Source organism: Castor canadensis, chromosome 14 (genome assembly GCF_047511655.1).
Source record: "Castor canadensis chromosome 14, mCasCan1.hap1v2, whole genome shotgun sequence".
NCBI lineage: Eukaryota > Metazoa > Chordata > Mammalia > Rodentia > Castoridae > Castor > Castor canadensis.
The window spans coordinates 24,906,235-24,978,323 of NC_133399.1; the positions used below are offsets into that span (position 1 = coordinate 24,906,235).

The 72,089-nt window shown below is 46.2% G+C and overlaps 1 protein-coding gene and 2 long non-coding RNA genes across 4 annotated transcripts; all 3 read right to left on the reverse strand.

The window, feature by feature from the left end:
- Positions 1-26,226: 26,226 nt before the first annotated feature.
- Positions 26,227-30,933, reverse strand: LOC141416733 (protein FAM170A-like). Its single transcript, XM_074054024.1, has 3 exons — positions 30,624-30,933; positions 28,637-29,643; positions 26,227-27,712 (listed from the first exon to the last, which is right to left on the reverse strand). Exons 1-2 carry the CDS (start codon positions 30,928-30,930, stop codon positions 28,952-28,954), a joined length of 999 nt encoding a protein of 332 aa, XP_073910125.1. The 5' UTR covers positions 30,931-30,933; the 3' UTR covers positions 26,227-27,712; positions 28,637-28,951.
- A 191-nt stretch (positions 30,934-31,124) lies between these two features.
- Positions 31,125-37,764, reverse strand: LOC141416368 (uncharacterized). The gene is made up of 3 exons (XR_012441109.1): positions 35,842-37,764; positions 32,299-32,409; positions 31,125-31,277 (listed from the first exon to the last, which is right to left on the reverse strand). It is a non-coding gene; the product is annotated as an uncharacterized lncRNA (long non-coding RNA).
- Positions 37,765-40,303: 2,539 nt separating this feature from the next.
- On the reverse strand, positions 40,304-55,362 carry LOC141416369 (uncharacterized). 2 transcript variants are annotated; one of them, XR_012441110.1, is made up of 3 exons: positions 55,229-55,362; positions 54,763-54,884; positions 40,304-40,424 (listed from the first exon to the last, which is right to left on the reverse strand). It is a non-coding gene; the product is annotated as an uncharacterized lncRNA (long non-coding RNA). The 2 variants fall into 2 exon arrangements; XR_012441111.1 differs by lacking the exon at positions 40,304-40,424 and adding an exon at positions 53,149-53,660.
- Between the last annotated feature and the right edge of the window lie 16,727 nt (positions 55,363-72,089).

Here is a 72,089-nt window from a genome sequence, read left to right on the forward strand (position 1 = left end):
GATAACCTGGCAGCACTTTTGTCAGAACATATTCCCATCATTAAGTGATGCATAACTATGTATTTAAGAACCTAACACAGGGACTACCAGGAAAATTAGCTCAACAAATATTTATAGGACACCTATTCTATGTTAGGCGTGGTGGCTCTACGCACAGCATCTACACTGTGACAAATGTTACATAAGTCACACGAAGTCCCTCACCAAGTTTATTGTACTAGGTAAGCCTGAAATGGGGACATGCAGTCACAGTTGATAAAAATGTTAAAAGACATACATAACCTTCAGCAGTTACTATGCTATACCACATGCTACATTCTTTTTTATTTTTAACTTTTCACTTTGAATAAACAATGATAGATTCAGGAGTTGTTTCAAAAATGGTGCAGGTTTCTCTCATTTTCTTCACCCAACTTTCCCCAATAGCTACATCTTGCATAATTCTATGCAAGTATCAGAAGAAGGAAACTGACTTTATATAGATCCACAAGACCTCCGTTTTATCTGCACTCACTTGTGCATGTGTGTGTGTATGTGTATGTGTGTGTGGAGGTGTAGTTCTATACCATTTCGAACATAGGCAGATTTGCTGAAACCACCACCACACTCAAGATACTGTTCCATCTCCCTCATTGTCCCACCCCTGCATAACAACCCCTAGCAACTACTAACCTATCCTCCAACACAATAATTTTATTGTGAGAATGACACATGAGCAGAAATACACAAGATGTAACATTTTAGATTGCCTTTTTTAAAACCCAGCACAATTCCTTAAAGATGTGCTTACTATATTAACAATCATTTGAGCTTCATAATTTCTCCACAAAGTATGATCCCCCATCTGACTCCATTAGGAGATAGACTCCTATGGCATACCATCATGTGCTCTTTCAGTGGAAGAAGCTGAAGAATGGGCAGACAACATGTCTGTGATCATTCACATGACTGTGAAGAGGCAGAGATGAAATTTGAAGCCAGATCAGACCCTATACCGTGACACCACCAAAGTAACTACAGCATTGAAATGTAGTCTCTTTATTCAGGACAAATTCTGGAAGTTGTGAGGCGGGATGTAGAGAGGTAAGCATGTTGAGTGGTCAGAGACACATCCTTTAAGGCCTGAGGTTTGGTGGAGATTATAAAAAAGAGATGTTAGATGCAATTGAATTGATTTTCCCCATTTTTTTCTCCAAACTGTGGTATTTCCCCAATCCTGGTCCTTTTCATCTTTTAAAGGCAGCCTGCTAGTGCCAGACTTCATCTCCTGGTACCCTGCTCGGGTCCACTTAATTATGCACACCTGTCTCCTGCCTCTAGACTTCTAACCTGCTTTGGCTGTATCTTAATGTCCTGGGTTATTCCTCTTGTGGCTTTAATCTCTTCCTGTCCTGACTAACTTAGCTTGCTTGACTGTTTCAAACCCTGGCATTAAACCCTTGGTCAGGGTCTTCAGAAGATTCCTTAGTACCTAGACCAGAACTGACTCACATGTGACCTCCTTTTCTCCTCCCCTGCTGCAGTGGTGTTTCTGTCCTGGTGCTGTTCACCTTCAACCTCACCATCAACAACCTGGAATTTGAGGAAGACATGCACTGCCTGGGCTCCTGGAAGTTCAATACCACAGAGAGAATTCTGTAGTACACACACACACACACACAAACACACACACAGAGAGAGAGAGAGAGAGAGAATATAAACCTAATAAGAAATGCATGTATAACCTTTAGAGTATAAGTTTTAACATATTCTTGAAAGACTCAAACTAGACATAATGAAATGACAATACACCAAATGATGACAGATATGAATTCATATAACCAAAAGTTCTCCCTAAAACACCAATTTAAAGGAAAGCCTATTCAAATGCCAACATATGTTATTTTTTTTCTTTGTTGGGTTTCCTGGAGGCAAACAAGTTGATTTAAAGTGTACATGGAAATATTAATAAGCAGCAGTAGCAAAGAAATTCCTGGGAGGAAGAGAAGGCCCGAGAGAAGGGTATGCCCACACACATTTGAAAGCCTGTATATTTAGGGCAGTGTTGAAGTGGGACACAGAGCAACAAAGAGGGAGAGGACAAAATCTCAACATATTGAAGAAGAAAACCTAGAATTAGAACAAAGTATACACAGTGCTTATATTATGAGTCAGCAAATCATTGAAGAAAAGATGGACATTTAAATGAACAAAATTAGGAAACTGGAGAACCATTTGGAAAAAAGGATAAAATTGGAAACTTATCTTAGATCATCACCTGCATTATGTTAAAAAAGTAACGAAGAATTAGCTTTGAAGCTAGGTGCTTTGGCTCAGTTCTATAATCCTTGTTCCTCATAGAAGAGGTGCACTAACCTCTTACTGAAGATGCTAGGGGATTATGAATTATAGAAGAAGGCTACTATATGTTAGAAGCTGAACTGTATCACTGCCGACAAATTCACATTGATTTCTTTAACATGCAGTATTAGCAGGTTATTGAAAGAGATATCAATGCAGAAATACTACTGGATTTAGGCACCTTGAAAATCTCCTTTTCTTTTTTTTTGGCTTCACCTAAAAGACTGGTTGTTCGGCTAATGCCCAGCCTGGGTTGTCTCACAAAGACAAACCAGAATTCACACAAGTGCCTCCAACCAGAGAAAAGCACAACATTTGCTGTCTAGCTGCAGGAACTGCCCCAATTTGCCTGGCGCTAACCTGCTACAAGTTGCCATCTAGAGGCTGAAAATCTAACGTGCCACATCCATTACTGTGGCCACATTTATGACATAAACTAAGAATCTAGATGCCTTCTTTCTGCATCTTGCTGTCATTTCTTCATCACCAAAGCCCGGGGCTCATTGAATCTGTTACTCTAGTAAATAAGACAATAGTTTCCACACATTTCCCTCAACTTCATAACTAATATAAATTCAGCTAATTGGGCATTGGTTGGGCCCTTATCTGATTTGTGTACTTTCCCTATAACAAAAAAGGTAAAGAACATCCACAGTCACAGAAAAACACAAGAACAATGAGATCAAATTGAATATGTATAAACCAAGAAAGCTCTCTGGAGAAACCATTCATCTAAAAACTTGATGTTCTGGAACAATGAGGCAAATAAATGTACGCTATGAAATAACAGCCTTCAGAAGCTCATAAAGTCTTTTAGGAAAGACTTAGACTTTTTCTGCAACTATATGACAATATGGTTGAAGGTCATGAAATTTCTTTAGCACCTAAAGCCTACACTGCTATAAGAATTGATATTTCTTATTGGAAGATTGCTTCTCCCTTGGACTATGAAAATGAATGAGACCATATCTGTCAATAAATTTGTGAAATAGTTTGATATCTTTCTTTTTGTACCCATTACACCTTGTGATTAAAATGTCTAGTAATACCTTTAATCTGGAAGTCTTTGATAATTTCTGGAAAGGCAGTGCAGGTGGTTGATACATGCAGTATTTGTGACAGGTAAGTAAGAGCAGTAGCAACATGCAGATTCCATGTGAGTAGTGTAAAGTGAAAATACATGTAAGATCTGAGATTCTGGATTTGTGAAAGTTTGCCAGTGGGTAGCAAAGGAATGAAGATTGTGTTGAAGTCTGTACTGTGGATAATTCAAGTGGTCAAACCAAGGACAGACCCCAGAGACATCCCATATTTGAGTGTCTGTCTGGGTCCCACACCGGTATTATTTTATTTCTGTAGGGGTTATGTATTTTCAAGCTAGGTTCTTACAATCTGTCCCTACTGGATTTGAACTGCAATCCTCCTGTTCTCTGCCTCCTTTGTAGGACGGATTACAGATGTGAGCCATCAGCTCTTAGCCCTTTAAAATATTTAATTATCCTGGCAAGAGCCAAGGTCAATGTGATGAGCAGTCATTTAAAAGGAAGAGCGCAATGCAGAAAAACTAAAGCAGATACTTTAAAACAACTAAGGCCAATAGGAGAAGGGGACCAGGAACTAGACAAAAGGTTAGTTGAAGAAGAATTAATTCAGACGGTAACCCACATGTACAGGAAATCAGGGCAAGTCAACTCCCTGTATAGCTATCCTTATCTCAACTAGCAAAAAGCCTTGGTCCTTCTATTATTGCGTATACTCCCTCTTCAACAAAATTAGATATAAGGGCAGAATAGTTTCTGCCTGGTAGCGAGGGGTAAGGGGGGGGGTAAGCGAGGGAGCAGGGTGAGGGGGAAAGGGAGGGAGTGGGGGAAGGGGGGAGAAATGACCCAAACATTGTATGCACATATGAATAAAATAAAAATTAAAAAAATAAAAGGAAGAGCAGTGTTATACTCTAATAGTCACTAGTGACAAGTACAGCTTTAAGACAAGTATTAAAACCAGGATTGTGATATGACCCAAGATCCAGAGAAGTGCACCTATTCTGCTAGTGCCCTTATCAATAATTCATTTCCTCATCTCAGTCAACTTTGAAAAGACACGAATGTAGAGAAAGGGCCTGATGACCAAATGAAGGAATGAATATTTGGAGACAAGAATCTTGGGACCTCTTGTGAATTAAATAAGATATCCTGTTCTGTCTCACTCTTCCTGCTGTGTACATTTTGCACGGTGTCTTAGGAGTCCTTGTCCTTTAAGGATGTGATTGTGAACCTCACACAAAAGTATTTTTAGTTGGTATGACTATTCTTAAGAACTAATAGAAATTCAACACTTTGCATAAATCCCCTCCCCATGCTTGGCTCTTGCAATAGAAATTTCAGTAGCTCCTCAGGTCATCATACTGGTCTAATAATAGCTTTCTGTCCTGCCTGTCTCAGACAACACACTTCAGGACCTTAATATTCAACTAACAGACATATCTACAATGATTACTATGCTGCAACAAATGAACTATGGATTAAATATCTTCATGGGAACATTTCCAGACACGCCATGGAATCACATTAGTATGCCATTGATAGAGCTCAACTCAAAAACCACTGATGTCCAGGTAGAGGGAGAAATTCTGGCTCAAGTGGTAGAGTACTAACCTAGCAAGTATGAACTCATGTTCTAAACATAGTACCAGCTAGAAGGTTAAAAAACTATGTGGAACTGAATATGAATGACAAAACAAAGTCAAGACATGGACCAAAGCTGATATGGAACCAGGAACCCATCGTGACTACACTCAGGTAGCTGACTTAGGAGGAGTTCCAGTTTCAGGTACCTGAGCTACATAGTGTGCTTTCTGATACACAGCAAGGTCCTGTCTCAAAACCAAACAGAATGGCAATGGTTGGCCTGGTCTATAGCCTGAGCTACTCAGGAGGCAGAGTTCAGGACAATCATGGATGGAGGGCAGTCTAGCCAAAAAGTTCAAGATACACCATAATGGAAATTCCCAACTCAAAACAGGCCTGGAGGTGTGGCTCAAGAGGTACAGCACCGGCTTAGGATGCATGATAAACAAATAAGTGTGGGGCAAGTGCCAGAGCCCACCGTCACCCGAGGTCTCACATATCCAATATAACATATAGTATTAGCACCACCTAAGTTTCACATAGTGTCACATGCATGTGGCCATGTTTTGTAAAGGAAAAACTGTGACTTTACAATAATATAAAGTGGACAAAGGCACATAAAAAACTGTTACATACCTCAGGTATATAGCTAAAACTCACTACAAGTTTTAGTTTTTCCTTAAAATCAGTTCAAATGTGAAGATACCTAATTATTAAAAAACAAAAAGCAAATTCTAATATCATGTCAATGTGTGTATTTTTCTGTGTTTATGAAATTAGCCTAGAAACTTCTCAGTTGTAAGAATAGGAGCAGCCATCATTACCTGATACTAATGTACACTATAAGGCATAATACTGAAATAATAAACACCATGGAATCACAATACATACAGTATGAATAGAAGAACACATGTGAACATAAGTTTCAGATGGTTATCCAGGTGAAAAATAACTTTAAATGTGTCCTGCCTATCTTAGACAACACCCACGAAGACCTCAATATACGGTCAGAATCAGTATACGTGCAGCGACACGAGGAAGCAAACTCCCTTAAGAGCCCTATGACACAGTCCTCCAGTGACTACGCTTTTGTGGTAGTGGGGTATCAACTCAATACTTTCACTTTGAGTCATTCCAACTACACTTTCTCCTGATGTTATTTTAGAGTTATGGGCTCAGAAACTATTGGCCTGGGCTGGCTTCAAAGTGTGATCCTCTGACCTCTGCCTCCTCAGTAGCTAGATTTTCAGGCGTGGACCACGAGTGCATGCCCAGGGCACACTCCAGTCCCAGCTGCCTGCCAGCCCTCTCCTCATAGTCGGAAGAAACTGAAGGCCGCCCTCTCCCAATGCCCCACAGCTAGAGGGTCTCGGGACGAAGGTGTCCAGGAAAGAAGACAGAAATGGGAGGCTCGGCTCAACAGCAGAGGCAGGTTTGTGTCGGGACAAACCTGAGCTGACTCTAGGCAGAGGGAGAGAGCAGAGTGCCGCCTCTAACAGGCAAGGTACGGTGACGTCAGAAATGGCAGCGGTGGGGGGCAGCGGGTGAGCCTTGAGAGGCTGCAGGTTTTAGGATGACCTCACTCTTGCTGAACAGAGGGGACCCCGGCGCAGCTGCCCTAAAGGAGGCCGGGCCTGCAGACTCGGAGCACGCGGTGGGGAGAAGCACTGCCGCAGTCACGGACGCCCTCCCTTCCCCGTCACCACGCCACACGCACGCACTGTCCTTGCCTTTCGGGTGTTCGCGTCCTCCCTAAGGTTCTCCCTGCGTCCTGCAATTCACAGGGAGAAATCGGATGTGGAAAAACCGCCTGAGCATCCCGGACCCAGGACACACCTGGAGAGGATTCCAAGATAGCTGCAGATGGCGAGCTTCAGTTAAAGACCCGCCCCGGATCGCAAAAGCCCGCCCTTTCCTCTCTTTGTCTGTGCCTGATTGGACAGTGCTCATGCAGTTCCTCCAATAGGACAGCGATTGAGGTCTGAGTGACATCAGAGCACACCAATCAATGGCTGAAAGATGTTAGACTGTCAAATTCTCTGCAGCAGCTTCCTGAGGGAGGACCAACCTTCAAAACTGAACAATTGTACGACCTCGTATTGATGACAGCAGGTTATGAATTATAACAGGAGGCTAGTGTATGCTATGGGCCGAATTGTGTCCATCAGGAAAAAAAATCATGTTGATTTTATAACACACAGTGTCAGGGACTAAGTGAGACTGTCTTCCCAGGGCAATATTTCGAGATTAAGGGATACTTGAATTGGTCTTTTTTTTCTAGTTGTTGGGCTAATGCCCGGTCGTTGCGGTGCCCAAAATTCCAGAAGTGGCTCAGAAGCCTCGCAAACCACTCTGCTGTAGGACTGCACTGACTGGCCCAACCTTCCCTGTGCTAACCTGCTACAGGACACCATCTCTATGCCACCAGTCTGATGTGTCACAATCGTTACCATCGACAACTTTATGACATAAGCTAAGCGTCCAGACGCTATCATGTCACCATCTTGCTTCCAGACCAGCAATCCCAGAGAGTCTGGGAGACCCCACCTCCAAAATGACCACAGCATCATGATCTGGTGATGTGCCTCAAGGAGTAGAGTGACTGCTTTGCAAGAACAATGCCATGCTTTCAAACCAGAGTTCCTTCTAACTCCTGCTTTTCATCCACAATAAGAAATTGTAGAATAACCTGTTTAAGATGACATGGGTATAGCAAGAATGGAGCCCTGGTATACTACTGGGGAGAATAAATTGTAACACAGGCATGTTGGAAAACAAACGGAAGATGCTTTATAAAACTAAACTTTAAACTTCAAGATGATCCCCAAACCACAATTATAGGTATGCATCCAAAGAAAAAATTTCAGGATGAGAAAGACAGCTGCACTTTGATGTTAAGTTTAGCAGTGATACTCATGGCAGGTAAGAAGCAGAAAAAATGTGCCTTTGACATGAGTGGATAGCCTGAGATTCCTCCATCTGCTCTTGGAGGCTCCAAACCCATGCCTCAGACAATTCTACAGGAGAGGTTCCAGGGGCTGCTGTTCATTAGAAATGCCAAGAGATCCAGACACAGGACAGCTGTGGGCACCTGATGGCAGTTAGTTGTGAAGTCCTGGGTCAGAAACGTCTCCAAATACGTCCAGGCAAAGAGTTCACAGAACCCCATCTTGGATATTCCCAACAAAAGTAGGGCTGGAAATTCATAGCAAGAATGAGACTTTAATTCAAACCAAACACCGACAAATTAAAAAAGAAATAAGAGGTACTCATGTAAGTGTGGGGAAAATTCTAAAGCCAAGCCTCACACTAGGTCTTATATGTCCAGTACAAGAAATAGAATTAGCTCAACCTAAGTTTCATATTATGTCGCTTGTCTGTGTTGTTTCATATGTGGACATTTTTTCAAAAGGAACAATTGTCAATTGTTATGGGCATAGGCATGTAAGAAAACTGGATTACATACCTCAGATGTATAGAGAAAACTCCCCACAAGTTTAAGTTTTCCCCCAAATCAATCTAAATGTCAACATATTTAATTTTTAACAAAAAACTACACTTAAATTTTGAACTCATCTGAATGTGTGTGCATGAAGTTAGTGTATGTATGTGTATGAAATGTGTGTGTATGAAACTTCTCAGTTGTAAGAAGTCATAGCCATCATTAACTGACAATGATTTACATTATCCAAGTAATAATACGAAAATAATAAAAACCAAGGAATCACAATACAAACAATATTCAGAGAAGAACATATGTGAATATTGTTATTCACAATAGGAACGTATATTTCCTATTGTTACACAGGTGAAAAATAACATTGTGTCTTGCCAAGTTCAGACAGCATACATGAGGACCTCAGATGGGGCCAGTAGCATTTGTATGTGCAGAGACATTTAGGAAGCACAGATCCTTTCTTTGGCTTTTCGCACAGGCCGCCAGTGCCATTTTTTTCAGGGGTACTGGAGTTTTAACTCAGGACCTCGTCCTTGAGTCACTCCAAAAACCATTTTTTGTGATTTTTTTTCCTGTCAGGGTCTCACAAATAATTTGCCTGAGCTGGCTTCAAACTGTAATCCTCCTGATTTGTGCCTCCTGAGAAGTCATCAGGTGTGAGCCACCAGCTCTCAGCCTCCAGTGACTACTTGAAAGCCTGATTATAACAACTTAGCCATGTGGATGTCATGTAAGAAAAAGCAGACTATGTGCCATTGGTACACAGAGGTCAGAATGGCTATTATTATAAAGTTGAGTGGCCAGGCACTGATGGCACACCCTGTAATCCTAGGGCTGTGAAAGGCTGAGCTCTGATATCCAGAGAATTAAGTGTCCAGACCAACCCTTCAAGAGTCTGGGAGACCCCACCTCCAAAATAACCACACAACTGTGGACTGGTGGTGTGTCTCGAGGGGTAGAGTGCCTGGTTTGCAAGCATGAAGTGCTGATGTCAAACCACAGTCCTCCTACAAAAGGAGAAGCACAATATAGGATCAACAAAAACAAAAAGGGATCAATTGAGTCTTCTCTGCCTTCCTCTCCTGTGAAATGCACACAAAAGGAAATACTAAGCACCCTTTGAAAAAGGAAAAAGGATGCAATACTGTCTTTTAGACATAAGCAATACATAGTTGGTAATGCTATGGAAGGGGGAAGTCAGTTTTAGGGAAAGTGGATTGGATGGAGGATATTAGGGATTTATTGTTAGAGTAGTTGGACTGGGGGTGTTGGTGTTTAGATTTAAGACTTCCTTCCAGATATTTGGATAGCTGTGGGTGAAATGGGTGGGCCCATCTTGAAGATGGCAGCTTGGGTGTGCGTGAACCAATGACCCCACCATCTCCACACACCAGCACACCTCCATGTCATCTAGAACTAGGGAGAGCGTTAGGCAGGTGACCTGTACTGACATCCTGATCCCAGAGCGAGAAGATGCTGAAGGTGGCCCCACCCCAATCCCCACAGCTAGAGGTGACCCACTGTGCAGGTGTCCTACAGGAGAATACACAAACGAAGAGGGGAGATGCAAACCGCAGATTACGACCTGCCTCCCTTGCCGTTCAGGTCGCCGGCCTGCAACTCTATCCTTGGTTTTAGGGTGGCCCAGTGTCCTCTCTGCAATCTGTTTGAGTCTGAGAATTCATAGGGAGACAGAAGCTGTGGCAAAGCCACCTAAACCTCCTCAATAGAGGAGAAAACCTGGAGATCATTGCAGGAGGATCTCTGACAAGAAGCTTCAATTAAAGACCAGCCTAACACGATTCAAGCCCACCCCTTTCCTTCTCTATATGTGCCTGATTGGGAAGTCCTCATTCCGTGCCTCCAATTGGACAGGTCTTGAGACCCTGAGCGACATTAGAGAAACGTCACAGTGACAAGTTGTATGCTGCAGATTTGGGAGAGAGGACCTAGTTCATCACAGAACAGGTGTACTAACCTCATAGTGAAGATGACAATGTATTATGAATATTCCAGGATGGTAGTATATGAGCATAATTGTGTCCCCCTGAAAAATTCACATAAAAATTTTCACACACAGTGTTAGTGGCTACATGAATCAAATGTCAAAGGACAAATACTACTGGATTAAGGCACCTTTAATTGTTCCTTTCTTTTTTGACTGCACATCATAGAATGGTTTCTAGGGCAATGCCCAGTCAACGCTGCATCCAAAAGTACAGAATTCACACACGTGCCTCCAAAAGCAGCAGAAACCACAGTGTTTGCTGTTCAGGTGCAGGAACTGCCCCACCTGCCTGGCTCTAACCTGTTACACTCGACATCTATAGTCTGAAAGTCTAATGTGCCACACCCATTACTATGGCCACATTTATGATGTAAACTCAAGTTCTGGAAGTCTTCTTTCTGCATCTTCTTTCTGTCACCAAGACACAGGCTCAATGCATCCCTTACAATAGTCATCGTAATGACAATAACTTTGTCAGACTCAACAATGGTTTTGACATATTTCCATCAAATTCGTAACTGATATAAATTCAATTAATAGGGTTTTGGGCCCTAAACTGAAAGAAGTTGATGATAACTTGTGTTTGAGAGGACATGTACAACAAGAAGGAAGCCCTGAGAAACTGCAGGTGAGAATAAATTTTTATACTACCATTTTGGAAAAGAGCTTGAAGGTTCACCAAAAAGTAAATATTGAACTGCCAGATGATCCAAAAGTCACAATTCTGGTTATGAATCTGTAACAGTGGATATCAGAAGGTACAAGATGGCTGTACTCTGATGTTCATCGTAGCACTATTGACAGTAGCTAAGATATGGAAAAGGCACTTGCCTTGTAAATGAGTGTACAGTCAGATAATCCTCTAGCTGCTCTGATGAACTGCAAACCCACACCTCAGGCCGCTCTACAGAGCTCCCAGTAGCTGCTATTCAATAGAAACTCCAAGGGACCAGACCCAGGCCAGCTGTGGGCACCTGTTGACACTCAATTCTACAGTAATATAAATTATCAGGCTCTAATATTGAAACAATAAACATCAAATATCACAATATAGACATAATTCTTTTTTGAGCAGTATTGGAAGTAAGTTTCCTATTATTAAACATGTAAGAAATAACATTAAATGTGAATCGACTAAATAACCCAAACAAAAGGCAGATGTTCTGACTGAGGACATAGCATAGTAGAAAGAGTGTATGTACAGAATTTATAAAACCTTGGGCTCAATTCCCAACAGCTACTGCACATATAGGTGTTGGGAATTGAGCCAACAATAGATAGGTCCTAACTATCTCTCCACATGTATGCCACTAGGAAATGAAAATCTACTCCCTTTCAAATCACTCTCTAAAGCATAAATAATTAGAGAGATTTCTGTGTACAGGGCAGGACAGAAAATACCCACATCAAATGGGCACGAAAAGGGGTTGGACATGTGGAAATGAATCATTCTCAGGGCAATGTGCCCAGGACAGAATGTCAAACACACAGGATCATTCTCAAGTGAGAAATGCTGGGAGCATAATTGTGTCACCCTGACTCAAAAGTCTTCTGTGTGTGGATTATTCACTGAGCACAGGGAGAGGAAAGCACTATGCATACATGAGTCTCCCCAGACCACAGAACAAAGGGTGGTGTTAAATGGTCATGCATATGCTCTTCCCTAGGATGAGGGCCGAAAAGGAGTTAAAGTTCAATTTCCTCTTCAAAGAGATTTCCACCTTAGTTTGATCACTGTTGTGAGGTTATCCATGAGTTGTAGGAAGTTGATAAGGCAAAAAGCAAGCAAAACAACAACAAAAACACCCAAGAACCCCCTTACCCCAATCCAGTAGACTTCAACCATCCTGGACAGCAGTTCAGTACTTCCTAGGGCCTCCCCCTGCTCACCCCTCTAATGACTCCACGTCCACCAGTTCCTTCCAGAAGGCATTTGTTCATGCAGTGGGTATTTCAAATGTAACCCATGCCACTGCAGGGAATATATCCTAATTCTCCAAATTCTGCCAGTAAAGCAGAGGGGACAAGTGGTAATTTCCTGGGGTTGGAGAAAAACAAATGATTTTAAAGGTGCATGCTAGTATTTGTATGGTCAGAGAAGGTTTTCCAAGAAGAGAGCCTCGTGTATTCCCTTAAGTGGTTTATGGTACAAACCACCAGTAACTACTTAACAACCTGAGTTCTAACAAATTTGTCTCAGAAATGTTCTGTACCAAAGAGCTGACCACCTGCCACATGGGAACAACCATCATAGCGGCTATTATTACTTTTAAAATTATTTCTTATTGTTCTGTTTTGTATTTTTGTGATGAGATAATATTTTGAGGTTTACAAAAGTCCTTACAATATGTTAAACATATCATTCTTCAATTCTCCCCTAAAACCATTCTCCTGTATCCCTGCTCCCACCATTCCTGGACTAGTTTATAGGCCTCATTTCTCCATTTACATAGATTGTACACAGTATTTGCACCATATCCACCATCATACACCCTTTCCCCACTCCTCCCCCTCCCCACTACTACCAGTGCCACAGGGAGGACCAGTTTTGTCCTCCTGTTCTCCAATTTTATAAAAGAAAAAATTGACAGTTTTGTTTGTTTAAGGAAACAGTGAGTTTCCTTTTGAGATCTATCTATATCTATATAGATATATCTATATCTATATCTATATCTATCTATAGATATATCTATAGATAGATATATCTATCTATAGATATAGATAGATATAGATATAGATATAGATATAGATATAGATATAGATATAGATATAGATAGATAGATATGTATATATTAACTTGGTTATACCCCTGTAATCCGGCTAATTGGTACTCAGTTATAGAGATCAGGATAATCATGGTTGGATGGTAGTCCATGGAAAAAGCTCAGGAGACCATATCTCAGAATACCAAACACAAAACAGGCCTGGTTAGTTGCTGAAGGTGTAGAGTACGTATCTAGCAAGTGTGAGTCCCTAAGTTCAAACCCAGCACAACCAAAATGATAAGAAAAATGAAGAGGTAAAGAAGAAAGTGTGGGGCACCTTAAGAGCACAGACTCACACAAGGTCATACATATATACGGTAAGGAAAATAGTAGTAGCAACACCTAAGGTTCACATAGGTGTCACATTTACATGTTGTTTCACATGGGGACATGTGTGTAATGGAAAAATTGTGAACTTATCAGTAAATTAAAATGTACAATGGCTCATAAAAAGACTGTGCTACGTACGTAGATAAAACTCAGCAGAAGCTTAAGTTTTTCTTCCAAAATCAATCCAGTTGTCAACATACATACAGAACTCTAAACTAATCTGAATGTGTGTTTGTGTATCTGAAATTAGCTTAGAAACTGATCAAATGTACATTATTAAGGTATAATATTGGAACACTGAACAGGAAAGTTTCCCAATACACACAGTAGTCATGATAAAACATTTGTGGATATGAGATTTCTATTGTTATCCACATAAAAATAAAATTAAATATGTCCTTCAAATCTCAGACAACACACATGAGGACCTCAATGTGGTCACAGTAACATTTACATGCAGAGAATATTAGCAAGCACAGATCCCTTAAGAGTTTTATGGTATAGTACTCGATAGACTACTCTATTTTTCCTGCAGTACTGGGTTTTAACGCAGGAGCTCCATCTTGAGTCACTGTAAACTGCACTTTGTGATGGGTTTTTTCAAGTTAGCATATCACAAACCTTTTGCCTGGGATATCTTCAAACTATAATCCTTCTGATCTCTGCCTCCTGATCAGCTGGGATCACAAGTGTGATCTCACATCACTTGGCCTCCAGTGGCTACTTGACAGCCTGGGTTATAGCGTATTTGACTTACGGATGTACTGTACCAGACAGCAGACCACCTGCAGCCTGAACACAGCAGTCAGAACGGCTATTATTAAGAAGTTGAGGGGCCAGGTGCTGCTTGCACATCCTGTAATCCTAGCTACTGGAGAGGCTGAGATCTGAGATCTGGAGGACTAAGCTTACAGACCAGCACTACCAGAGAGTCTGGGAGACCCCACCTCCAAAATAATGATAGCAACTCGGAATGATGGCATTGCTCAACGGGTAGAGTGCCTGCTTTGCAAGAATGAATACCTGAGATCGAACCACAGTCCTACTAATTCCCACTTTCTTTACAATACAAGAATTTAAAGGGTAATATATGTTGGAGAGGACATGGACATGGCAAGAATGGAGCCTAGATAAATGGTTGGTGAGAATAAATTTTAATAAAACCATTTTGGAAAAGGGCTTGTAGGTTCTTCAAAAAGTAAACATTGAATGGTCAGGTGACCCTAACAGCACAATTCTAGGTATTCATCCCAATAATGGATATCAGAATGTCCAAGATGACAGCACAGTGATGTTACGTATGGCAAGACTCACAGCAAGAAAGGAACAAAAACAAGTAAAGTGACTTTGATGTGAGTGCATAGACTGAGATTCTTCCCAGATGCTTTGAGAGGCTCCAAACCAATACCTCAGTCTGCTTCTCAGGAGAGGTCCTAGGGGCTTCTATTCACTAGAAATGACAAGGGACCTGACACAGGGCAGCTGTGGCACCTGATGACAATCAGTTCTGAAGCCCTTGGCCAGAACTGAACTGCCAGATGATCAAATGTTCTGATGAGGTACCAGTGCTAAAATCCTTGCAATGCCAGAGGTAGAGATCAGGAGGACCATGGTGGGAGGCCAATCTCAGCAAATAGTTTGAGACACTATCTTGGAAGTACCCAACACAATACAGTGCTGGTGAGGTTGCCTAAGTGGTAGATCAACTGTCTAGAATGTGAGGCCTTGAGATAAAACTCCAGGACCACAGGGAAAAAGGAAGAACAGATAACAGAGAAAGTGTAGGGCATGGTCTAGAGGCAGCCTTCCTCTAGGTCTTATCTATTCAGTACAACAAATAGTATTAAGCACCACTTAAGTTTCTTATAGTTATCACAGGCATGTGTTGTTTCATATGTGTACATATTTTGTAAAGGAAAAACTGTGAATTTATTATAAAATAAAGAATGTACAACTCTGAGCCCCAGGGGATCAGACCTGAAATCCTAGCTTCAGGAGGCAGAGATTAGGTCTGTGGCTTGAAGGCAGTCCAGGCACATAGTATGTGAGACCCTATCTTTAAAACACCCTTCACAAAAAAGGGCTGTTGGAGTGGGTCAAGGTGTAGTCCCTGGGTTCAAACCCCAGTACTGCCAACAAATGTACAAAGTCAAATGAAAAGGCTGGGTTACAAACCTCATTTGTGCAGATTAAACTTGTCACAAATTTAACCTCTTTAAATAGCCTTCTCTGTCTCCCTTATCTAGGACAAAGAACACTGTGCTGCATTAGCTGGGTGTAAAGCATGTACCTCACTTTTCCTTAGATGCTCACTTTAATGGATGATTTCCTGGCCCTTATATCTAAGAAAAAGTTACTTTTGCCATCTGTTCCCTTTGCCTTCAAGGATTCATTGCTACTATTTTTTCCTAGGGCCATCTCTGCCATTTTTTCTGCCATTACCCACCCTCAGGTTTGCTCAGCTACCAATGGTATACAATCATACATATTTACTTCCCAGGATGAGGACAGAAAAGGAGTTAAAATTACTTCCTCTTAGTAGACATTTCCAGCATAGTTTCCCAACTATTGCACTGCTTTCTAGCCAGCTACAGGAAGTTGATAGGGAATAAAACAAGCAAAATGAAGAAAACCCTAACCACCCCCCTTACCCATAATCCAGTAGTCTTATACACCCTTGGACAGAAGTTCAGCACGTCACATTGCCTCCCTCAGCTCACCCCATGGAAAACTCCTTGTCTAGCAGTTCCTGCTGGAGGAGTTGTCCATGCAGCGAGTGTCTCAGCTATCTCATTTCATTCCAGGGAATACATCCTCCAATTCTGTCAGCAAAGCAGAGTGCATGCGTGCTAATTTCCATGGATTGCAGAAAAATAAATGGTTTTAAATGTGTGTACTAGCACACATTTATATGGACAGAGAAGGTTTAAAAAGCACAGATCCCTGTGTACTCAAGAGGTTTATGGCTACTTGACAGTGTGTGTTCTTTTTTTTTTTATTATGTATACCCATGGTTGTTGCAGTGGAATTCACAATAGAAATGTTACCAGATTAGCTTAGGTGTGCATCAGTGACTAAATGGATAAAGAAAATGTGTAATGTATACACAATGGAGTTTTCCCCAGCCATAAGGAAGAATGAACAGAACTAGAGATGATGTGTTAAGTGAAATAAGTCAATCTTGGAAAGACAAGTATACATTTTCTATCATGTGGATCTAAAGGGGGAGGACATGAACACAAAAGAGGGACTATAAGGAATATGACAGTGAAAATGGGGTGGGAAAAGGATAAAGAGAAATAGAGGGACTGAACATGATCAAAACATATGCATATATAGATGTGTCATAATGAAACCCCTTCTTTTATACAGTTAATACATGACATCCTGGGTTCTAACAAATTTGACTTGGGGATGTACTGTGCCAAATAGCAGACCACCTGCAGTCTGAGCACAGCTGTCAGAACAGCTATTATTAGAGAGTTGAGGGGCCAGGTACAATAGACCCATCCCTATAATCACAGCCACTTGAAATGCTGAGCTCAGACATCAGGTGGATTGAGGATCAAGACCAGTCCCGGCATATCCTCTGGAAACCCTTACTCAAAAAACCCACAGAAGTGGAGTGGTGTTGTGACTCAAGGGGTACAGTACCTGATTTGCAAGAATGAATTCCTGAGTTCAAACCCTGGTTCCCTCCTAACCCCTGCTACAACCAATAAATGAAGATATAGGACAACCTGCATTTGAGAGGACATGGATATAGCAAGAAGGGAGGATGGTACTCTGCTGGTGAGAATAAATTTTAGTATAACCATTTTTTAAAAAAAATAACTGGAAGTTTACTCAAAAAATGAAACCGTGAACTGCCAGATGATCCCAAAATCATAATTCTAGGTATGATCCAAAACAATGGATATCAGATTATTCAAGAAAGCTGTGGTCTGATTTCCAAGGAAACAATACTGACTGCAGCGAAGATATGAAAACATGTAAAGTGTCTTTTACATGAGTGTATAGCATGAGATTCCTCCCAGCTTCTCGGAGACTTGTCAAAGCCACACCTCAGACTTCTTCACTGGAGGAGTTCCAGGAGCTGCTATTCATTAGAAACAGCAAGGGACCAGACACAAGGCAACTGTGGGCACCTGGAGACAGTCAATCTGTAAATTCTGTAGCTCTGAACCAGTAGAGACTCCAGAGTCATTCTGATGAGGAGCCTGTGCAGGGGGAGACAAAGGAGAAGCAAAAAAATAAATTTTAAACACGGGTCAAGTGATTTTTCTCTGCATTCTACACAGTTGAAATGTTCAAAAAAATGTTAATCATCATTTTGAAAATTCTTATCTGCAGTATTTGGAGGAAAAATGATGAAATACTACAGCAGCTATACCATGAGGCAAATATGATAATGCTGTTGGAAGGGGAAGTTGGTTTAGGGGACTGCGGACTGGAAGGAGGAATTTTAGGAATTTATTGGCACACTGAAAATGAGCTGGATAGGTGGTGGGGATTCTGGGTGAATTTAACAGACAGCTTTCCACATATTTGGGAAGCTGGGGATAAAACAGGTGGGTCCATCAGGAGGAAGGCAGCCTGGGGTGTGCTTGGGCCACAGTTCCTACCATTGCCACACACCCACACACCTCTACAACATCTGGGGTGAGGGAGCAGTGGGGACAGGCAGCAGGAGGTGGCAAGAACTCTACCACTTGAGTTAGCCCCCCTGCCCTCCACGTGGACATAAAGTGATTTTTCAGGTGTGCCCTATCTGTGGCATACTGATATGATTCCAAGGCATTCCTGGAAATGTTCCCATGAAGACATAGAACCCAGAGCTCATTTGTTGCTTGATATTCATCATTGTCTATAAACAAAAACTTACCTGGTTAAAACACACCTTGTGAGGTGCAAAGTCATATCCTTAAAGATCACTGACACACAAAACACCATGCATAGTATACAGAGCAGGAAGCATGAAACAGCGCAGTTTATATTTTTTCAATTTATTACAAGTCCCCATGATTCTGGTCTCCAAGCATTTTTCCATGACTTTGTCAACAGGGTCTTTCCCTCTACTTTCACGTATTTGTCCATAGACACTGAGATGAAGAAATGAATTATTGATAAGAGCAACAGCAGATCAGGAGCAACCCTCTGGATGGTGAGTCATGACACAATCCTGGCATTTGTATTTGTCTTAAATCTGTACTCATAAAACAGTAAATATTAGGGGACTGACCTTACTTTTCCTTTTAAATGCCTGCTCATCACATTGACCTTGGCTCCTATCAGGATAATGAAGTATTAGAAGGAGCCAGTCTCTGAAATCTTAGACCTGTATTCTTGCTACAGTGAAGGCAGACATCAGGAGGATTGCAATTCAAAGTCAGGGGGACAAATAGTAAGATCCTGTCTCAAAAATACCTAACCTGAAGAGAAATTATAGAGTACCAGTGTGGGACCCCTATGGGATCTGTTCCTGGGCTTGATTCTCTGAATTACTCACAGTAGAGACTCCAACAGAATCGGCCTTCCTTTACTACCACTGCCAAACTTGGCACAAATGCAGAATGTCAGATCATACATTATTTTCACGTTACTCTACTCAGAAGGAATCTGCATGTTGCTGCTGCTCTTACATACCTGTGCAAAGTACCCCATGTACAAATCAGCTGCATGCTCTTCCAGAAATTATCCAAGACTTACTGGACAGTCTTTTCATGAGGATTGAGGTTTACACTCAAAAGGATATAAAACTATTTCACAAGTTCATTGACAGCTGTGGCCTCATTCTCCCATAGTCCAAGGGAGAAGCAATCTTAAAATAGAAAATACCAATTCTTATAGCAGTGTAGGCTTTCAATGCTAGAGACGTTTCATGTCACTCAACACTATTGTCATATATTTGCAGCAGAGAAAATCTAAGTGCCTCCTAAAAAGCTGTATGAGCTTCTGAAGGCTGTCATTTAATAGCATACATTGATTTTTCTCATCATTTCAGAACGTCAAGGTTTGGACAGAATGGTTTCTCCTGAGATCTCTCGGTGGTTTTTCGGTTGTTATCTTGTTGTCTCTGTTCTCATGCTTTTCTGTAACTGTCGATGTTCTTTATCTTTCCTGTTATAGGGAAAGTACACGAATCAGATTGAGGCACAACACCTAATTAAATGAATTCATATTAGTTATGAATTTGAGGGAAATATGTCGATACCATTGCACAGTCTGACATATTGTTGTAACAAATGCAATGATCACGCGTCTTGTTAAACATAAAAGAAGGCTTTCAGAACTTAGCTTGCATCGTAATTGTGGCCATATCAATGGGTTTGGCACCTTAGACTTTTGGCCTATGGAAGGCGCCAGGAGGTTGGAGCAGTTCCTGCCCCTGGGCAGGAAGCAGTGTGGTTTGTGCTGCTTTTGGAGGCACTCGTGTGAATTCTGCAGTTTAGGCTGCAGCGCTGGCTTTGCATTAGCTCAACTAGCTGTCTTTGACGTGCAGCCAAGAGAGAAAAGAGCAATTTCAAAGTTCCTTAGTCAAGTAGCACTGCTCCTTTGACACTTGTTTCACTTAGCCGCTAACAGTGTGTACAAAAAGTAAGGTGAATTTTTTGGGGTTGGGGCACAATTCCACTCATAACACATACCAACCTTTATAATTCATATTCTGCTGTGATCTTCAAAATGAGATAGTAAACCTGTGCTACTATGACCTAGGTTCTCCCCTTCAAAGCTGCAGCAAAAAAATTGTCATTGTGACCTCACGGCGCTTTGCAGTTATGGATTGGTGCAACCTAATGTCACTCAGAGCATCAAATCCTGTGCAGTTGGAGGCACGGCATGCCGCGTGCCCAGTCAGTCATGGATACAGAGTGAAAGGGGCGGACTTGAAAGTGGGGCGGGTTTTTAACTGAAACTCTCAGTCAGAGAGCATCTGGGAATTCTCTCCATGCTGTTTCCCCTGTTGAGGATGCTTAGGTTTCTTTGCCACAACCTAGGGGCAGCTGAGAATTCTCAGATTCAAGCAGATTACAGGGAGGAAGCTGGGCACACTAAAACCAGGGTTAGGACATGCAGGTCAGCGTCCTGCAGGTCAGGGGAGGCAGTTTGTAACTGGCTGTGTTCATGAGTCCTACTGGAGGGCAGCTGACCGGGGTGGCCTCTGGCTTTGGCTCTTGGGGACGCGATCTTCCCGCCTTCTGGCTGTGGGAGGGGCTGTCAGGACAGGGCGCGGCGCGTGTCTAACACTCTCTCTACTTGAGACGACGTGGAGGTGAGCCGGCATGTGGACATGGTAAGATCTCTGTTCATGCTCACCCCAGGCTGCCTTCCTCCTGTTGGACCCACCTCTTTTGCCCCCTGATCTCCAAATATGTGGAAAGCACTCTTAAATCCGAACACCACCACCCCAAGTCCAGCGCCTCTTTCGTCCAACCAAAAATCCCTAAATATCCCCCTCCCAGCCACCATTCCCCAACACAGACTTCCCCTTTCCACACAATCATCAACTAATTATACGCTCGAATCCCCACAGCCAGAGGGGGTCCCCCATTCTTGTTCTAAGGGAGGCCCCTGGCCTGTAGAGTTCTGAGCACATGGTGGGGAGTCGCACTCCTGCCGGTTACAAACAGCCTCCTGTCCTCATCAGGACGCTGACCTGCATGGGCTGTCCTTGTTTTTGGGTGCCCGGCGTCCTTCCTAGGGATCTGTCTCAGTCCGACAATTTACAGGGCCACATATTCTGAGGAAAAGCCACCTGAACATTCTGAATAGAAAAGACAACCTGGAGATAATTGACGATTGCGGCAGATCATAAATTCAGTTAAAGGACCCACCCCCTCGCCATAAAATCATAAATCCCGCCCTTTTCTGTGATTGGGCAGTCCTCATAGCATGCCCATATTGGATTGGTCTTGAGGCCCTGAGTGACATTAGATCGCACGAATCCAAAGCTGCATAGCTCAGAGGTCACAATGACAAGTTCTATGCTGCAGCTTCTGGAGGGAGGACCTAGGTTTTTCATACAACAGGTGTACTACCCTGTTATTGAAGATGGTAACGGATTGTGAATTAGAGCAGGAGACTTGTACATGTTATGAGAGGAATTGTGTCTCCTCCGAAAAACAACTTTGATTTTCTAATACATAGTGTTAGCGGTGAAGTAAAACAGGCGTCATATGAGCAGTACTGACTAAGGCAGCCGGAGCTGTCATTTTTTTTTTTTGACTGCAATTAAAGTCTGGCTGTTGGACTGGTGCAGAGCCAGCCATGCGTCTGCGTTGTCCCCCTAGTGTGTGACCCAAGTCCAATAAAATTACTGCTTTTATTTGAGGTCTATAATCTACATATGAGGGAGACCATGTGATTTTGGGCCTTCTGAGGCTGGCTAACTTCACTTAAGATGATGTTTTCCAGCTCCATTCATTTACTTGCAAGTGAGTCTGTAAGAGTCCCAATATTTGAATGTGGCTCCTGGCCCCACCCTAGTCCTTTTGAAGTTCTGCCTGTGGAGACCCTTCTGCATCCACGCTCATCCACACAGATCACAGGCCATGGATGGTAATGTGGTGAACCTCGTATTGGTTTCAGGAAAGTAGGATATCAAATGGACACCACATTGATCTGCGTGGAGCTCTGCAAAAGAAAGCTCAGGAGACCTGAGCACTCTGCATTGTAGTCCCAAATGGACTTGGGCATGCTGGGGAAACCAGGAGACAGTTTCATGACTTCTCAATGGAATCATGTAGAATGGGTTTAATGTGGCAATTTTGGGACAATGTGAATAAAATGTTTGCAAAGAGTACGTTAGAGATTCATTGATCTGTCCTACAGTGTGATTCTGGGGAATCATGGAGGCACTCTGGTTCCAAGATGTAACACAATTTCAAACTTTCAAAGAAAGGTGTGTAACAAGTATTTGATTGTTTGTATAAACTCCAAGGATGGAATAGGGTACTCCTGGCCACATGGTGTGCTGGGATCTCTTTGAAAAAATATTTTGGCGGTGCTGGGGTTGAACTCATGGCCTCATGCTTGCTTAGCAGGTTCTTTACTGTTTGGGCCACTCTGCCAGCCCTTTTGTGTGCTAGGTACTCTTTTTTATTTTGGGGTTGGAATTCTGGCACTACTCCTTGAGACTCTCCACAGCCATTTTTTTCTGTGATGGGTTATTTTGAGATAAGGTCTCATGAACTATTTGCATGGACTGGCTATGAAAGGTGAACCTCCTGTTCTGTCCCCTGATTATGTATCTTCACAGCCATGAGGCACTGGTCTCAGGTCTGTGTTAGGTACTTTTGAGATAGGGTCTTCCCATTTGCCTGGGAGGCTTCAAAACGCAATCTTCATGATATCTGCTTCATGAGTAGCTCACATTACAGGTTGGGGCTACCAGCACCTAGTTTCTTCACATATTTCATTTCCCTGTTTGAGCCAAGGTCAATTGTTATGAGCAGACATTTCAAAGGAACAGTAGTGTCTGTCCTGTAATGTTTACTGTTTCCTGAGTACAGCTTTCTTGAGCAAGGTATTTGAAAGAGAAAGAACAGGTAACCTTGCTGTACATCCTATATTTATGACTCACAATCCAGTGTGGTGTTCCTATTCTTTTATTGTCCTAATCAATAAATCTTTTCTTCATCTTAGTGACTGCGAAGTACCTGAATATAGAAAGAAAAGTGTGAAGACAAAGTCACAGAATGAATGATGGCAGAACAGAATCATGGGGACTTCTGATGAAGAAGATATCCTGTGTTGTCTCAACATCTCTGCTCTATACACCTGCTACAGCGGTGTTTCTGTCCTGGTGCTGTTCACCTTCAACCTCACCATCAACAACCTAGAATTCGAGGAAGACATGCACTGCCTGGGCTCCTGGAAGTTCAATACCACAGAGAGAATTCTATAGTAAACACACACACACACACACACACACACATGCAGAGAGAGTGAGAGAGAGAGAGAGAGAGAGAATATAAACCTAATAAGAAATGCATGTATAACCTTTAGAGTATAAGTTTTAACATATTCTTGAAAGACTCAAACTAGACATAATGAAATGATGATGACAGATATGACTTCATATAAAAAAGTTCTCTCTAAAACACCAATTTAAAGTAATGCCTATGCAAATTCCAACATATGTTACTTTTTTGCTTTGTTGGGTTTCCTGGAGGTAAACAAGTTGATTTAAAGTTTACATGGAAATACTAATGAGCAGCAGTAGCAAAGGAATTCCTGGGAGGAAGAGAAGGCCCGAGAGAAGGGTGTGCACACACACATTTGAAAGCCTGTATATTTAAGACAGTGTTGAAGTGGGACACAGAACAAAGAGGGAGAGGACAAAATCTCAACATATTGAAGAAGAGAACCTAGAATTAGAACCAAAGTATACACAGTGCTTAAATTATGAATCAGCAAATCATTGAAGAAAAGATGGACAATTAGGAAACTGGAGAAGCATTCGGAAAAAAGGAGAAAATTGGAAACTTATCTCAGATCATCACCTGCATTATGTTAAAAAAGTAACGAAGAATTAGCTTTGAAGCTAGGTGCTTTGGCTCAGTTCTATAATCCCACCTAATCATAAAGTGAAGATTGGGAGGATCCCGGGTGAAGGCCAACTGGGTAATAAGTTAGCAAAATCCCATATCAACAACAACAACAACAACAACAAAACTTGGTGGGTTGGTGCATTTCGATAGTCCAGCTATTTCTAGCTGTGTTGAAATCCTGGGTAGGAGGATCACCATTCAGGCTAGTCTCAGGCAAAAAATAAAAATAAAAAAACCTTAAAAACCAACCAAACGAACAACCCCCTCATGATAGCCTGTCAGGAAAATAGCCAAGACAATAAGAGCTAGAGGCAAGGCCTCAAGTGTTAGAGCACCTGCCTAGCAAGTGCAAAGCCCTGAGTTCAAACTCCAGTATAACCAGAAAACAAGAACAAAAAGCAGCTCGGAGAAGATTCATTACTTCACGCAGAATCTATGATAAATCAAAATAAAAAGCAATACATAATTTATAATGTCAGCTTTGTAAACTATATATTTCTATTTAGATAAAATAACCATAAGGCCAAGAGGCAAACACACAGTTGGGAAATAATATGAGAAAAAAACTAGGCAAAAGATATACTTAGTTCATAAAAAAGCAAATGCAGGCCAGCACCAGTGGCTCACACCACTAATCTTAACTACTTGGGAGGCTGAGATCAGTTTGTGGCCAGCTTAGGGAAACAGAAAGACGACATGTCTAAAATAACCAGAGCACATGGACTGCAGATGTGGCTCACAGCCCCATTCCCAAGGGGACAAAGTGGGGGAAAATGTTAATGGCCCTGAAACATAAGAAGTGTATTCAATCTCACTCGTAACAAAATGAATTGAAACTATATAAATAGAAATAATTCTCACAAATGAGGTAGGGAAAAATCTAAATGTATGACAATGAATTACATTGCTAAGACTAGAAAAAAATGCACAACTTCTGAAGAGGGCAAATCGGTGATACCAAACAAGGGAATCAGTATAATCCTGGTTTCTTCCGTACATGCGTGGATAATTAAATCTCACCTTCACCTTCAAAATTAGTGTGTGAGTGAAGCCAGGATATTGGTAGCTCACCAATTTTGATGCTGAATCTTTCTGCCCCTCTTAGTGTGTCAGGAGCATCCCTGACCCTGTGTTTTCTTCCTAAACTGTCGTCTTTGCAATAGGTGACATGGGCATAGCTTCTGGGTGAAGTTGAGGTGAATGGCACTATTTATTTAGGATTTTCAGAATTTTACTTGTACGATACTCACTTGGAGAAACATTAGAGCAAATCTTACATTAACAGGGAAGAGAGATCTGCCTTTATTTATTCTGCATAAGAATGGTCCTGAAAGGGTAGAGAAAGGAAACTGGGTGAGGTCAATTCTTTGTCTTTCCCTATCTGTCTCCCAGAATGAACATTCACTGATTGCTAAGGTAGTAAGTCTACTGTAACTATTATAAAAGTTACCATAAAACTCACTCCAGAACAATTGAATTGTTTCTTATTTGAAAAACTTCATTTCCTATCAGTGTGCAGGTTAGGACTCACATTTTCATCTTATTCACAAAATTTGTGACTTTGACTTTCACATGAAATAGACCTACTTTAAGGATTATAGTCCTCATTACAAACAATAAAATATAGCTTAGTAAACTGAGTTTGACAATTATACTATTGAAGTACATAAAGTTACATGCATATTCTTCTACTCTGTGTTGACCTATTCTCTAGATATTTCAGAAAAGGCATTACCAATGCTCACAGAATGGTAAAAAGTAAACTTCCTGGTATAAATCACGTGTGCAATGAGGCAGGTTCAGCTATGTTATTCTACTGGATGCTTGGGAAACACACCATCTTATGCCTTGTAGTAAAGGTGAGGCTTGCATTCCTTATGGAATTACATTCACACCTTACTGTAGGGAAGACCAGTCATTTCATTTTTACACCTGAACATGCTTAAATCATCTCCCCAATCAATCATATCGCATCCACTGAGCTTAACAATACTTTTCCGGTATAAAGTCTGTGGACTATAATGCGCTACCCCGTTGGGGAATTTATCATTTCTATTTAAATGAAAGAAATCACCTTATTAAATCTAATCTGCATCAATTAAGGTACATAATGTGACAAACAACAATTAACTGACTCAGTCTAATGGACATAAAACAAAACTTTATTGAATGTTTAGAGGAGATATTCAGTTAATTAAGGTAACAGTGAAGCAGAATTTTCAAAAAAGAGGAATTGAAACAAGACCAGCCTCTGAGGTTCATGGGCCTTAGAGTTGAGCTCACACTAACGCCCACTACCTCTAGCTCATCTAACTGCCCAAGCTTTCAGTACAGATGTATCCAGGATGCATAAATGTTCACCCCCAAGTGAAGGAAAACCCAAGTTAAGTATGGATCTCATTCGTCTGGTCTGACTCACTTGTCCCCGCAGATGGGGAAGACGGTGGCACTCTTATCAGAGAGGGAAGGAAAAACTCCTTCACAGATAAAAGCAAAAGCAATTACTACCCACCTCTTGGCCCTATGTGCTTGTGTGCACACGGGTGCACATGCCCTTCTTACACAAATGTGTACAGAGAGAATAGAATACATAACATAATGTTCCAGATAAATATATGTTCCTATACGTGTCCCAGTATCATCAAGCAGTTTTAAGCTTTAATGATTTTAGAAGTTGTGAAAACATTTTATGGAGATCATTATTTGAAAGTTTAATTCTTTCAATTTTCTTCTCCTATATGGTTCTTTATCAATTTTCATTTTCTTGTTTTGGTCCCTATGATATGAGTTGCAACAGCAAACAAAAATTAAAATTAATCTTTAAAGAACACCAAATTAAGTATGAATCATGCGTAAATAATTAAATGTGCAAATATTTTCCAAAATTGGTCTTTTTTACACTTCTAACATTATTAAGCTTAAAACTACATATGGTTTGGGGAATACCCTTATATACAAGTATTTATCTCAAATGATACATTTGTTTCATGGTATAGCTTTCCCAGTGTGACTGTGTCAGAGGCGTTTGTGCATTCACACATGAACTGTCTCAGACATGTCAAGGGGTGGGTTTTGGGTTTTTTGTATCCACTACCTTTTCCCTCTCTCAGTAACAAGTCTGTCTTCTGACCAAATAATATACAAATAAGTGTAATAAATGAAGATATGAGGAAAGGTTTGCAATCATTTATAGAAAAAGATGTGTAAAAATACATCAATAGCTTGTTCTACTGGTGATATCTTTAGGAATGAAAAGTTTGTATCCCACTGGGCCAAGTTCCTTCTACCTATACTGTTGCCTTCTCCAAAGGCAACCCTGTAGGTATCTTAGTGTGTCCTGACAACCTAGGAGGTCTTAATAGTAACAGGAAAGTCTCTCCACAAGCCTCCAAAGGTGGTGTGATCCCAGTGATCCTGGGGCTCCACAGGGCTCTTGTGGAAACTTTCTTCAGAGCGGCACCACATTTTCCCAAGGCACTGGGAGCAGCTACAGGAGATCTGATCTGTCTATCATCAGACCCGCCTTGCCTTGATGTTTTCTGGCTTCTGAGGGTTGTGCTCCTCTAGGCAGACTACAGCAGTGGGCTGGACGCCATCGTTTGAAATCTTCGGGACACTGTGTCTCTAAGTTTCTGCAAGAAAACAAAAGCAGAAAGAATCCTTTAGTGAGGAAAGCACCTCTGCTCTTGGTGGAGGCTGATGCTCAGCTCCCATCAGGATTTCCTGCAACACTAGAACACTCAGGACAATTTCCAGGTTCTATTACATGTGAAAGTTTGCCAATTAACTAAAGAAGACATAGTCTCATTTGCTGTGGTATGTATGAACCTAGCTTTGTGCAGTCTTTCCAGCTGTGTGTGTAACTGCACTCTTCTGGTCACTTAGAAAAACATACTTTGTGCTATAACAAAAAGAAACAATAAAATGGGAAACAAGAACATATGAAGTTTCTTGAAAGGATATAAAGGTCCTTCAAGAAATGAAACCTGTTAAAACTTGTCAGAAATGGTCAAAGATGAAGAGAAACCTCTACTCCTTTATTTCTCCTTCCTACTTTGAACTCACACCATGGACAATTTTCCCTAGGGGAAGGAAAAATGAGATTCAACTAGCTGTGGACATTTGAGTGTTTGAAGCAGGTATGAGAATCACAAAATGGAAATTAGAATCTTAATACAACCCACTGTGCTGCACATAAACCCTCCCTTAGGGACAAAGGCCTGTCTCTGCCTTGTGCTGTGTCTCTCTAAAGGGATCCAGCAGGCCATCAAATAAAACTAGTGGGGGAGTGGCTCTGATGGCCTATGATTTATCCAGGTACTATGGGCCTCCTTTGCTTTGTGGAATTGCTAGACAGGTCCCGGGTCCTCTCCTATCATACGGCATGGGTAGGGTGCATTCTCCTTATTTTGTCATCTCTTAAGCATTCCCATCATGCACATATTCTGAAGAAAATTCTCAGTGATTACGGTGAAGTGTTCTACTACTAGTCCCACCTCTTCTCAGAAGCCCAAATCTCAAGTGTTGGGGGTGTTTCCCTATCCTGGGGGGCTCACCTCTTCTGAAGTCTACCCACAGCAGTTTCCACTCCCAATGAGAGAAGACGTGATGCTGGTGTTAAGAGTTCTGAGGTATGTCTTAGGACATTTTGCTCTTCTACTTGGCATGGACTGCTGTCTTTTCCTTCCTGTGCAGAAAGCAGTGAGTATTAATAAAAAGGGCTCTCTGATCCTACTGGGGGTGTGTAGGTAGTACTGAAGGTGGTAAGTCTGTATGAACAAGTCTGATCATGGCAGTTTGGAGAAGTTCAAGATCTTTCCGTGGAGTCTGGTCTGATTCTGTCATTTAGAGGCCAAAAACAATGCTTATGTTCATATGGATGCGCGCATGTCACAGAGCTTTTCCTTCCTAAGTCTGTCTTTCTTCAAGAAGGTCTTCATCTTCCTCCTCTTCTGCTTCTTCTTCTTGTCCATCAGGCAGGCGAAGGCCTCATGGAAAGCGTGACAGCTGAAGCCCTCCTTGATCCCATGCTCCACGTGATACCGAAGGGTCTCCAAGTTGGGGAAGACCCGACAGCAGGCCATGCACCTGTAGCCACGGTCCAGTGCCACAAGCCACTCAGGTGTTCTGGCCCTGGAACTTTCCTTACACACCACTGGTTCTGGGGGGCTGTGCACCTCCTCCTTTTCCTCTTGGGCTTCATGGTCCAAGCTGAATTCGCTGTCATCCAGGAGTGCAATTGTAGGCACATAAGAGCGGTAGGCTTCTGTGTGGGCCTTCTCAGGAAACATTATCTCTTCTATTCTCATTTTCTTTTGGGGGGGCATCAATCCTTCTGTGTCTGGTAAGACAGCCACACCCCTTTTCATTTGGACACGCATATAGTAAACTTTCATGACTCTATCCCATTCCGTAGGTGCTGAGGACGTACAGGGATGATTATCGAAATATGCTGCAATATAATCTAGTGGAAACGGCAAAGAAGACTCTGGGTCGGTCAAATCTTTTAAAGGCATCCCGTGGGATTCACGAAATGGAGCACCTGGACGTAATTTGTGACTTTCTAGGAGAGAAAAATTGGAAGATCATCATTTTGTGTGGGCATGTAGAATGGAATCGCATATACCTGTGATGTTCCAGCTTCTGTAAGTGATATGAATTAGGTTAGGTACAGCAATAAGGATGTGAATTTATGGTGTGCCGTGTGGAGTTATAGGTGTGTTCTTCTACATATTGGGTTAATGTTTCTGGTACTGGTGAAAGGAGACAGTGATGACTATACGTGTGTGCGCCTTAAGGTTAACATAGCACATATGGCCTTAAGGATGTTTGTTAAACAATGTGATAGTAACACTTAAGTGTAAAGAGAACTTACATGTCAGAGCAAGTGTGTATGTGTTTATGAAGGGTTGAAGTCATGACTGATGAAGGGACAAGTGTTTGAGAAGATCTGTGTGTAAAAGTGCTTCCTCTTTAGGGCACCTGAATTTTCGGCAGTTCGGGCTAGTGCTGGGGAGTTAAAATACACTATCTAGCTGAGGGGATATTTTTATGGGATTAGGTGAGAACCAGTGAATTGCCAAATGGTTATATGCAGGAATAAGGACTGTAGGCAGGTGGAAGTTTATTCTTAGGGAATGTCAATAGTGGACAGTAAAGACAGATGGGGAGAGAAGACATGTTTGTGTGAGATAATAAGCAAAAGGAAAGGAGTAATGGGCTCTATGAAGGGGCACAGTATGTGATTGTGGGAGCTTGAGTTTGTGCCACTCTGATCACCCCTGCCCCCACTCCATCTCAATACTGTCCACTCCCACCCCCTCAGCTGTCTCAATATTCTCACGGAACTGTGAGAAGAGAAACTGTATCTTGTCCTTGAAGGGCATTACCACTATCCTTTTGTAGAGACCTCAGTTTAACTTAATCCCTCAGCCCAAACACCCTTTCCCATAGATGAGGGAAGGTGATGTGAATAGTGGATGCATGATCAGCTCAGCTGACCCTCCTGCCCAAACTGAAAACCCATCTTTGCATCTGCCTTACCATCCTTCTCAACAGGAGTGATCTTGTTTCCAGAAGAAATGCCACAGAAATAGACGGAGGCAGAAGAATTCTCGCTTGCCGCTGGATTCCATAGTGGGACTGTGACAGATTTCTTAGGAGGATCTTCTCGAGATTTGGAGACACCACAGAAATAGACCGAGGCAGAGGAACTTTCTCCTGCATCTGGATTCCATGATGGCACCATGACAGGTTTTCTAGCAGCATTGTCTGCAGACTTGAGGATACCACAGAAACAGACTGAGGCAGAAGAACTCTCTCCTGTATCTAGACTCCGTGATGGAACCATGACAGGTTTCCTAGAAGCATCGTCTGCAGACTTGAGGACACCACAGAAACAGACTGAGGCAGAAGAACTCTCTCCTGCATCTAGACATCGTGATGGAACCATGACAGGTTTCCTAGGAGCATCCTCTGCAGACGTGAGGACACCACAGAAGTAGACCGAGGCAGAGGAACTCTCTCCTTCATCTAGACTGCATGATGGGACCATGATAGGTTTCTTAGCACCATCCTCTCGAGAGGTGGAGACACCGCAGAAATAGACTGAGGAGGAGGAGTCCTCTCCTGCAGATGGATCCCATGCTGGGACCGTGACACGTTTCTTAGGACCATCCTCTTGAGACTTGTGAAATTCTGGAGAATGAAATCACACAACAATAACAAAAGAATGGAGAGATGGTATAAACTTGAGTCTGTGACACTCAAAAACAGACATGGTGAGTGGATATTTTGAGACAGTGTTATCACCTGTGGGCTTTCCTCTCACACAAAGTAAGGTGATTTATGCATTCAAAACTCCAAAATAAAAGTAAACACTTGTTAAGTTCCAGGGTGTGGTGGTTCACAGCTGTAAAGCCAGTTATGTAAGAGGCAGAGGCAGGAGGATTATGACTTCAACGTAACCCAGACAGTTAGTGAGACTATACCTCAACAACAGAATGGTTGGGGTATAGTTCGAGTGATAGAGTGTGTTCTTAGCATGCATGACACCAGCGTTCAATCCCCAGTATAACAAGCACAAAAAAAGCTGTTAGATCTGTGTGTGCGGTGAATGTCAGTGGGATACGATAGTTTACATAGGATGATTTTGGAGATATATACAGACTATTAAGAACATGAACTCTACTTCAATTATGATATATAATAACTAAAGATCATATATTATTATTATCAACTTAAGTTCCACACGAGAAATTGTGCAAGTAAGGAATATGGAGTAAAAGTTTTAAGAAGAACTATTCTGTGTGGACATATTTATTTTTATACACACAGAGAGGCAGGTGTAGATGTAAATATGAACAGACGATAGCTAACTAACTAGATAGACAGATATGTAGATAAAAATAAGGAACTGGGCATGATACTATTAGATGTTCCTATGAAGATGTCACAGATTAGCACAGATTCCTCTTCTGGAAATAAGCCTCCACATTTTTCTTGGATTTCAGAAACCTTCCTATCCGTATCCTTTAGGAGCCTCTGCCTAAATGCATCTGGTGCACTTCTGGGGACAGAGACTCTGGACAGTCCTAGAGAGAAGGGGTTCTTTGTGTCAGTTGCTGACTAAAGGAGCTTGGTTCCAATTTTAGTCTGTCCTTCTGCCTCACTTTTGCACCTGATCCTTCCTCAGCATCACCTCTCCCTTACCCCATACCTTTGTGAATGAGCTTGTCCATGGGAATGCATTCTGAGTCCCCTTCTGTCTGTCTGTGGCCTTGGGCCAACCCTGAGGGTCCACACGGTGGAGAGCATCCCTCTAAGATCACTGGAAAAGAGAAAGAAAATCAGATATGTGACTTTTTTCCATGCAACAAGTGCCATTACAATAATACAAATGGCATCTGTCCTCATGAAAATTATAATCTTAACTGGTGCCTACTATTACCATTTTAAATGTTGAGTAGCATTTGTTGTGACAGTACATGTTATGAGTGACACTGTTTGTACAATGAGTCATTTGTAATGGAGCTATCCCCTTTTGATCTGGATATTTTACTATATTATGAGTAGCATGCTTCCTGGTAGGTAACTCTGATCATTTCATTAAGTTGTCTGCAGTAGAAATGAGTGAAAGTCAATACCTGACTTCAAACTATATTACAAAGCAATAACAATAAAAACAGCATGGTACTGGCACAAAAACAGACATGAAGACCAGTGGAACAGAATAGAGGACCCAGATATGAAGCCACACAACTATAACCAACTTGTCTTTGACCAAGGAGCTAAAAATATACGATGGAGAAATAGCAGCCTCTTCAACAAAAACTGCTGGGAAAACTGGTTAGCAGTCTACAAAAAACTGAAACTAGATCAATGTATATCACCCTATACCAAGATTAACTCAAAATGGATCAAGGATCTTATTATCAGACCCCAAACTCTAAAGTTGATACAGGAAAGAGTAGGAAATACTCTGGAGTTAGTAGGTATAGGTAAGAACTTTCTCAACGAAACCCCAGCAGCACAGCAACTAAGAGATAGCATAGATAAATGGGACCTCATAACGCTAAAAAGCTTCTGTTCATCAAAAGAAATGGTCTCTAAATTGAAGAGAACACCCACAGAGTGGGAGAAAATATTTGCCAACTATACATCAAAGGACTGATAACCAGAATATATATAGGGAACTTAAAAAACTAAATTCTCCCAAAACTAATGAACCAATAAAGAAATGGGCAAGTGAACAAAACAGAACTTTCTCAAAAGAAGAAATTCAAATGGCAAAAAAACACATGAAAAAATGCTCACCATCTCTAGCAATAAAGGAAATACAAATTAAAACCACGCTAAGATTCCACCTCACCCCTGTTAGAATAGCCATCATCAGCAACACCACCAACAACAGGTGTTGGCGAGGATGCGGGGAAAAAGGAACCCTCTTACACTGTTGGTGGGAATGTAAACTAGTACAACCACTCTGGAAAAAAAATTTGGAGGCTACTTAAAAAGCTAGACATCGATCTACCATTTGATCCAGCAATACCACTCTTGGGGATAGACCCAAAAGACTGTGACACAGGTTACTCCAGAGGCACCTGCACACCCATGTTTACTGCAGCACTATTCACAATAGCCAAGTTATGGAAACAGCCAAGATGCCTTACCACTGACGAATGGATTAAGAAAATGTGGTATCTATACACAATGGAGTTTTATGCAGCCATGAAGAAGAACGAAATGTTATCATTCGGTGGTAAATGGATGGAATTGGAGAACATCATTCTGAGTGAGGTTAGCCTGGCCCAAAAGACCAAAAATTGTATGTTCTCCCTCATATGTGGACATTAGATCAAGGGCAAACACAACAATGGGATCGGACTATGAGCACATGATAAAAGCGAGAGCACACAAGGGAGGGGGGTGAGGATAGGTAAGACACCTAAAATATTGGCTAGCATTTGTTGCCCTTAACGCAGAGAAACTGAAGCAGATACCTTAAAAGCAACTGAGGCCAATAGGAAAAGGGAAAGAGGAACTAGAGAAAAGGTTAGATCAAAAAGAATTAACCTAGAAGGTAACACCCACGCACAGGAAATCAATGTGAGTCAATGCCCTGTATAGCTATCCTTATCTCAGCCAGCAAAAACCCTTGTTCCTTCCTATTATTGCTTATACTCTCTCTACAACAAAATTAGAAATAAGGGCAAAATAGTTTCTGCTGGGTATTGAGGGGGTGGGGGGGAGAAGGAGGGGGTGGAGTGGGTGGTAAGGGAGGGGGTGGGGGCAGAGGGGAGAAATGACCCAAGCCTTGTATGCACATATGAATAATAAAAGGGAAAAAAAAAGAAATGAGTGAAAGTGATCTGTCAGCAAAGTCTATATATTCCTCTATCTCCTCACGCTCTTCTTTAGCTGATGGGGTGTCAATAAACCAGGAGCTCTTTGAGAGCTCTGTATTAACAATGACAAGATTTCCTTCAGTCCCAGCCCACAAATTATCTCAAGGAGGACACTTGCCGCACTGACTTGATGTATCCTCTGAATTGTTACTAAAGCAACAAGTATATTAATCAGTACTCATTACTACAGGCTGGTACACTCTAATGAAGCTGGGGTTTACCAACTTCAAAATCTAATGATTTTGAGAGGCAAATAATCTTATCTGGGATACAGTTAAGTGGACAATTACATTAGCTGTTGATATTTATCTTCCCCTAGCCTACTGAAGTGTTTTCTATGTGAATAAGAATAAGTGCGTGCTTTCTAGGTCTCATCATTTACATTCAAGAGCATCTTCAAGTATGTTCTAATTTTATTTAAGGTTGATTGAAGACAATATCATAGGCCCCCTCTCCAAAAGGACCATCAGAAAATGCACAAGCCCCAGTCGTTGATAGAAATATTAAGATTATCTTCAGAAATGTAAGCCACTCTCTAATCTTGGGGCTGGCTCGATTCTGTCCCCCTCCCACCTCTTGAGCAATGGGCCAACCTCACAGGAGTTACTTTTTGCCGTTCATCTCCATGGAAACCATAACTGCTAATGTCCCATTTTTCCAGAAGAGGCCAAATCTTATCTCCTTAATTCAGCCACCAGGATTAGATGGTTGGTTTCATTTCACAAAGAAGCCCCATATTTACATCTTCACAGTCTTAAACAAGAAGTTAGGTTTTACTCCTGAGTAAATAAATTCTTTCTTCTTTATACTTAACTCATCTCTATACAGTTTTAAATTTTTTTCAGCCATTGTCTCAATGTTTCTATGAACCAAACACTCCTTTCTTCTTCTCAGAACCTAGCACTACTTGCTAGGTAAAGTTTTACTTCTTGAGCCAGTGAACCACAGTTTATTCTTCATTAAAAGGAAAAAGTACTATTAGAAAGTTTATAACAACATAATTTCCTTCATTGTGCCCTTAAGGCAGAAATCATATGAAAGGAGATGCTTTATATAGAAAATTTTAAAGAAAAAATTACTCTACACTAACCATTCACTATGTCTCTGACACAGTAATCTAGAATAACTATGCATAGATAACCTGGGCACTAAGTCACAGTGCTAAGACATAGGTCCTCTGAAACTTTTTTTTTCTCTCAGACTATCTGGGTCCTCAGAAAGACCAGTATATACACATTTGTCTCTGTCCCTTCCTTCTTTAATCTTTTCTTCTCTCCTTTAAATCTTTCTCTCCTCCCCTCCTCCACCACAAACTAGAAATCTTCCTTATGCCTAAAGAACATTCAAGCACATACCTCTTGACTTCTTTGCTCTTCGTAGAGTTTGAGGAGAGGACCTCTTTTCCAGATACTTCCTCTTTTCTTTTGGATTCATGGTTGAACTCTTTGGAGAGTTCCTTGAATCAGGTTATTGAAACTTCACTTCAAGAAAGGTAGTAAAAAACGACAAATAATGAAATTTGAACACAGAGAACAAATCACATGAGAAATGATCTCTTCACCACTGTCCTGACCAGTGCTCAGGACAAAATAACAGTTATCTCTAAGGCCTCAGCAGTGTTCTATGACCTATTGATGACATCACTACAGTCCAAGGACCAGACCATTGCTCACAGCACTGCAGGGGGTGGTAAAACCTTCAGGGGTTGCGAAGCAAAGTGTTATCTTCACTTAATGAATGGGGAAGTGATGAGGAACAGTGACAAGAGAAATCGTTTATCCAAATGAAATTAACATGAAGTTTTATACCTTGCTTGATAATAAAACTAGAAAATAGATCACACGCACTAAACAGAAGAAACCCCTTTATGTATCAAGGGGTAGTGCATTACTAAATGTCCCCAACAGTGAGGATGTGGAAGTGCTCAGGTGCAGTAGGCTCACAACCATGCTTGTGCCACAGATGATAACACATGTTACATCTTATTAAAAGTGTCTGAATTATGAAGAAACATATGTGAGCTGCATGTTGAAATACAGGAGCAGAATTGAGAATGAATTATAAATCTAAACAACTTGTCTTTATTAGCTTCCCCCTCCTACTGGGAACACACACATGTATCTTCAAAACCAGACCTGCCTTTTGTCACTCTCCTTCATCACTTCCTCATGGTTGGGAGAAGAGAGTACCCTGAGCTTCATAGTGGGCCTTTGTCAGCAATTCTGCTTTTGTCAAGTTTGAAGGTCTCACTCTGAGGGATTATGCTCCAAGTCCAGTCTGCCTTCAGGAAATATCTAGGTCCTAGATAGTTTGAACTCTCAGATGATTTCATTATGCCTCACACCCATTACAGCATGCACCGCATCTTTTAGGGTTAATACGTGTTTACTCTCAGCCTTAGTAGTTATCATTATACCCAAGGCAGGACCTTGCACTCAAAAAGTCTCCTACACCCTCCACTGGCCCTGCTTTTGAATATTCCCATTCATCATGACAACGGCACAATAGGCACATTTATCAAGGAATTCTCAGCTTTGTATGCTACTAGAAAAACTAAAATTAAAACAAAACTGATATTCTATCAACTGGTAAAGATAAAGGGATCAAATTATTCTAATGGATGAAAAGGATACGGGTGAACTGAGGACTCCTCATGATCTAAAATGAAGTACTGACTTCTACAGCTGTACTGAAGAACAACGAGCCAACATTTTATAAAGTAAAATATGCAAGTAGCCTATGTCTATAATCTCACTTTATTAAGGACATTTAGTAGGATGATATTCATTATTTTAGGAGAAGATACAATGCATCTCAGAACGGAACGTACTAGCAAAGAATACTTTTGCTTACACTTACATAGGTCATTTCATTTCTTTTCACAACAGAGTAAATACTAGTCACAATGTGTGAAGAGAAAAGGTTATGGAAAAGCCCAGACTACCTAATCCTATGACTAGAGAGTGTGGAAAGGATCTCCTTACTAAAGTAACATGAAGCTGAACTGGACTTGTCTTGGCCTAGGAAAAGCTGCATCCTCTTTTGAGCACTTCCTTCAATATAACAGTGTATAAACTCACTAGCGTCATTCCTAGCAAATAATATATTAACAGCATGAAAAATTCTTAGCTCAATGAGCCACCTGTGGGATTTTTAGTAATACTTAGCTTTTTAACGCTCTTGACCAGCTGAATTTGTAGAGGTTGAAGACTGAACAGTTCTTGCTTGAAGCCAGCTCTCGAGGAAGCTTGAATAACCAACTTCATACCCTATTGTAACATCCAATCTGTACAAATGCAATCAAAACTGTCAAAAGAATGTGCAAGACAGAACATGAAGAAAAAAAAAACAGAAGGAGAAAAGAAGATTGAATTTCCCTTTTCCCTATTTGTCTACCTGCCCTTTGCCTATGACAACTGGTAAGGGATAGAATAAAGGCCAGAGAACAAGCTAAGCAAGAGAAATATGTAAGAACTAACACCCCAAATCCTCTCTCCCAGTCCACACTAAAATCCCACCATGTCTATTTATTGAATGTATTCAATATGACAAAGATCAGTGAAGTTAGTTCCTGTTATGACCTGCCTGCGGTGGGAATTACAAATATAAAGGAAATTGGTTGAAGATAACGGGCTTAGGATAAAAAAGTTTGATGTCAAAACTGTTCTTATTGAAGTTTTGGCAACAAGTTGAACTACATCCCATGTTCTTCATCTTAAAGTTGTGGCAGTCCTATGGAGTTGAGGAACAAATAATACAAACCTGAATACACTTCATGAATGATTGTCAAAACTCAGTAACGCAAGTAAACACTTGATTGTAACTATTTTCATAAAAATTATGGGTATAAAATTGCTGTCTAACTTTTCCTGAGGTGTCAGAATTTAGCACGGAAAATATGATAAAAGCCAAACTGAATACATTCAAAACACATAATTTAGTTTGAGCAAGTACTCCATGTAAATGTTTCCACATTTGACTTAATTTTAGTGGTGAAACTCATTACATTTGATTTCCTTCCCTTGTTGCCTTTCATAAGCACAAAATTACACGTCTCAATTGCCTTTTGCAGTCTTATCAGGAAAACGCTTCTGGAAACTATTCTTGATATTGGCATTGATGGGAAGTGGGAGTTATAAGTGAATGGGAGAGTGAATGGAGGCTGGTGCAGTAGTGCAAGCCACATGAATAAGAGCAAAGTGCCCCAACTGAATGCCAAGAAGGCTCCAGAATAGACACTGAGGGAAATGGATGTGCACCTACTTCAGCGTACTGAGTCTACATGATACAGGGAAAGCCAAAATCTTCCTGAACGGGAAAAATCTGAAAGCATTTTCTATAGGTGAGAACTAGAAGGAGAGTGCACTCTCTATACTCTTAATGAAGTGCAGTAAGGACACACAAAGAAATGTGTAGGAAAGCGAGAAGTCAAATTATGCTTATTTACAGATGATCTGAGCTAACGCTTAAAAGACCCTGAGTACTCCACCAAAAATCTCTTGGATCTGATAAGAAATGTTGTCAAAGTAGCAGGATACAAAAGAAACATATGACAAAAGAAACTGAGGAAACCCTACAAAAGGCAAAGAACTATGACCTTCACTGTTGGGCAAAATAACAATTGTTAAAATGGATATACTAATAAAAGCAACCTACAGAGACAATGATATGGCCATGAAATTCTACTGTCATGTTTCACAGAAATGGAAAAATCAATTCTAAAGTTCATCTGTGAAGCACAAAAGATAGTGGGTAGTCAAAAGTATCATAAATGATTAAAGCACTGTTGGTGGTATCAAAATACCTGACTTTAAATTGAACTACAGAGCCACAGTAGCAAAAAGGGATAGATAGAGAATCTGGCCTTAACAAATATAGAACATAACGATAAATTTGGGTGACCAGAGACAGAGGAGAGGAAGAGGCAGAGATTAGGAGGATCACGTTGCAAAGCAAGCCCAGGCAAGCTGTTTGTGAGAACCTATCTAAAAAAAACAATCACAAAAAAAGGGCTGGTAAAGTGGATCAACGTGTAGTCCCTGATTTCAAACCCCAGTAGAGCCAAAAAAAAAAAAAATAAGGAGAAATTTTGTTCTTTGCTTTCTGTCTGGACCCCAAAAGAGTTCTACCGAACTCATGAACGAATACTGGGTATCTAGAGTCACACGGAAAATGAAAGTTTGAAAAACCAATGCATACCACCATACATCAACTGGCATTGCTAGGACAGTGAATTTAAAGCAACTGAAAAACATTCAATTCACTTACGTGGATGTAAACTGGTACACACACTAAAGTTTGGCAGGTGACCACAATTGTAAACTTAGGCCTATCTAATCACCAAGGGGTTCTACTTGTATGTATGCATCCAAGAGAAAATGAAAGCATTATTTCCCACAAAGACAGCACTTGTATGTCAAGAAATGCGAACAAACTAAATGTCAACTTACCAGTGAATGGCTAAACTAAGTGTACTATACTCACAACATGGAATTTCACTCAGTAATAACAAAGAGTAAACAACTAGACACAATGTTACTTCCTACTTCTGCCTTCCCATCAGGAACCTCATGGAATTTCACTCAGTAATAAAAAAAGAGTAAACTATACACAATGTTACTTCCTACTTCTGCCTTTCCATCAGGAACGTGACACCAAGACACAAACTGTTTGGGACAGCAGTGTTAAAAACCTTTGCCCCAAACCACATTTCACCAGGAATGTCAGCAGGAAGTTCAAGAAAATTATGATTTAAACAGTGTGCTTTACTTTCAAAATGCAGTTTTAAACAGCTACTTCAGGGAAAAGGAAAACAAGACCCACCTGTACAACTGAAACTTGTGACTTTTTCTGCAGTTTCCACCTTGCAGCCTTTTCTTCTTGGAGCATCTGCCATCACCTCCATTGAGGTCACTTTCATTGCAGGAAGACAACTACCCTGAAATGGGAAGGATGACATTCATGATGTTGCAGAGAGACTTCCTAGCAGGGCTGGAGGGCAATGCGTGTCCATCTATGAGAAGAAAGATCCGTCTTTAAGGTCACGAGCACTTCAGGGAGGCTCTGGCTGGATTCCTGTGATGCATAAATACGCGGGTCTGTTTCCTCCTTACTGTGATTAGGAAGCAAGTAAGCAAAAGCAACCAGAGCAGCAGGAGGCCCACACCCATCCACAGCTCCTTGCCAATTGTGGCAGCATCAGGCTGGACCAGCATAGTGCTGACCAGGCAGCCCCCATCCACTACTGCAGCCAGACACACTCACACATTTACACTCACTCACTTTCACAGTCACACACATTTGCACTCACACATACTCTAACACTCACACTCTGGCACACTGTCTCACACACACATTACATGCACACACTGACGCTCATGCTCATATTCAGTCACTCACTCTAGAACACCTGTCTCACAGTCCATCTTGCACACTATCATAACACTCAAGCAAACACATATTTACAATCTCACTCACTCTTGATCTGCCCCCTGCGGGCACACACACTCAAGCACGCTCTGGCACATGGTCACACACAAACATTTAAACCACACTCGTACAAACTCTTCCACTCATGGATATTCTCGCACATTTGCACATTACCAATCACACACAACCTCAGTCATTCACTCTGAAACAGAGGCCGACCCTCACACACTCTTCCACACTCTAACAACACACCCTTACACTCGCACACCGATATGCACCCTCACTCATTCACACTTGTCTACTAACACACACATTTATGCTCATACTTTCTCACTCTTGCATACTGACACATGCAAGAGTGCACACACTTACCTCACATTCACTCTTCCACACGATCACGCAAGCAAATGTACACAAATTTACAAACACACCCATACTCAGCCACTCCCGTGCAATCATGCTCACTCTTGCAGTCACACACGCTTTTACCCTCACACTCAGTCACTCCTTTGCACTCACGCTCACTCTCATACACTGTCACACACAATTACACTCACACTCATAGTCACTCCCTCTCGCAACCACACTCTCACTCTCACTGTCAAACTTGTACACCCACATTCTCCCACACACACATATTCTCAGGCATGATCTCCCAATAGTGACCCACACTGTACCTCAATCTGTGGTCTGGCTCGCACTGACCTCACAGCAAGTCAACCAACCCCAGGGCACAGGTGCCACAGCTGACAGCCATTTAAACCCCTGTCCTCCCTAGCTAGTGAGCAAAGGACCCAAGGGAGCTGCCCTTGACCTGATTCTGGACCTCAGCCAGTATGTCTGAAGACAGAATGCCTCCCTGCCTTAAGCCCCCAAACCCTGCCCTAGGCAGAGTCAGGACACACAACTTCATAAAACAAGAAATGCAAGAGGGTGCTACTATCAAAGCCAGCAAAATTTCAAGGATCATTAGGGACTACTTTGTAAACTGACATTCTAATAGAAACAAAATCTAGAAGAAATGGGTGAGTTTCTAAATGTGTGTGACATGCAAAAACTGAAACAGGAGGAAACACACCCGCTAACCAGCTCTACCACGAGCAATCACATCAAAGCAATAATAATCTCCCCAGAAAGAAAAGCTGAGTGTCAGACAGGTTCACTATTCAATTTTAAGAGACCTTTAAAGAAGAACTAATACCCAGGGTCCTCAACTTATTCCATAAAACACAAAGACAAGGAATGCTACTACACCCATTTTATGAACAAGTGTTATCTTAATGCCAAAACACGCCAAGGAAAGGGAAAAAAGAAGCAAATAACGGTACGATATACTTGATGAACACCCACACAAAAATTATAACTGACTGCTGCAAAATAAATTCAACTACACAACAGAAACATCGTACACCATAAACAAGTTGGTTTCTTTCCAGAAGGAAGGATGATTTAATATATGCCAATCAGTTTATGTGATATATTGTGAATAAAAATCACGTGAGCATCTCAACAGATGCAAAAAAATACCTTGTAAAACATCAACATCCCTTTATGATAAAATCCCTGAAACACCTAGACATATAAGGCACATATTTCAGCATATAAAGCAACTGCAACACACTCACTCTGCTTAGGCGGATGTAAACGGGCACACCCACTTAGTTTGTCACGTGATGACAAGTGTAAACATAAGCCTATAACATAAAAAACAGATTTTACTGGGAAAAATGTACCCGAGAAAATGAAAGCATTATTGCCCACAAAGACAGCAGCTGTATTTCCAAAAAATGTGAACAAATCAAATGTCAACTTACAAGCGAATGACGAAACTTAGGGTAGTCTAACCACACTGTGGAATATCACTCAGTAATAAAAAAGAATAAATGACCAATACAATGCCTCTTCCTACTTCTGCATGCCCATCAAGAACATGACAGCAGGAAACAACCTGTTGGGAAATTTAGTGTCACAAACCTTTGCCTATAACCACATTTCACTGGCAATGACACTACAACTTCCAGGAAACTTATGCTTTAAACATTTTACCTTATTTTCAAGATGCAGTTTAAACAGCTGATTCAGGGAAATGGAAAGCAGGCCTCACCTAGACAACTGAAATGCATGCCTTTTCTCCATTCACCACCCTGTGGCCTTTTCTCCTCACAGCATCTGTACTAACTTCCACTGAGGTCACTTTTGCTGCAAGACGACAACAACCCTGAAGTGGCAACAGGACAGCACATGGGTAAAGAAGGATGACATTCAAAATGTTGAGTTGAGTCCTCCTAGCAGAGCAGGAGAGTGACACGTGTCAATAGGTAAGAGAAGAAAGAGCCGGTTCAAAGTTAACAGTGCTCCATGGAGGCACATGCTCAATCTTGCACAATCACAAACACATTCTCACATTTACACGCACACACTCAGTCATGCTCACCCTGGCACACTCACACATTTACACTAACATTCATAGTCATTCTTGCACTGAAAAGCTCACTCTCAATCACTATCACACATGTACACACACATTCTCTCACACACTCAGTCTCAAGCATACTCTCTCATACTCACCCACAGTTCTGCACACTGGGGTCTGGCATTCATTGACCTCACAGAGAGTCAGGCAACCCAGGGCACAGGAGTCAAACCTGGCTTCTATTTAAACCTTCTGTTCTCCTCAGCTAGTGAGCAGAGCTCCCCAGGAAGCTACCCTTGACCTGATTCCGGACCTCCAGCAAGTATTTCTCCAGAGAGCACAACGCCTCCCTGACTTATGTCCACCAGCACATACTTTGGTAACCAAAGCTGTGCACCACAACTGATCGTTATTCACCTTCCAAGAGCTCCCAACACAGGATGGTGTCCCAACCGCCTTCCCCCAGGCACAAAAGTGCTCCTATCTCCCACATTGTGCATGCCACCACCCCACCCCAACCCACTCCCACGTGCCCCCCACGCAGTATGCCAACCCAGTACCCTTCCCAAGTCTGTTCCCTCCACTACACGGCTCCCCCCACTGGTTCCTGCTGTCGTTGCTGCCCCAGACTCCCTTCCCCATGCTGAAATACTGCTCCCTCCACAACATGGCTCTCCCACACTCACCCAAGCAGGATGTACCACAGTCCCTTCCCCATGCCCAAACCCCACCGCCTCCAACCCCAGCTAGCACGATCCCAGCCTCCCACCACCATTTTACTCCCTCCAGCACACAAGACGCCACTCCCCCCACCCTTACCCTGGCCACTCGGCTCACTTTCCCTGTATCAGCTCCCTCCACTATGAGGCTTCCTCACAAAAAATGACACTGCTCTCACTGTCCCCCACCCTTCTGAACTCCGGCCCATCCCCACAGGAGCGCAACCAGGATGCAGGAGATGTCCCACAGTCCAGTCTCCATGCCCTAATCCTGCTCCCTCCACTCCTAGATCCCAGTGCCACAGGACACCAACCATCAAGAGGCATCCTCCAAAACACAGGGGAACACTGCTCCAGAGTGCTCCTATACAGGACATCAACCCTCCCTCTTCCCCTGCGCTCCAAACCAGCTCCCTCATGTGCACATGTAGCTGCTCTCCCAACAGGTCCACCCCCTCCCCATGAATGCTCCAGCAGGCCTCCACCTCCCCTGTCTTCCCCTGTGCCTGAAGCTGGCTTGGACCACTGCAAGCCTCCCTCCACAGTGTGGCTCCCACAACTGCGAGGCTCCCTGTGAGGCCTGACTCCCGACAAGGCATAGGATGCACTGCCCCACATACTCCTTTCCTAGGATGCCTGCCCCTCCCACGCGCTCCCCCACGTAAATAACCGCTGCATCCCAACTAGGGCCTGCACAGCACACCTCTCTACCCCAGGGCCACCCCTGCAGTACTGCTCCTCTCCCACTACCTCTTTGCCCTCAGACGGCTCCCTCCACTGCAAGGTTCCCGCATGCACATGTGAGGCTGCCCCACGCACACCTGCAGGACACTGGCCCATCCAACACACACTTGTGCAAGACCCTGTCCACCCCCCACACCCATTTCCTTCCAGGATGCCGCCCCCACCCCAATCAATGCCCATGCAGGTCTCCACCTCACCTCTCTTCCCAGGTGACGAAAGCTGGTTCTACTACTGTTTGGCTTCCACCTAGGCTAGACTCCCACAAAGGCGAGGCTCCCTCCAGCCCACAGTATAGCACCAGGTGGACGTGCTCCCGGCCATAGGATGCTGCTGCTCTTCCCCATGTGCAACCCCATGTAAATAACAGCTGCAACCCAACTAGGGCCCAAGAAGACACCTCTCCTCAGCCAAAGTCCCTGTGGAGGATTGCACCCCTTCCCCTTCCTTTGTGCTGCAAACTGACTTCCTCCAACTTTGACACTGCTCCCTCATGTGCACATGAGGATGCTCCATTCACCCTCTCAGGACACTGACCCCTCACAGGAGCCCAACCAAGAAGCCACTCCATACCCAAGTGTGCCCCAGCCACATGCTGCCCCTATACCATCCATTATGCCAAAAGCAGACTCCTTCCTCTAGCATGGCTCCCTCATGTGAACATGATGCTTCCCCTGACCCTAGCAGGGTCCCCAGGCGCACCAGCACAGAGTATCATCCCACCCCACCCCTGCTTGGCACCGCCCAGCACAGGACCGCTCCCTCCTAAAGGACACTGTTCACACATCCTGCCACAGTACAGGAAGCTGCTGCACAGTCCCATCCACATGCCCTCAGCCCACTTCCTCCACCCCCAGCTGCCAGGGCCACGGGAAGCCAGTCACCACTCAGCTCCCTCCAGCACACAGAATGCCACTGCACCTGGGTGCTCCTGTACAGGACCGCCCCACCTTTGTCCTTGGTGCCCCAAACCATCTTCCGCTATGTAGCTGCTCTTACAAGTGCATGTGATGCTGACCTTCTTCTCCCCCCACAACACCAGCCCATCTCCAAGCACACCTGAGCTGGATGCCGCCCATCCCCCTTCCCCTGTGCCAAACCAACTCCCTCTAAAGCATGTTCCCCCATGTGCACATGAAACTACCCTCCCACCCTCGCAGAACACCAGCCCATATTCGTGTGTGCCCAAGCAGTTCGCAGCCCCACCCTCACGCATGCCTCAGCAGGATGCTACCCCTACCTTGTCCCCTGCTCCCAAAACAACTTCCCCCACTTGAGTAGCTCCCTCACTCAAACATGATACTACCCTACCCGGGCTCCCTCCCTCGCAGGACACCAACCCATCCCCGTGTGTGCTCACTCAGAACATTCTCCAACCCCTACCTTTGCTGGGCACCTTCAGCACAGGACACCTCCCTCCTAAAGGTTACTGCTGAAATCCCCATTAGTACAGGACACCACCCTTTCCCCCCACATGCTTCCCCTGCAGGACACTGTCCCACAGTCCAGTCCCTATGCCCTAAGCCTGCTCCCTCCACTCCCAGCTCCCAGTTCCAGGACACCAACCTCCACATGGCACCCTCCAGTTCAAACAGCAACACTGCCTCAGAGTGCTCCTATACAGGACCTCAACCCACTGCCCCTTCCTGTGCCCCAAACCTGCTCCCAAAACCTGCTCCCAAAACCTGCTCCCACATGTGCACATGAGGCTGCCTCTCAACCTTGCAGGACATGGGTCCAAACCCACATGCACCCACTCAAGACCCTGCCCCGCCCCGACAGGTGCTCCCAGCTCAAGACGCTGTCCCACCCCTGCAGGTCTCCACCTCACCTCTTTTCCCCTGTGCCCACAGCTGGCTCAGACCACTGCTTGGCTCCTTCCAGGTCAAGGCTCCCTCCAAGGCATGGCTTGCTCCAGGGCACACGAAGCTGCCAAACCCACAACCTCCCTGCATTGGATGCTGCCCCATACCCCCAGTGGCTCCCCACATAAGATGCTGCTCCACCCCATATGCTTCCTGTGTAGGTCACCACCCCACAGTCCCATCCCCATATCCTTAGCCCTCTCCCTCCACTCCCTGATCCCAGGGTCTGTGGACAGGAGCCACCACTCTGCCCCTTTAGTGCACAGGATGCCACAGCCTCTGCCCGCCCACCCCCACTAGGTCTCAGCCCCACTCCCACATGTAGACCCTGCTCAACACTCCACCCCATAACCACACATTCCTAGAAGGTCTCCACCTCACCTCTCTTTCAGTGTCCATAGCTGGCTTTACTACTGCAAGGCTACCACTAGTGTACGGTTCCCTCCAGCACAGTGGATCACTCCTCCTTGACATGCTCCCTCAGTAGGACGCCGCCCCACCCCCAACGTGCTCCCCACTTCAGGGACCACCCATCAAAAGAGCGCTTGTGCAGGAATGCTCCATATGCACCCTCTCAGGACTCCAACCCATCCCACACACACTCTCAGAAGACCCTCCCGAGCTCCATATGATCCCATGTCAAGAAGCTGCCCTCCCCATCAATGCCCACCCCATGTGCTCCCTACCTAAATAACCTCCCCATCCTAATAGCCCCTCAAGGGAAACCTCTCCACCCCAAGGGCACCTGCACAGGGTTGCGCACCTCCCGCTACATAAATAACTGCCCCTTGCCAAGGAGCCCCACACAGAATACCTCTCCACCCACAGGGCAGCAGTACAGGATTGTGCCCTTCCGCTTCCCCTGTGCCCAAATCTGGCTCCCTTTAATGCATGGCTCCTTCACCCACACATGAGGTTCCCTACCCTACCCTCACAGCACACCAGGCCATCCCAAGCAGGAGGCTACCCCTACATCTTCCCCTGTGCTCAAAATCTTCTCCCTCTACCTAGTGGCTCCCTAGGTGCACATGAAGCTGACCTCCCCAAGACACCAGCCCATCCCCATGAGCACCCATGCAGGATGTCACCCGCTCTCAAACTCACACCCTGCTCATGAAGTCGCCCCACACCCATACCCACCCATTCCCCATAGGTCTCCACCTCACCTCTCTTGCTTTAGTCAAAGCTGGCTCCCACTACTGCAAGGCTCTCACTACTGCCAGGCTCCCTCCAGCACACAGGATAGCACCTCCCCAACATGCTCCCTGCATAGGACCCTGCCCCACTCCCCCATGTGCTCCCACTGTAAGACACCACCCCTCTAATGAGGACAAGGGTCCTAACTAGGTTGGCCCAACGTTGCAGTTTGCACAGGCCACTGTGCTGTGTCCCTGAGTTTCTGTTGTTACTATAGATTGCTTCTATTTCTCCACTGTGAGTGAAGAACTTCTGCCTTAGAGTTACTGGATGCGTGCTGAATTCATGACACCTGATGTCACGAATGAGACCTCATCAGGCTCACCTGATAAGACTGACAGTCACATAGACTCGCAGTTCAGGAAAGGGAGATGCTGTACACTACATAGTGTCACACACTATGAGAACCCAGGCAGGATTGTGCCCCTCTCCCTGCCCCTGTGCCCTAAACCAATCCCTCCACTGCAAGTGTCCCTCATGGGCACATGAGGCTGCCCCAGGCACCCTAGCAGGATACAGGCCCATCCTGACAGCACTCTTGCAAGATCCCCCCCTCCACATGCTCCCTATGAAATAACCGCCCCATCCCAGGGAGCCCCTCACAGAACACCTCTCCACCCTCAAGGGCCACAGCACAGGATTGAGCCCCTCCCCATTCTCCTGCTCCCAAGACTGGCTCCCTCTAATGTATAGCTCCCTCACCCACACATGAGGATCCTCTACCCCACCATCTCAGCAGAACAGGCCCTCAAAAGAAGGAGACCCCCCCCAACCCCATTCCCTGTGCTCAAAACCATCCCCCTCTACCTAATGGCTCCCTCACACGAGGATGACCTGCCCAGGACAAAAGCCCATCCACTTGTGGTGTTGCGAAGGATGCCACCCAACTCCCACCTGTGCCCTGCTCATGAAACTGCCCCCCTCGCACCCATGCCTGCTTAGGTCTCCACCTCGCCTCTCTTCCCCTGTCCCCAAAGAGCTCTGAGCACTCCTGCACAGGGGGCCTCCCCTCTCCCTACATCTGTGCCCAAAACCATCTCCTTCTACCTTGTGCCTCTCTCATGCCCACATGATACTGTCACCCACCCCTAGGACACCAGCCTATCCCCATGTGTGTCCAACCACACTGGCATGGGCCAACACATGACACCGCCTTCCTAAAGGGCAGTGCTCAAATCCCCTTCCTCAGTACAGGATTCCACCCACACCCCCCCACACACACACACCCTTCCCACTCAGGACACCACCTCACTATCCCATCCCCATGCCCTAAGCCTGCTCCTTCCACTCCCCACTCCACGATGACACTTCCTGAGCACACTTGCACAGGATGCCACCCTGCCCCTTCCCTTGCCCCAAACCATCTCCCTCTACCTATTGGCTCCCTCACATGCACATGAGCCTGACCACCCATGACACCAGACCATCCCCTTGCCCAACTCCCACGCATGCTCCCTGCTCATGACAACACCCCATGCCCACCCATGCCTGCTTAGGTCTCCACCTCACCTCTCTTCCCCTGTCCCCAAAGCTGGTTCCTACTACAGCATGGCTCCCTCCACAGGGAGTCTCTCACCTGTCTTTGGCTCCCTCCAAGGCTTCCCTTTCACCAGCGAGGCTCCTTTCAAGGCTTAGCACCCTCCAGTGTACAGTACGCCCCTGCCCACCTGACCTAATGCTCCCCACTTAAAACACTGCAGCCTGCTCAGGAGACCTCACCACCCCAGGGACTCTCATGCAAGACTGCACCCCTCCCTTTATTCTGTGTCTTAAGGAAGCTCCCTGTTCCCCATGGCTCCCTCACCTCACAGGAGGCTGTCCCTGCCCTTGGAACCTCAGAGGACACCAGCCCGTTGCACAGGCACTCCTGCAAGACCATGCCCCACCCACAGGTAGCTTTCCTGCTAAGGATGCCACCATCCCCCAACAATGCAGGCACAGGTCTCCACTTCACCTCTCTTCCCCACTGTCCAAAGCTGGCTCCCACTACTGGGGATCTCAAACCAGGGTTATGTTCCCTGCAAGGCCTGACTCCCTGCAGTGCATGGGAATCCGCCTCACCAACACCCCTTCACCAACAAAGACACGGCCCTTCCCAATGAGCACCCACGCAGGAAGGCGCCCTCCACCTTCTCTGTTCCCTAAATCAGCTTCCTCCAACCTGCTCTCCCTCAAGCTTAAATGAGGTTTGCCCCTCAAACTTGCTGGACACTGGCCTACTGCATGAGCATCTGTGCAATACATGCCTCACCAACAAGTGCTCCCTGAGCACATGCTACCACTCTCCCACCCAATCCCCAGTAGGTCTCCACCTCACCTCTCTCCCAGTGTCCAAAGCCGGCTCCCACTACTGCCAGGCTCCAATCATGACGAGCTCCCTCCAGCACACAGGATACCGCCAGCCCCACCTACTCCCTTCTTAGGACACCTCCCCACCCCCATATGTGCTCCTCAAATAAAAGACCGCCCCATCAGGAACAGAGCCCTGGAAGGATTGTGTCCCTCCTGCTTCCCCAATGCCCCACTTATCAATGCCCACAAGGTCTCCACTGCACCTCTCTTCCCTGTGAGCAAAGCTGGCTGCGAGTACTGCATGGCTCCCTCTATAGCGAGCCTCCCAGAAGTGGGAGGCTCCCTGCAAGGCAGAGGATGCTGTCGCCCCCACACTCTCCCACCTTAGGAAGCCCCTCTCCAAGTGCTCCCCATGCAAACAACCACGCCATCCCAATAGCCCTCACAGGAAACCTCTCCAGTCCAAGGACAACTGAGTAGACTGTGCCCCTGCCACTTCTCCTGTGCCCCAAACAGCTCCCTCCACCATGAGGCTACCTCATGCTCACACGAGGCTGCCCCATGCACCACCACAGGACACAGGACCATACCAACAGCACTTGTGCGGGACCACACGCACCCCAACTCACTTCCTGCTCAGGATCCCACCCTCCCCATCAATGTCCACTCATGCTCTCCCTATGTAAGGAACCACCCCATCCCAAGAAGCCCCACAGAGTACACATCTCCATCCTCCAAGGTTTGGCTTTCACCAGTGAGGCTCCTCTCAAGGCTTGGAACCCTCCAGTGCACAGGATGCGCCAGCCATCCCCGCCTAGTGCTCCCCACTTAAACCACTGTCCCATCCCACCTAGAGCCTGCTCAGGACACCTCCCCACCCCCAGAGAACCTCACACAGGTTTGCACTCCTCTGTTATGTGATTCTGTGCCCCAAACCAGCGCCTCCACCAAGCTCTCCCTCAAGCTCAGGAGGTTCCCCCCACACCCTTGCTGGACCCTGGCCCATCTCCATGTGCACTCCTGCAAGACCACGCCCCACCCCAATAAGTGCTCCCTCCCCAGGACTCTGCCCCACTCCCACTCATTCCCCAATAGGCCTCCACCTCACCTCTCTTCCTTTATTCAAAGCTGGCTGCCACCACTGCAAGGCTCCCACCAGGGTGAGGCTCCCTCCAGCACACAGGATAGCGCCTCCCCAAAATGCTCCCCACTAAGGACCCACCCCACACACCCTTGTGCTCCCCACGTAAGACACCACCCCATCAGGAAGAGAGCCCGCCCCAGAAAGACTGCGACCATCCCTCTTCCCCAGTGCCCCAAGTCCTTCCCTCACCACAAAGCACCCTCATGAGCACAGGGGGCTCCCCCAACCACCCTCTCAGGACACAGGCACATCCCATGCACACTTGCACAAGACCCCACCCCACCCCCACACTTGATCACTATCTCTGCTCAGGACTACCCCCTCCAGTAATGCCCAGGAAGGTCTCCAGTGTACCTCCCTTCCCCTGTGAGCAAAGCTGTCTGGGAGCACTGCACGACTCTCTCCACAGCTTGCCTTCCAGAAGTGTGAGGTACCCTGCAAGGCACAGGATACCTCTGCCCCCACACTCTCCCAGCTTAGGAAGCCCCCCTCCATGTGCTCCCCATGCAAATAACTGTCCCATCCCAATAGCCCCTCATTGGAACCTTCTTCCAGCCCAAGGCACCTGCACAGGATGTACACCTCCCCCTTCCCATCACCCAGACAGCTCCCTCCACCATGGGGATCCCTCATGCACACATGAAGCTACCCCTTGCACCATCACAGGACACAGGACCATGCCAAGAGCACTTGTGCAACACCATGCCCACCCCCAAAAGCATTCTCTCGTTAGGAGACTGCCCTCCCTATCAATGCCTGCCCGTGCTCTATGTAAATAACCACCCCATCCCAAGAAGCCCTACATAGAACACCTGTCCACCCTCAAGGAGGCCGGCACAGAATTGAGCCCCTCAGATTTCCCTTGTTCTCCAAACTGGCTCCCTCTAAAGTATGGCTCCCTCACCCACACATGAGGTTCCCCTCTCCCACCTTCTCAGCACATCAAGCCATCCCAAGCAGGAGGCCGCCCCTTCAGAAAGAGAGCCCTGGCAGCATTGCACTTGTCCCCCTTGTCCTATGCCACTAACTGATCCCTCCACCAGAAGCCTCCTTCATGGGCACATGAGGCTGCCCCACACACGCTCAGCGGACACAGGCACATCCCATGCACAGTTGTCCAAGACCCTGCCCCCACCTCTACATGCATTCCCTGCTCAGGAAGCCTTCATCCCCATCAATGCCCAGGAAGGTCTCCCCTGCACCTCTCTTCCCTGTGTCCAAAACTGCCTACCTCTGCTGAGTGTGTCCCACCAGGGTGCGGTTCCCTCCAAGGCCTGACTCCCATCAGTACACAAGATGCCACTGCCCTGAGCAGCACTACTGAACTCACAGGACACTGGGCAACACAAGCACACTCATGTAAGGACCTCCCACACACATGCATTTCCTTCTCAGGATGCCCCACCCCCATCAATGCCCTGCCAGGTCTCCACCTCTCCTCTCTTCCCCTGTGCCCACAGCTGCCTCCCACCACTGGATGACTCCCTCAACAGTGAGTCTCTGGCCTGGGTTTGGCCCCTTCCAAGGTTTGGCTCACTCCAGCACACAGGATGTTGCAGGCTGCTGACGAAGGATGCAACCCCACCACCCCAAGTGCTCCCACCAAAAGATGCAGCCCAACCCTCACAGACTCCTAAGCATTATGCCACCCCTCCCCCTTCAGCTGTGACAAACTTACTTCCTGTAAAGCATGGTTCCTTCATGCACATATGAGGCTGCACCTGCCCATCCTCTCAGAACACCAGCCCATCCCAAGCAAGAAGTTGCCCCTTCCTCCTGCCCTGTCCACAAAGCCTGTTCCCACTCTCCCACGGCTCTCTCCTGTGAATATGAGGCTGCTCTCCTGCCAAACACCTGCCCATCCCTATGTGTGTCCACCACCACCCCCGCTGGGCACTGGCCAGCACAGGACACCTCCTTCCTAACGACAGTGCCCTAATCCCCTTCTTCAGCATAGGATGACGCTTACCATGCATGCCACTGCCTTACAATCCCATCCCCATGTCCTAATCCTGCCTGCAGTCCCCACTTCCAGGGCCTGGGGACACCAACCACCACTCTGCCCCCTTCTGTACACAGGATTCCACTGCCCTGAGCACTCCTGCACAGGATGCCACTTCGCTCCCTTCTCCTGTGCCCAAAACCAAATACCTCTTCCTACTGGCCCCCTTATGTGCACATGATACTAACCCAAGACACAAGCCAATCCTCATGTGCATCCGTGCAGGATACCAACGCACTCTCACTTGTGGACCTTGTTCATGATGCAGCCTCAGGCCCACCCATTCCCTTGTATGTCTCCAACTCACCTCTCTTCCAGTGTCCACACCTGGCTCTCACTACGGCAAGGCTCCCACCAGGGCAAGGATTCCTCCTGCACACAGGATAGCGCATCCTTCCATGTGCCCCGCTTATGGCACTGCCCCGTCCCAACATACTCCCATGTAAAAGACCACCCCATCAAAAGTGCTCCTGTGCCGACTTCCCTCCCCTTCCCCTGTGCCCCAATCTGCTCCCTCCCCCAGCGAGGCTCCCTCAAGCTCACACGAGATTTCCCCCCTTACACTCCCTGGACACTGGCCCATCCCCACGAGCACCCGCGCAAGACCAAGCACCACCCACATGTGCTCCCTGCTAAGGACCCTGCCCCAGTCCCACCCATTCCCCAGTAGGTCTCCACCTCACCTCTTCCACTGTCCAAAGCTGGATCCCACTACTGAGAGGCTCCCACCAGGAGGAAGCTCCCTCCAGCACACAGGAGACTGTTCCCCCACATGCTCCCTGCTTAGGATGCCACCCCCGACCCCCACGTGTTCCACAAGTAAGAGACCGCCTCATCACAAAGACAACCCAGGCAGGATTGTGAACCTACCCCTTCCCCTGTGCCCTAAACTGCTCCCTCCACCTCAAGGCTCCCTCATGTGCACATGAGGCTGTCCCATGCACTCTCCAGGACACCAGCCCATCCCTTGCACACTTGCCATCAATGCCCATGCAGGTTTCCAGCTCACCTCTCTTCCTCTGTGCCAAAACCTGACTAGGACCACTACGTGGCTCCTTCCACAGTGTGGCTCCCACCAGAATGAGGCTTCCTGCAAGGCTTGGTTCCCTCCAAGGCACAGGATGCCACTGACCCCACATGCTCCTCTAGTATGATGCAGCTCTCAGACCCCCATGTGCTCCACATTTAAGATGCTGCACCATTCCAAAGAGTGCCTGCACAGGGCATCTCTCCACCCCCAAAGGTATCCATGCAGGATTGCACCAATCCCCCTTCCTCTGTACCCAAAACCAACTCCCTCCTCCACAAGGCTCACTCATGGGCACATGAGGCTGCTCCATGCACCCTCACAGTGCACTGGTCCATCCCACTCACACTCGCCTAAGACCCTGCCCACCCCTACATGCATTTCCTGCTCATGACACAGGGAATTCCATGCCCAAGCCCACCTATTCACCAGTACGTCTCCACCTACCTCTCTTCAGTGTCCTAAGCTGGCTCCCACTCCTGCAATGCTCCCACCAGGGCAAGGCTCCCTCCAGCAAACAGGATACTGCCTCCTGTGTGACATGTAATGTCTTGATAATAGCAAAGATTCTATGGAAAACAGAAAAAAAAACAGTTAAAGACTCAAAAATGTGTGGAAAAGAAATGATTATCAGGATCTTGCAAAGGTCAATCTGCACCATGCAGCACAGCTGCACTGGTGAAACCCTTTCTGTTAGACACCATGGTGGCAGCAGCTATAGCCTGATGCCTTGGAGTATCCAACACATGTTGGCCAGTAGAATGGGGTCCATTAAAACTGATGGCAGAACAGCATACCAGACAAAAAATACTTGGAGTATTTTTTAAGTCCACTTGAGGCATCTTCTGCGACCATAAGTCCACATCCCATAGGAACAATGAGCATAAAAATAGGAAGGGTAGAGATTCCTCACCTTAGGTCGTGAAAGAGCTGACACATCCTCAGTCTGACAAGCCTGTGAGCCACCACCCAATTGTCCCTTATCCTGGATTTAATGCCAGCATCAACTCTGGGAGTACAGCATCTTGATGCACAGCTTTGACATGAGGGCTCTGCAGGAAAGAGACAGAGCTCTCAGCTCCAGATAGGTAGCAGGCCCACTAGTTATATGTGTATTTACATGTACTAACATATCTCCAAGACTTCAGTCCAGTTGGCCAAGGGAGGTGCCTACTCTCCTGTCTGAGAAATACATGCAGGCAAACATTTCATAATACATCACATGTGTGGGGCCAATTCTTAGTAGCTTGACCTTCAAAATCGGTTCCCTGCTCATTGTACATACTTTTCAGGTCCCAATACATTACATTAGCTCCTCAAGTACTTAGACAGTGCTGGTTTGGTTAGTTCTATAGCCATAGAAACTAAATTCAAAAAACAGCAGCTGCATCTACACAGATCACATCACACTGATGTCCTTCACTGTTAGGCAAAGTGTTAATACAATAAACCTGGCAGTCCTTGGTGTACCTATTCTTGTATGTAGGTCAAAGCTTAGGACTGAATGTAAGAGCAGAACTGCCATTGGGTTGGAGGCCACTAACAAGTCACTATGATTTAGGGACAATCCTGTCCCTTTAGATTTTATCCTATTTTATCAGTTTCTGTAAGTACTTCTTAGGTACCCACAGGACAGGACTACTGCCTGGGTCTGTGCAAGGGACTGCACTATAGGCAAAGCATCCATCTCTGTATTTCCAAGGATGGAGGGCCTAATGTGTGTGGATACATGACATCAAGTCAGTTGTGCCCCTGGTTCATAAAGCCATTCCCACATTTGCTGGCCCAGTGCAAACCCCAGACATACCTTCCCAGAAGAGAACATTTTTCCACTTACCACTGAGCCATCTAAAATGTAAGGCCTTGATTAAAAGCCCAGTTGTCAAAAAAATTTGAGTAGGCCATCCACAAAGCCCTTTATAGGTCTCTTCTTACAATAGCCATTGCACACTGCAAGAAATGATCATTCTCAAGGAGTGCGTCTACTCTCAGCTTCCTTTCAGACCTCTGACCAAAATCATACAGGTATAATTTGGCTTGCTTTCTCTTGGCAGAGAGGTGAGAAATACTACATCCTAACCTTTTATTAAGCTACCTTTACTCTAAACCAAAATCTGACAAAAATATTATAGGAACAGAAAACTACAAGACATTTTCTGTCATGAACACAGATTATGAGCAGACAACAAAATACTAGCAAAAAATAGCCAATAATAAATTCAAGTGGGATTGAGAGCTGGAATGAAAGGCGAATAAAGCACTGAGAAACTACTCGAAACAACAGTCAATAGAACAAAACTTTATGTTGGAGGTGTGGCTCAAGTGATAGAGGTCTTGCTTAGCAAGGACAGTGTCCTCAGTTGAAAATGTCAGTAGTGCCAAAAAGAAAAAAAATCACATGCTCAGGTCAGTAGATGAAGAACAAAATCATGTGAAAAATTCCAACAGTTATTCATGATGTTAAAAATATACTAGTAATAAAGGTGAACAGCCACAATTTGATTAACATCTATAAGACATTGAAAGATAACAATAACCTGAATAAAGAGAAACTCAAACCTTTCTAGTTCAGCTCATAAACAAGGCAAAAAATTCACTTCTCATCATTTTTTCAATATCACATATGAAGCCAAAGCTAAGCGACTAAGACACAAAGTGGAAATAAATGTACACAGATTTTGGAGAGGTAAAGCTGTATTTATCTGCAAATGAAAGGACATCTAGATTATCAAGCATTCCATCATGAAGGGAATGAGTCTCAGAAATAAAGGCAAAAAAGAGGGAGGAGAAGAATATTTGTAGAAATAATGCCTGAAATTTTACCAAATTTCATGGAAAACATTGGTCACTAGATTCAATGACAGCTCCTAGTAAAACTGGAGTAAATGCATCCATTCCCGATATATTACATTCAAAGTGGGGATAGGTGAAGAAAATCCAAAAAGCAGCACAGGAAAACATTTCTTTACATACAGGGAAAACAATAAGATCAAAAGCCGTACTCCAGTCGGAAAGATGGAAGCAGAATAGTGAGGTTGTGTAAACAGAGAGAGAATAAAGAAAAAAAAAAACCAATATCAATCAAGAATTCTTTGTATAGCAAATCCTTTAAAAGAGAAGGGAAAATACATTCACAGAGAAACAAAGACTGAAAAATTTGCTGTTTGCACAGAGCATGCTACTAAACATACGAGAATGCTTTTGTGCTTTTGCATTGCAAGAACTCGCACATTCTCAGATTTAAAAACAGAGGATTACTCAAAGGTTGTGTGTGTGTGTGTGTGTGTGTCTGTGTGTGCCTGTGTGTGTGTGTGTAGCTTCAAAGTTTTTTCTGCATTTTTAATTGATTTTAGCAGCAACATTCTAGAAACATTCAAAAGCATACTCTGAAAGTATATTTGAAGTTTTACATTTAGCCACGTGAATTAAGAATAAAGCATTAACTTTTTTTTAGATCCTACAGCGGAAGATAATAAAATGAAATAAAAATGTTTTTTTTAATTTTAAAGAAAATTCACCAAGATAAATAAATGTAAAGGAAATTAATTTTTGATGTCTAAGTTGATGCAAGGAATTAATACATTATTTGGGAGATCGGGAGTTCACCCAGAGATCTTGAGAATGCAAAACCATTTGAAACAACAAAAATTGCAGAGACAAGTCAGTGTTACAAAAGCTACAAAAGAGCTGGATTCCAAGCAGAGATCTCCCAGGAAGCAGCTCATGTCTGGGGTTCAAGGAGGAGGGAACAGAAAATGAACATCTGATGCTCATCTTTGACAGGTTGATCAGGCTGCAGAGAAGTAGAGAAGATGTGCTGGGCTTGAGGCTGGGGGAGGGGCTGTGGTGCAGCCTCTTCCTCACATCATCACATCCCCCTCTCAGGAGCCCTTTGTGATGAGAAAGCCACAGCTCTGTGATGCAGGCCTGTCACCTAGTGAACTCCCAGAGCTCAGTTGCTTGAGAGCAACAGTGCGATTTAGATGATGGAGAATTCTCTCTTTGCTCTGAATAGCATTAGCGACATGTGCCTGAACCCCAGCACCACCATCTAGGCAATGGATATGATCCTTGCCTTAGTGTGTGGACTGGGACTCTTCTTCCTATCAATGCCCTGCTTTAAGAGTTATCCATTCTCACCACCTGCTGGGAAAAAGACCCCGAGGAAGATAAGAAACCTGCATACCAGGCCAACAACAAGGAATCTCTTTTTTGTACTGTCTTTACTTTTCCAAATCAAGAAGTACTTGATTTGAGCACACTTCTGCTGCAGTGGCAGGTCAAGGAAGAGCTGGTGTGGGCACTTGGTCGTGTACATGAGCTCACAGACCATATGTGTGGTATGCTCCAGGTGCTAGGGTGAAGTTACCATAGATCAGGAGCCAAGGAAAGGACTCCTCAGAGTTGGGGATCTTGGGGGAAGACCATACCCTGAGAACTGGTTCACCAGTCTCCTTGCCATGGCAGGGGTCTAGGGGTCTTTCCTCTGTGTTGGGCTGATTCTGAGGGCTGTGCTGAGTCCCTCAGAGGCTTCTGGTAGAGGATGGAGAGATCTCTGGCCTCAGGGATTCAACCCCAACTGGAGACTTAGAGGCACCTGAGGGACAAAGTCTGTGGTCTGGAGCAGAGGGACAGTGACTGGGGAATCCATGGTGTAGCTCACAGAGAAATCTGACTTGTGTTTTCTAAAGAAGACAGACAGAAAACATTTTTTACCCACATTATGATTAAAAGGAAGGGAAAAGGTCATATTATCTAAGACAAGGAATGTCTGAAGTTGTCTAGGGAGACGAGACAGAGAGAGATGCCTCAGCCTTTTACTTTCTTGTCTTTTAGCATCAGGCGATACAGGGCTAGAAGAAAAACAGGATGAAGGCTGCCATCCTGAAAGGTAGGGCTGGCACATCCTTCCCACTGGTGATGTGATCTCCCTGGTCCTAACCAACCAGAAGCAGGTCTCCTAGGATGGCAGTTACAAAGCTCCAAGAGGGAGTTGCCTGGGAAGGAAATAAGAACCCAAAAGACTTCCTAGGTTCTGTGAATGGCAAAACAGTAATGTGCTAGGGGATGGTTTTGGCCCGGTAGTGGGTGTCATGGGAGGTTGTGTAGCAATACTGTCTTGATTTTAAGGTGGGCCCTCCAGGTTCACCAGTGGACAAACTCTGGAAAGTTTGTCCACTGGTGAACAAACTTTCTGAAGTGAATGTTTTCTTTCTGAAGTGAAAGAGTTTTCTCTTTGAGATGACCCATCCATTCTCACCTCACAGGGAGGTTATGAAGACAATGGCATATGGTGGAAGTAGAGCACCACATACATGATAAATGGTGGCCCCTCCGTGTGCCTTGCTAACGTAGTCAGTTCTCTGTGGCCTTGGACCCTGTTGTTTGGGATCCAGAGTCTAATACCAGATTCTCTAAGGGAAATTCCACTTATCCTCATGGAATATCCCAGCTTACTCTTTTTTACCATAACCTAATCTCCATTTCTAGTAACTAGACATTGCCTCAGAAAACGAGAGGAAACTCAGAACCTGGCTCTCATTTTGGAAAAGTAAGTAATTCGTCATTTCTTTGTTCCCATCTTCCTACTGAAACCTACGATGTGATCCCAGGCCTAAAGGTTATCTTGCAACAGATTCAAGGTTGCAGTGAGATGTGATCACAGTGCTGGGGTATGAGAAAGGGCTTTCTGAAGTGAATGTGTTGGGCAGTAGAGGGGCTTGGGGAATTAGGTGCGCACCCATGCCTAGCCTGGCTACATCTTGTGCCTCCTGTCTCCTGTAGATACCTAGAGAAACTCCATGTCAAAGAAGGGTTTGCATGAACTGTTACACAGTGATACCACAAGTGAAGTTTTGAGGACAGGTCCTGCCACAGACCACAAGACACCGAGGCAGAGTGTGGAAAATCCTTCTCCAAACACCTCCTCACCATTGCTTTCCCAGGCTCCTCTGACTCGGGGCCACCTGCGACGGGCCTCACCCTTATCAGTAGAACTTCAAAAAGACCAGTATAACTTGAAAGGAATCCCATGGGGGCTGTCCCCCAGACCTCCCCTCCAGATACCTCATATCTGGCATCTCTTGTCAAGAACATCTCAGGCCTTGACTGCTGCAACTGTCCCATTTCATTCCTCTTCTGGTGGTGGCCAACTGCCAAGGCATTCTTTTTTCCTACCTGGGCATGTGAAAAACACTGCCAGGAATATCTGTCACCCTGAACATGGAAAACCTCCACAGGAGACAACTCACCCTGGCACACAGAGGTTGAGGGACCATCCTTCATAAAACAAAATGTACAGGAACGTTTGGAGACAACGACCATCACAAGAGTGGAAATGAAACTGTGGGAAAATGAAGATAAAAAGGGGTCATTTTTCCTGCCAATGAGCACAGATTACCTCCTGGATTTTCCAAGCAACATATTGAGTTCAAAAGGCAGCAAGCGAGACAGTGGGTCAAACCACTTCTAGACCATGAAAGGGAAATGATAGAAGCTTCCTAGTTCTCAACAGCTCTCTTATTTCACAGATATGGGGAACACAGTGCAGGAGAAGTATGTGAAGCTTTTCTGGGGCCTGCCCCCTCTGCACCGTGAGCCATTGGTGGCTACTGTCTTTGTCCCTGAGAAGCCTTTCACTGCCCAACCTGAAGCTGTTGCTTTCAACACAGTGTCTAACTCCTTCCCAGTTCAACATCAGGCTGAAGGGCCTCCACAGCTTTCACAAGCTTTGCAATTACCCTGGGAAATAGCTCAAACCCAACTTTGGACACAAACCTTGTCAAAATCAGTGGCCCAGGTGCACTGAGGCCACCCTTCCATGTTCGTTCACAAACCAGCAACCTCTGTCTCCATCCCACATTAGGTCCTGTACAATAAATTGCCCTACATCCCAACACATGATACAGCTGTGCCTCCAAAAGAAGACAAGAATCTGCAAGGGCACTGAAAAAGACAATTGAAATGGAAGACACACCTGCACACCTGTGCTGAGCACAGCGCTATTCACCAAATCCAAGCTAGGGAAACAACCCCCAAGGCCTCCTACTGAGGAACGGATCAAAAAAACCTGCCGTGCTGGAACGCAAAGCAGTTTGATCTCGCAAGGAGGAACAACCAAAGTGACGTGCTTGGAGAGGGAATGGCTGCAGTTGGGGCACACCACACAGTAGAGATAACTATACACCCATGTTCATAGCAGAACTGTGGGTAACAGGAGACAGAACACAGAGCCCAACTTCTCCAGCTGCATTCCTGACTTCCGCAGGCGCGGCCCACCAAACACCAAACTTATCCCAGGGTTTTTACATGCAAATCCTCCCAAAATGACAGGAGCATGGAGAGGGAATGGTTGCAGTTGGGGCACACCACGCGAAGACAAGTAAGCCAGGCTCAGAAACATAAAGGCCGCACAGTTTCACTCACAAACAGAGCAGAGATAAAGCAGATAAACACACAAGGAAAACACAAATGATGGTGGATCATCTGCTACACGAAACAGGTTTGTAAAAGTACAACTGCTCCATGGGCCTCAGAGGAGGAAAAGGAAAAGAAGATGATGGGGCTTTGGCAAAATCCAGAAACTTAAGCACTGGGCAGGCCTGAGGATAGGTGGATTTGTATTTCAGAGCTGCTGAAAAATGGGGGGAATGACAGGAGAAAGGGGAAAGGGGGAGCAATGGAAGGGATTGAAGGGACCAAAGGAATCAAGACCGAAAACGGGAACAAGAGTAGAAAACCCTTGAAGCATCCACATAAAAAGGAAACAGGAAAGAAGCTACTATAAATGGTGGACAGGGTGTGTGTGTGTGTGTGTGTGTGTGCGTGTGCGTGTGCGTGTGCGTGTGCGTGTGTGTGTGTGTTGTGTGTGTGTCAGGAGAAGCTGGGCTACTTCTGGGAGGGTGGAGGGTGAAAGGAGAAGATCAAGGTGAGGGGTTGTGGTAGATGGACTTCCCATCCTCCTAGGACAGATAAAAAGGAAACTCTTATGATTGCTTTGAGACGGGGTGGGTGGTGAAGGAATAGAGGGGGAGAGGCCCTGGGGGTGATCTGAGCAATGTACCCAAGAACCGTATTTGGAATTGCCACGATGAATCCCTTCCACCACACCCAAGCGCTCAGGGAATATACCCAGCCTATGAAATGTATACGCTGGCAATATCAGCATACTCGGTACCCAGCCACCCTTAAGAGTCCAAAGTCCTAGCAACCCACGGCTCTCCCCAAGGCCAGGTGAAGGGAGTGGGGAGAGGAGGAAGGCAAGCCTGCCCTTCTGTGTTCAGGATCATTGAGCCTCCTCAAGCCACCACAGTTCCCTTTGCCCACCCAGAGGGCCGGAGTTCTGGACACCCTGGCAGGCAGCTGCTTGGGGACAGGCTTGGCCCGGGTCTCCTCGTGGATCACAAAACTGTGCCTAAGGCCTCCTTGCAGGCTGGGTTCTCTAGGTCAATGCTGCACAAGGCTCTAGCCCACTACTTCCTAAGCTAGATCCCTGTGGGACCAGGAGCGATTTGCTGACCAGGCGAGTCAAATGCTATGCCGGGCACTCTCATGCCCCTGGCCAGGACGAGCCCATGGGGACCTGCTTGGCCACCAGCAGCCTGGAGCCCAACTTTTCCAGCCTCCCTGTTGTCTTCCTCAGCCCCTTTCCACCACGTGCCCAACATATCCCAGGGCCCTCCCCGGCAACAACTCGCCTTGTCCATCCCGCTTCTCCAGCAGTCCAACAGCAGACACCCCTGGGACCCCAGAAACTCACCATTGTGATGTCTTCAGAGGCCACCTCCATCTCCATCTGTGACACCATCTCGAACTCGGCAGGCTTGACCCCCCGTGCACAAGCCGCCGCCTTCACCACAGCCTCTGCTTGGGCCCACAGTGCAGCTCGCCGTCCTTGTTTTAAGCAGGCCAAGTCAGGGGTGCCTGGACACTGGCAGCGGTGGGTGGGAGCGATGAACAGCCAAGAAGATGCTAGAGGGGCAGGCAGGCAGGCGGCCCCAGGCGCCAGGCACCAGGGTCCACCGGGCTACTGGGAATGGCCGGTCCCCCTCGTGCGCCCTGGGTGTGGCTGGACCATGCTCCCCTTGGCCGCCCCACCCCCTCCCACTCCCGACCTGTTGGGCATTTCGATGTGGGTGGCACGGTGCCAGACACTGACAAGGCACAGAAGCCAGTGTGGCCAGGGTGGCTTGGGAGGCAAGTGAGGCCAATAGGGCTGCAGCCACGACCTAGGGCTGTGTGGTGGCAGCACTCACACACAGCCATCTCCTTGCTTCGGTGACCCCAGATGCTGTCACGTACCCCATATCAACCCCCTCGGCCCAATATCTTTCTCCCCGCATCTGGTCAGCACAAACCTCACGAAACAGCTGCCAGCCCTCCTCTCCAGCGCAGATGCACACAAAGGACGCTGGGGCACCACCTCCCCTTCGCCTACAGGCTGCTCACCTGGCAGGCATGCAGCCTGCCAAACTTCACCTCTTTTACAACTTCCCAACCACACAAATCCTCACACAGCATCGACAATGTTCCACTCAACACAGTTAGGAAGTCAATAAACACTAAAACACTATTTCTTGGGCTGTATTTTTGTGTCTGTGTGTGTGTGTCTGTGTGTATGTGGGTGTGTCCGCGTGTGCATCTGTGTGTTCTGTCCACAAACACGCTTCCCAATCAAGTTGAAGGGAAGTGGCAAGTGTAATCAATGAATAAATCGGACTCACTTTAATCATGACTAAACCATTCCAGGGAAGAGAATACAAATTCAATGACAACATCCCTAGGCTCATCCTGACAGCCATAAAGGCTGGCTATGATTCTGCCAAGCAGGCACCCTCACACAAACTCGGTGGCCCATCAAACCCCTCAAATCATTACGGGAAGCAGGGCAGAGATTTAGCTTCAAACAAAAGAGAGAAGCGCCAGATGATACAGGGATACGTACCACAGCATGCACCCAAAGGAACCTAAGCCGATATACAATCGACACACCTGTACACCCGTGCTGAGCACAGCGCTATTCAACAAATCCAAGCTAGGGAAACAACCCCCAAGGCCTCCTACTGAGGAACGGATCAAGAAAACCTGCCGTGCTAGAACACAAAGCAGTTTGATCTCGCAGGGAGGAACAACGAACAGGACGTGCTTGGAGAGGGAATGGCTGCAGTTGGGGCACACCACACAGCAGAGATAACTATACACCCATGTTCATAGCAGCACTGTGGGGAAAGAGGAGGCAGAACACAGAGCCCAACTTCTCCAGCCACATTCCTGACTACCACAGGTGTGGTCCACCAAACACCAAACTTATCCCAGGGTTTTCCCATGCAAATCCTCCCTAAATGACAGGAGCATGGAGAGGGAATGGCTTCAGTTGGGGCACACCATGCGAAGACAAGTAAGCCAGGCTCAGAAACACAAAGGCCGCACAGTGTCACTCACACACAGAGCAGAGATAAAGCAGATAAACACACGAGGAAAACACAAATGATGGTGGATCATCTGCTATGGGAAACAGGTTTGTAAAAGTACAACTGCTCCATGGCCCTCGGAGAAGGAGAAAAAGGAAAAGAAGATGATGGGGCTCCGGCAAAATCCAGAAACTTAAGCACTGGGCAGGCCTGAGGATAGGTGGATTTGTATTTCAGAGCTGCTGAAAACTGGGGATGACAGGAGAAAGAGGAAAGGGGGAGGAATGGAAGGGATTGAAGGGACCAAAGGAATCAAGACCGAAAACGGGAACAAGAGTAGAAAACCCTTGAAGCATCCACCTAAAAAGGAAACAGGAAAGAAGCTACTATAAATGGTGGACAGGGTGTGGGTGTGTGCGTGTGCGTGTGTGCGTGTGTGTGTGTGTGTGTTTGTGTGTGGAAGGTGTGGGCTACTTCTGGGAGGGTGGAGGGTGAAAGGTGGAGACCAAAGTGTGGGGTTGTGGTAGATGGACAAAAGAGGAACCTCTTAGGATTGCTTTGAGACGGGGTGGGTGGTGAGGGAATGGAGGGGGAGAGGCCCTGGGGGTGATCTAAGCAACGTACTCAAGAACCGTATTTGGAATTGCCACGACAAATCCCTTCCACCACACCCAAACACTCAGAGAACACACCCAGCCTATGAAACGTATACGCCGGCAACATTAGCATACTCGGTACCCAGCCACCCTTTTGAGTCCAAGGTACTAGCATCTCACGGCTCTCCCGAAGCCAGGTGAAGGGAGTGGGGAGAGGAGGAAGGCAAGCCTGCCCTTCTGTGTTCAGGATCATTCGAGCCTCCTCAAGCCAAAACACTTCCCTTTGTCCACACAGAGGGCCGGAGTTCTGGACACCCTGGCAGGCGGTTGCCTGGGGACAGACTTGGCCCAGGTCTCCTCGTGGATCACAAGGGGAACTGTGCCTAAGGCCTCCTTGCAGGCTGGGTTCTCTAGGTCCATGCTGCACAAGGCTCTAGCCCTCTGCTTGCTAGGCTAGAGCCCTGTGGGACCGGGAGTGATTAGCTGACCAGGCAGCTCAAAAGCTGTGCCAGGCACTCTCATGCCCCTGGCCAGGACGAGCCCACGGGGACCTGCTTGGCCACCAGCAGCCTGGAGCCCAACTTTTCCAGCCTCCCTGTTGTCTTCCTCAGCCCCTTTCCACCATGTGCCCAATGTACCCCAGGGCCCTCCCCTGCAACACCTCGCCTTGTCCATCCCGCCTCTCCAGCATCCCTACCGCACACACCCCAGGGACCCCGGAAACTCACCATTGTGATGTCTTCAGAGGCTGCCTCCGTCTCCATCTGCGACAGCATCTCAAACTCGGCAGACTTGACCCCCCATGCATAAGCCGCCGCTGCCTTCACCACAGCCTCTGCTTGGGCCCACAGTGCAGCTCGCCATCCTTGTTTTAAGCAGGCCAAGGCAGCGGCGCCTGGACACTGGCAGCGGCGGGTGGGAGTGATGATGCTGAGCCGAGAAGCATGCTAGACAGGCAGGCAGGGAGGCAGCCCCAGGCACCAGGCACCATGGTCCCCAGGGCTACTGAGAATGGCCGGTCCCCCTCGTGCGCCCTGGGTGTGGCTGGATGATCTTCCCCTTGGCCGCCCCACCCCCTCCCACTCGTGACCCATTGGGTGTTTCCACGTGGGTGGCAAGGTGCCAGACACTGACAAGGCGCAGAAGCCAGAGTGGCCAGGGTGGCTTGGGAGGTAAGTGAGGACAGTAGGGCTGCAGCCAGGACCTAGGGCTGTGTGGTTGCAGCACTCACACACAGCCATCTCCTTGCTTCTGTACCCCGAGACACTGTCATGCACCCCATACCAACCCCCCCCCAAATATCTTTCTTCCCTCATCTGGGCAGCACATACTTCATGGAGCGGCTGCGAGCCCTCCTCTCTAGTGCAGACGCACACAAAGGACGCCAGGGCACCACTTCCCCTCTGCCTGCAGGCTGTTCACTTGGCAGGCATGCAGCCTGCCGAACTTCACCTCTTTTACAACTTCCCAACAACACAAACCTCACACAGCGTCGACAATGCTCCACTCAACACAGTTAGGAAGTGAATAAACACTAAAACGCTATTTCTTGGACTGTGTGTGTGTGTGTGTGTTTGTGTGTGTTCTGTCTACACGCACCCTTCCCAATCAACTTGAACAGAAGTGGCAAGTGTAATCATGGAATAAATCAGACTCACCTTAATCGTGACTAAAGCATTCCAAGGGAAAGAATACAAATCAACTGACAACATCCCTAGGCTCATCCTGACAGCCATAATGGCTGACACGATTCTGCCAAGCAGGCACCCTCGCACAAACTCGGTGGCCCATCGACCCGTTCAAATCATTACGGGAAGCAGGTCGGAGATTTCGCTTCAAGCAAAAGAGAGAAGCGCCAGATGATACAGGGATACGTATAGGGCATGCACCCAAAGGAACCTAGGCCGATATACAATTGACACACCTGCACATCCGTCTTGAGCACAGCGCTATTCCCCAAATCCAAGCTAGGGAAACAACCCCCAAGGCCTCCTACTGAGGAACGGATCAAGAAAACAAGCCATGCTGGAACATAGAGCAGTTTGATCTCACAGGGAGGAACAACGAACGTGACTTGCTTGGAGAGGGAATGGCTGCAGTTGGGGCACACCACACAGTAGAGATAACTATGCACCCACGTTCATAGCAGCACTGTGGGGAAAGAGGAGGCAGAACATTGAGCCCAACTTCTCCAGCCGCATTCCTGACTTCTGCAGGCACAGCCCACCAAACACCAAACTTATCCCAGGGTTTTCCCATGCAAATCCTCCCAAAATGACAGGAGCATGGAGAGGGAATGGCTTCAGTTGGGGCACACCATGCGAAGACAAGTAAGCCAGGCTCAGAAACACAAAGGCCGCACAGTGTCACTCACACACAGAGCAGAGATAAAGCAGATAAACACACGAGGAAAACACAAATGATGGAGGATCATCTGCTAGGCGAAACAGGTTTGTAAAAGTACAACTGCTCCATGGGCCTCGGAGAAGGAGGAAAAGGAAAAGAAGATGATGGGGCTTCAGCAAAATCCAGAAACTTAAGTATTGGGCAGGCCTGAGGATAGGTGGATTTGTATTTCAGAGCTGTTGAAAAATGGGGGGATGACAGGAGAAAGGGGAAAGGGGGAGCAATGGAAGGGATTGAAGGGACCAAAGGAATCAAGACCGAAAACAGGAACAAGAGTAGAAAACCCTTGAAGCATCCACATAAAAAGGAAACAGGAAAGAAGCTACTATAAATGGTGGACAGGGTGTGTGTGGGTGTGGGTGTGGGGTGTGTGTGTGTGTGTGTGTGTGTGTGGAAGGTGTGGACTACTTCTGGGAGGGTGGAGGGTGAAAGGAGGAGACCAAGGTGTGGGGTTGTGGTAGATGGACTTTCTATCCTCCTAGGACAGACAAAAGAGGAACCTCTTAGGATTGCTTTGACACGGGGTGGGTGATGAGGGAATGGATGGGGAGAGTCCCTGGGGGTGATCTAAGCAACGTACTCAAGAACCATATTTGGAATTGCCACGACGAATCCTTCCACCACACCCAAGCACTCAGAGAACACACCCAGCCTATGAAATGTATACGCTGGCAATATTAGCATACTCGGTACCCAGCCACCCTTAAGAGTCCAAAGTCCTAGCATCCCACAGCTCTCCCCGAGGCCAGGTGAAGGGAGTGGGGAGAGGAGGAAGGCAAGCCTGTCCTTCTGTGTTCAGGATCATTTGAGCCTCCTCAAGCCACCACACTTCCCTTTGCCCACACAGAGGGCCGGAGTTCTGGACACCCTGGCAGGCGGTTGCTTGGGGACAGGCTTGGCCCGGGTCTCCTCGTGGATCACAAGGGGAACTGTGCCTAAGGCCTCCTTGCAGGCTGGATCACCAGGTCCATGCTGCACAAGGCTCTAGCCCTCTGCTTGCTAGGCTAGAGCCCTGTGGGACCGGGAGTGATTAGCTGACCAGGCAGCTCAAAAGCTGTGCCAGGCACTCTCATGCCCCTGGCCAGGACGAGCCCACGGGGACCTGCTTGGCCACCAGCAGCCTGGAGCCCAACTTTTCCAGCCTCCCTGTTGTCTTCCTCAGCCCCTTTCCACCATGTGCCCAATGTATCCCAGGGCCCTCCCCTGCAACACCTCGCCTTGTCCGTCCCGCTTCTCCAGCAGCCCAACCGCAGACACCCCAAGGGACCCTGGAAACTCACCATTGTGATGTCTTCAGAGGCCGCCTCCGTCTCCATCTGCGACGCCATCTCGAACTCGGCAGGCTTGGCCCCCCCATGTAGAAGCCGCCGCTGCAGCCTTCACCACAGCCTCACATCTTTTACAAATTTCTAGCCACGCAGATCCTCACACAGCATCGACAATGCTCGATTCAGCCTGGCTGGCAGGAGAATAAACACTGAAACACTCTCTGTTTGTGTGTGTGAGCAGTGTGCACGAGTTTCCTAAGCAAGTTACACAGGATGGAAGCAGCGTCATCGTGGAGTAAATCTGGCTCACCTTAATCGTTCTAAACCATTCCAGGGGAGAGAATACAAATGCACTGAGAACATCCCAGGGCCCTTCAAGACAGCCACAGATGTTGACCAGGATTCCGCCAAGCAAAAACCCCTTACACACTTGGTGGCAGCGTGAACCGCTATAATCATATGGGAAGCAGGTCCGAGATTTCTCTTCAAGGGAAAGAGAGACGCACCAGATGATACAGGGGTAAGTCCCCTGGGCATGCACCCAATGGAGCCAAAGCACATATACGCTAGACACACCTGCACGCCCATGGTGAGCACAGCGCTAGGCACCAAATCCAAGGTAGGGAAGTGACCCCAGGGTCTCCTACTGAGGAATGGAGCAACAAAATGTGCCACGCTGGAACGCAGAGCAGTTTGAACTCGCCGGGAGGAATACCGAATGACACAGGCTTCGAGAGGAACTGCTGCAATGGGAACACACCCCGTGAAGACAAGCAAGCCAGGCTCAGAAACACAAAGGCCACATGCTTTCTCTCATGCCAGGAACATAGATCCAGCAGATCAACACATGAATGAAAACACACACGATGGCGGACCCTCTCCTACCTGGAACACGTTTGTAAAAGTACAATTACTGCAAGGGATTCGGGGAAGGAAGAAAAGGAAAAGAGGTAGATGGAGATTCTCCAAAATCCGGAAACCTAAAACTGGGCAGGCCGAGGAGAGGAGGATGTGTATTGAGAGCTGTTGAAAATGGGGGGTTGAGAGGAGAAAAAGGAAAGGGAGAGCGACAGAAGGGGTTTAGGGGACCAAATTAAACAAGACTGACGGTGGGAACACGAGCGGAAACACCTTGAGACATCCACATAAAGAGGAATTAGGAAAGAAGCCGCAATACACAGAGGACAGTATGTGTGTGGGTGGGGGGGGGTGGAGGAAGGTGGGCTTCTCCTGGGAGGGAGGAGGGTGAATGAAGGAGACCAAGGTGAGGGGGTGTGGTGGATGGACTCCATATCCTCGTGTGACAGCCAAAAGAGGAACCTCTTGTGAATGCTCTGAGATGGGGAAGAGGGGGTGAGGGAATGGAAGGGGAGAGGCCCTGGGGGTGATCTAAGCAATGTACCACCCAAGAAGCAGATTTGGACTTGACACAAGGAATCGCTCCTGCCCCAACCCGTTCAGAGAATACATCCATCCTACAAAACGTACACAGCGACAATATTAGGGTACTCGGTCCCTAGCCACACTTAAAAGAGTCCAAAGTCCTGGCATCCCATGCCTCTTGGCCAGGCCAGGTGAAGGGAGTGGGGAGAGAAGGAAGGCAAGCCAGCCTCTCTGTGCTCAGGATCATTCGAGCCTCCTCAAGCCACCAAAGTTCCCTTTCCCCACACACAGGGCCAGGGGCCTGGACAGCCTGGGAGGCGGCTGCTTGGGGACGGGTTTGGCCCGGGTCTCCTCATGATTCACAAGGGGAACCATGCCTAAGGCCTCCTTGCAGGCTGGGACTCTAGGTCCGTGCTGCACAAGGCTCTAGCCCTCTGCTTCATAGGCTAGAGCCCTGTGGGACTGGGAGCGATTTTCTGGCAAGGCAGGTCAAAGCCTATGCCCGGCACTCTCTTGCCCCTGGCCAGGACCTGCATGGGGGAACAGCTTGCGAAGACAAGTAAGCCTGGCCCAGAAACCCCCAACCGTCAGATAATAGATCCATCCTATCAAACATATACTGTGAAACTATTAGGTTTCTTGGTTCCTGGCCACCCTTAAGAGTCCAAAGTCCTGGCATCCCATGGCTCTCTGACAGGCCCGGTGAAAGTCAGTGGGGAGAGGAGGAAGGCAAGCCTGCCCCTCTGTGTTTAGGATCATGCAAGCCTTCCGAAGCCACCAATGTTCTTTTTGCCCAGCCATAGGTCCAAGGGCCTCAGCAGTAGTGACCCAGGGCTGTGTGGGCAGAGGATTTACACTGAGGCACTTCCTCAAGTGCGTGAGGCTGACAAACTGCGATCCTCAGCACTGGTGGCCCACAGTGCCCTAGCTGTCCTTGGCCTCAGCAGGCCAGGCAAGGGCGCCTGGACACTGGCAGCGATGAGACTGCTGCAGACCCGCTGGTGGCTAGAGGGGCGGACAGGAGGTGCCAGTGGATGCTGGGCTACCAGGTGTGGCTGGCCACCATCACGCCTCCCTGTTTTGGCTGGCGAATCCCAGCCTAGGCCTCCAAGCCTCCCCCTTGCTACCTCTTGGGCGTTCCGCTGAGGCGACAAAGGCGGCGAAGGCTGGGAAGGCAGTGGACGCGGCCAGAACGGCGAGTGCGGTGAGAACAGCGAAAGAGGCCAGGCCGGCGAGAATCACAATAGAGACGAGGGTGGCAGGGTCGGCGTAGGCAGCGAGGACAGCGGCAAGGGCAGCAATGGTGGCGAAGGCAGCAAGGTCAGCGAGGGCGTCGAGGGAGGCCAGGGTGGTGAGGGCGGGAGCGGCGACCCAAGGCTGTGTGGTTGCAGAGCTTACACGGAGGCACCTCCTCCCGTGAGTGAGCCTGGCACACTGCACCCCTCGCACCGGGGATCCACAGCGCTCTCGCTGTCCTTGGCCTCAGCAGACCAGGGAGGGGCGCCTGGCCGCTGGCTGCGGCGGGACTGCTGCAGACCCGCTGGCGGCTAAAGGGACGGACAGGCGGCACCCGGGGACGATGGGTTACCAGGTCTGGCTGGCCGCCCTCGTGCGCCCGTTTTGGCTGGGAAATCCCAGCCTCCCCCTTGCTACCTGTTTGGCGTTTCACAGAAGCTGCAAAGGCTGGGAAGGCGGCAATGGCGGCGTTAACA

Coding starts and splice junctions, on each gene's coding strand:
- LOC141416733 (XM_074054024.1), bottom strand. CDS start 30,930: ATGGTTCCATCACGGAGTCTAGATACAGGAGAGAGTTCTTCTGCCTCA. Junction 29,644..30,623: donor CACTCCTGTTGAGAAGGATG/GTAAGGCAGATG, acceptor TTTCTCTCCTAG/AAAGTCACAAATTACGTCCA.